General features: G+C 31.7%; 3 protein-coding genes across 16 annotated transcripts in view; 2 read left to right on the top strand and 1 right to left on the bottom strand.

Moving 5' to 3' along the window:
* The first annotated feature begins 294 nt into the window (after positions 1-294).
* Positions 295-40,858, top strand: LOC139524047 (E3 ubiquitin-protein ligase CBL-B-B-like). Of its 13 annotated transcripts, none has more exons than XM_071318582.1 (14): positions 295-857; positions 12,250-12,396; positions 16,256-16,387; positions 19,039-19,176; positions 20,232-20,451; positions 23,160-23,297; positions 24,272-24,412; positions 27,857-27,993; positions 28,390-28,404; positions 29,982-30,076; positions 30,626-30,640; positions 32,706-32,867; positions 35,423-35,531; positions 38,884-40,314. In XM_071318582.1, exons 1-14 carry the CDS (start codon positions 334-336, stop codon positions 39,107-39,109), a joined length of 2,199 nt encoding a protein of 732 aa, XP_071174683.1. In that variant the 5' UTR covers positions 295-333; the 3' UTR covers positions 39,110-40,314. The 13 variants fall into 13 exon arrangements, with proteins under 13 accessions (XP_071174683.1, XP_071174687.1, XP_071174689.1 ...); XM_071318586.1 differs by having other exon boundaries at positions 296-857; positions 35,444-35,531; XM_071318588.1 differs by lacking the exon at positions 28,390-28,404 and having other exon boundaries at positions 296-857; positions 35,444-35,531; positions 38,884-40,858.
* Positions 40,859-47,664: 6,806 nt separating this feature from the next.
* Positions 47,665-55,226, bottom strand: LOC139524049 (protein AAR2 homolog). 2 transcript variants are annotated; one of them, XM_071318597.1, is made up of 5 exons: positions 55,134-55,226; positions 54,172-54,341; positions 53,223-53,323; positions 50,827-50,926; positions 47,665-48,437 (listed from the first exon to the last, which is right to left on the bottom strand). In XM_071318597.1, exons 1-5 carry the CDS (start codon positions 55,209-55,211, stop codon positions 47,684-47,686), a joined length of 1,203 nt encoding a protein of 400 aa, XP_071174698.1. In that variant the 5' UTR covers positions 55,212-55,226; the 3' UTR covers positions 47,665-47,683. The 2 variants fall into 2 exon arrangements, with proteins under 2 accessions (XP_071174698.1, XP_071174699.1); XM_071318598.1 differs by having other exon boundaries at positions 55,090-55,203.
* A 3,362-nt stretch (positions 55,227-58,588) lies between these two features.
* The window catches only part of LOC139524056 (maternal B9.10 protein-like), a 14,828-nt gene continuing 1,327 nt past the window's right edge, over positions 58,589-72,089 (top strand). The window contains exons 1-4 of the mRNA XM_071318608.1: positions 58,589-58,703; positions 59,002-59,449; positions 62,680-62,806; positions 67,448-72,089. The exon at positions 67,448-72,089 is cut by the window's right edge and continues 1,327 nt beyond it. Of these exons, the coding sequence (XP_071174709.1) occupies positions 59,139-59,449; positions 62,680-62,806; positions 67,448-67,987 (978 nt within the window). The 5' untranslated portion in view covers positions 58,589-58,703; positions 59,002-59,138 and the 3' untranslated portion in view covers positions 67,988-72,089. The remainder of the gene's footprint in view (positions 58,704-59,001; positions 59,450-62,679; positions 62,807-67,447) is intronic.

The following is a 72,089-nucleotide window of genomic DNA, read 5'->3' on the forward strand; positions in this document are numbered from 1 at the left end:
AAAGCCAGCATTTTGTATTTGCGCAGAATTGCAATGCAGTTCCGCCGATCATTTGTCTTAATTTTTGACACAACTGATTAATGTTTTTTTTTTTTTATATAGTTTATACGTGTATGATCCAAATACTCGTATGGTCAGGAAATTTTACATTGATTGTAGAGTAACAATTAATGAGTAAAATGAGAAAGACTTTTTAATTATAAAAGGGCAACTCGATTATTTCATATATTTCGCGGCATTAACTTATTTCACCATAATCAATGTAGAACGGAAAAGGGAAATCCCCGAGGTTGTTCACTCAGGAATAAGGTAATAACCAGGAAGGAAAACAAAATGGCGAACAGGGATAGACCGAAGAAAGAGTTCGGTGGTGTTCTGGGCATGTTACAAGTTGTTTTCCCACAGCAAAAGCTCGTAGTCGATAAAAAGACAATAGAAAAATCATGGAAATTAATGGACAAGGTTGTGAAATCGTGCCAACACCCGAGAATGAACCTAAGAAACAGTCCTCCATTCATTTTGGATATCTTACCTGACACTTATCAACACTTGCGATTAGTGGCAAACCGATATGACGATAAAATAAACACATTAAACGAGAATGAATATTTTAGAATATTTATTGAAAATTTAATGAACAAATGCAAAAATACAATCAAGCTTTTTAAGGAAGGAAAGGAGAAAATGTTTGATGAAAATTCACATTATAGAAGAAATTTGACAAAACTGTCACTTGTGTTTTCGCACATGCTTGCAGAATTAAAGGCCATCTATCCCAATGGCACATATGCTGGTGACACATTTAGAATAACTAAAGCTGATGCTGCTGATTGGTGGAAGGATTCTTTCGGAAATAAGTAAGTATTTGCAATAATATTTATGTACTATGTAATGTACATGTATACAATTTACATTTAGTACATGAAGACATGTATAATTGTTTTTGATAATAGGCATATGCATGTTATATGCAATGACCATTGTATGGAGAGCACAGTCTAATTTGGTGATGTCACATTCAAGGAAAAGAGGACAAGATCATGGTTTTCAAACAATTGGAACATATATAGTATTACAGTAATATGCTGTATTACAGTATATATACTGTAGAAATACTAACACAAAGGTTCCTGATTCGATTCCCGTTTGGGGTGAATATTTCAGGAACTCAATTTTCGGCTCTCCCTTGACACCATCTGCGAGTATGGTCTTGAGAAAACGATGATAGTCTGTCGATAGGGGACGATAAATGGCTGACCCGTTTTTAGAGAGAACCATTTATCTTGCATATTAAAGACACCCTTGTAGATTTCGAAAGAGTAGGCAGCACTCGCACCCGCAAAGTGGAAAGGGATAAATATAAGTTGCAATACTTGTTTCCCAATCCACTATAAATAAATATGTTTAAACTAAACTAAACAGATTTACATTGTATACGGAAACAGTCAACAATCTCCTGATGGTGTCCTTAAAATTTCTAACAAATGACTTCAATTTCACTTCTTGAAACCCTTGTTTTAAAACTTTCCTTGTTAGCAGCAACCATTTACCAAAGGAATGCAAGCTCTGGAATATTGTTACTGTATCAGCTGGGAGATATACATGTACATGTATACATGTACATGTACAACATTGATAACACATTTACATTTTGTATGCAGGTGCTTGTGGATAAAGAATATTGCTACATTTGATGATTTGTACATCATGAACATAGAAATGGAAAGTTCACAATTGAAAGCTGATATCATCTCTTTTGTTGAAAAATTTAGTTCTCAACATGTACATGTACAGACTCTCGTTATATATTTTTTTTTTAATTTCTTGATGCAAGTCAATTTGCAAGTTATCATGGTTATGTACATCATGTACATGTATGAGGCAGATTTATCTGTACAGGGCTCACGCTACCAGGCGACTTGGGCGAAGAAGTCGCCTTCCCGATCGTCACTTCGCTTTCCCCGACCCCCAAAAGCGAAAACAAGTCGCCCTGTTCTTGACGATAGTCGCTTTCAGTCGCTTCCGTCATCGGACATTTTCAATTTTTACCAAGTTGATGAAACATCAATTTTTTTTATCGAAAATTAAAGAAATTTAGACATAAACGATTCATTATCTTTAGAAAAGAGGTTGAAGCATTGTCTTCGCAGTGTGTAGCAGGTTATTTGATAAAAATACAACTTTTTATCACTTCGTGCACAGTGATCGGGAAGGTCGTGCGCCCTGCGCCTATACGCACATATTGACCAGAAATGGCGCATAGAGTGACAAATGTAAGCGTCCACGTGGCGCACGATATTTTTCACATCGTTTCGAAACGTTTAGATATTGTCAAATGGATTTCCGATCATGTTCCGTGCCGCCATGTGTGTGTACACAACTGTATAATGTACATGTTCCTCCAATCATAGGAGCACCTATATACATTTTTGGGACGTCTCGGTTGTTTTCCTATGGTAATAGAACCATGAAGTTTAACGTCTCGGGTGTTTTCCTATGGTAATAATAGAACCATGCGGTTTAAGTGGTAACCCAAAAAACGTAATTAACCATCATTCATGATATAATTTTTTATAAACAACTTTAAATTTGTGAAATTTGGCTATTACAGACAAGATTTAACTCTAATAACAATCTTTTAATTTAGTTTAGCTTGCTATTAGGCCAATTAAAATTAATTGATAGATTTTCATCCGCGCCCGCCCCAATGAAATCAGCCCGCCCCGAATTTTTTTATTTCATAAAATTTACGATTTCCGGATTTTGTACATTTCCGTTACCGGTACCCGTTAAAATTTCGTTTCATTCAAAGCTACCTGTTTTAAATTTCGGTTTTGTACCTCGAGTAAATCTAACCAAAATGATTAAGTCGACATATTCTGCTGCTCTATGATGACAACATCATCTTCCGAGAGTAAAGATTGATTACGAGAATGACATGAAATATTCATGTTACAAGAAACACTCTGTTTCCAAGACCGCAAATCACGGTATGTCACAAATTTCTGTGATTAGAAAACTGCGGATTTTTTTATTTATGCAATGGCTTTGTGTCAGGAAATTTAAACCGTGAATGATATCCAAAGCGCCAGATTCGTGGAAACCATTGATACAGAAAACATGACTGGATTAAAGATATTGAAACACAAGCACAAACTTGTTAGATTTATGACCGTATTTTGAATTTAAAAAGTTGACTAACATACGCATTTTATTTTTATGTTGACAAACAGCAAATGTCCCAATACACATAAAAGAGTCATTAAACAACAACTTTTTTTTTTTATTAAGTTCAAGTTTTACATAGTAATTATATTTTCATCTTGCATAAGTACCAACCCAATTATTTCAACACTGTTCGAGTTTTCATTTTATTCTGTACTCATAATAAATGTGTTGCATACCAATGCATTTGCTTCATTTTAATGGAATACAAACCATCGTTTTGAAACCCTAATACATTTAGTGAAGGTAGTCCAACTGTAGAGAGCATTTCTCACACGTTTTTTGTTGTTTAGTTTTTAAAGCCGCAATTAGATAGTATTTATTTAAGGATTTGAAAAATTATGTAAGATTCCTCATACTTGTGTATACATGATATAAGCTTATATCATTACACTTGCATATATGAAGAACTCGTCACAAAAAGGTTTCATATGAAATAAAATTTAAAAAATAAAATCCTCCCACCCACCCCATTTTTTTCAAACATTTGGATGAAAATCTACTAATTAATTTTAGTTGGCCTTATTTCGATTGAAAACCCTGAAGCCTTTTTATGAATATAGTTTTTGTCTCTATAAAAGGCGCTTAACTGTCCTTGTCATTTTTTGGTCTTTGGCTCGTTTTGATATTTTGTTATAAACATGACTTCAGCGAATTATTGTTTTGTTCTATCAATTAATGGTACTCTCTACTGTTAATCTTGTCATCGTGATGAAGTAATAATAATAATACAAGAAGTGCAGAGGAAGTGCCTGAAATGTCCTCTAATACGGAACGTCTGGAATAAGTATGGTATCAATTTAATGTTAAAAAAAACAACCATGAACATGAACAAGCCAAGGCAACAGTACCAGTTTAAACATTGTAAATACAGGAAGGATTGTGCCTGATGTTCATATGATGTAAATACATTGTAAATACGGGAAGGATTGTGCCTGATGTTCATATGATGAAATCATAATCTTTCAGTCAGTTTAATTGAAGTCTGGAGCTGGCATGTCAGTTAACTGCTAGTAGTCTGTTGTTATTTATGTATTATTGTCATTTTGTTTATTTTCTTTGGTTACATCTTCTGACATCAGACTCGGATTTTTCTTGAACTGAATTTTAATGTGCGTATTGTTATGCCTTTACTTTATTACATTGGTTAGAGGTATAGGGGGAGGGTTGAGATCTCACAAACATGTTTAACCCCGCCGCATTTTTGCGCCTGTCCCAAGTCAGGAGCCTCTGGCCTTTGTTAGTCTTGTATTATTTTAATTTTAGTTTCTTGTGTACAATTTGGAAATTAGTATGGCGTTCATTATCACTGGACTAGTATATATTTGTTTAGGGGCCAGCTGAAGGACACCTCCGGGTGCTGGAATTTCTTGCTACATTGAAGACCTGTTGGTGACCCTCTGCTGTTGTTTTTTATTTGGTCGGGTTGTTGTCTCTTTGACACATTCCCCATTTCCATTCTCAATTTTATCTTTAATATTGTCCGTTTTGGAAGAAGTTATTGTATATTCATTGAAATTACAGAATCACAGGAACAATATCCATGATATTATTTTAAATCATATACATGTAGGTAATAACCAACACCTCTTTGCCAAAAAATAATGATACTTTTTATTTTTTTACAGAAGTCAATTCAAATGGCCCACTCATTTGACAACATGGCCCATTATTTTTTTAAATGGCCCATTGAATTTATTTTTGAGGGGCCCTGGGCCCATAGTGAAAAAAACCTTCCAGATCACTGCAGAAGAAAATTGCTTCAAACTTGCACACAGGACTTTAGTAAGCTATTACTAAGCTGAGTGATTAGGAATTTTTCCTACAATAAACACATGTGTATCATGTTTATAAAATTTGTTATGGGACCATACATGTATATAGACCATTTATAATTAATATGGCATGTATGGTACAAAGTTTGAATTCTGGCCTACTGAAATGATGTAATGAAGGCCTATGCCCATTATGATTATACATGTATATGTCAATACAAAAATGAATACATATATATTTGTTTAGGGGTCAGCTGAATGATGCCTCAGGGTGTGGGAGTTTCTCGCTGCATTGAAGACCCATTGGTGGCCTTCGTCTATTAAAATATTCTTCAGTGGTAGTCAATGACTCATTGAACATGTTGAAATTTTGCTTTTCTTGAGCTTTGGTACAGTTTTAGTATATTTATGAATTTAAATGAAATGACAGACTCATTTTCCAACTCGTTGATGTTACACCATATATATATACAGTAACAAAGGAACTGTGTTTTGAATAAGATCCGGTTGGGTGTAAGAAAATGAATGTTTATTTTAAAGTAAATAAATATAAAATTCATGGCACTCAATCATGCATAAAATTGTATACAGTGGCTTCTCTGGACACTAAACTACAAACCGAAATTATGTCATGAAAACTAAAATAATTTATAATACATAAGAATGTTTGATGAATATAAAAGAAAGTTGTTAAGAATATAACGACCATTATATACCTACTAAAACATTATGTTTTAATTAAAACATTAAAAGTTACGGAAGCTGTGCAAATTACCAGACATTGATCTGCTGTATGAAAGATTGATAATATATAAAACAAATTTGCAACAGGAAACGAACAATTATTTTTTGTAGATACTTGACCTAATTTTTGCAAGTCTGATATCCTGTTTCTGTCAATATATATATATATGTTACTACATGTACATGTATGAAAATATATATGTGTCTTTTACACCATTTAAATGCGAGATTAAAATTTTGCAAGTTAAACTGAATGATCCAATTCCTAAATCAAGGTCTTAATGGATAGTTATTTCTTTTGATTTGTTAAATTTTTGTGGATGAATGAAAGTTTTTTTTTTTTAGGGGGGGGGGGGTCCATATATTTATATATACATTGTATGTCTCAGGATGTAGATTTGTATGTGTATTTGTAAGCCAAAAAGTGTCCCCATGAAATTGTGTCTTCTTGAACTATATTTCACAGATCATCTATTAAATTTCATCACGGGACAGAATATCACATTTGTAAACTATAAAATACATGAAATAGTGTCTCCCTTAGTGAAAAATTGTCCCCAGTACTTTGACATAATTTCATGTATGTTTTATAAAAATATGTCACAAGGGACAATTTTTCATACAGTAGTGTGGCTAATTTTTTTCTGTCTTTAAAGAAGGGAAATAATTTAGCAATCATTGAAATTTTTTAATCAATGAATTAGTTAAATCATAATTGAAATTTAAATGAAGATGAATATAAACAGCTATATGACTTTTTGTGTGATGGTCAATACCCTCCACAGTTTAATAATAATGAAAGATCATTTAGATCATTTTGCAAAACACCTATCCTACCTCCATGACAAATATGTTGTTGTCCCTGCAGATAAAGCCCCAAACAACATCGTTTTTGTGTGTAAAACTCATTACATTAACTGCTTGATAAACGAATTAGGTATTCACAATTCACTTGGAAACTCAACATATACCCTCACGACACTTACCAAAGAGGAAATCCTGTTCTGTGTTCCTTTGGAATTTCAACCAAAGATGAAGAACTGGATCTGCCATCACTGTATTGGATACCTAAACTACATAAGTGTCCTTACAAACAACGGTATATTGCTGGGTCTTACAAGTGCTCCATGAAACCTCTTTCTAAATTATTAACATCTATTTTATCAGCAATCAAAGACGGGCTTCAAAGTTATTGTGAAACTGCCTATTCTAGAGGGGGCGTGAATCAGATGTGGATACTTAAAAATTCCAAAGATCTTTTAGAGTACATACAATCTAACTCTCTTTCATCTGGTAACAGTATTAAAACATTTGACTTTTCTACTCTTTATACTAGTATATTCCACATTCCAAACTAAAAGACAAATTGAAAGAGTTGGTATTGCTTTGCTTCGTAAAAAAGAATGGCCAACGTAGATACAAGTATCATGTTGTTATAGGGAGGGATAAATCCTACTTTGTAAAGGATCACTCTGATTCGGACAAAAAATTCTCTGAAACTGATATTATCAAGATGCTTGATTTCTTGTTACGTTTGGAGGACGTGTTTTCAACAGACTGTCGGCATTCCAATGGGAACAAACTGTGCCCCTCTACTTGCCGACTTGTTTCTTTATTATTATGAGGCTGACTTCATGCAGGAACTTCTTAGGAAGAAAGATAAGAAGTTAGCAATATCCTTTAACTCCACGTTTCGCTATATAGATGATGTTCTTTCACTAAATAATTCAAAATTTGGTGACTTTGTGGAACGCATCTATCCAATCGAGCTAGAGATAAAGGATACTACAGATACAGTTAAGTCGGCCTCATATCTTGACTTACATCTAGAAATTGACACTGAGGGTCGGTTGAAAACAAAACTTTACGACAAAAGAGATGATTTCAGCTTTCCAATTGTGAACTTTCCATTTCTAAGTAGCAACATTCCAGCAGCATCTGCATACAGGGTATATTTCTTTCAATTGATACGATATTCCTGTGCTTGCATTTCCTATCATGATTTTCTTGATAGAGGGTTGCTGCTCACAAGGAAGCTATTAAACCAAGAGTTCCAAATGGTGAAGTTGAAATCATCCCTTCGTAAATTTTATGGAGGCCATCACGAGTTGGTTGACCGTTATGGAATAACCATTTCACAAATGATATTGGACATGTTCCTTATGGAACTACAATCCCCTTCCCTTTCATGAATGTGACCTACCAAATTAGACTATTTACCGGATTTGTTATCACATAAGCAACACGACGTGTTCCACATGTGGAGCAGGATCTGCTTACCCTTCCGAAGCACCTGAGATCACCCCTAGTTTTTTGGTGGGGTTCGTGTTGATTATTCTTTGGTTTTCTATGTTGTGTCGTGTGTGCTGGTGTTTGTTTGTCTTTTTCGTTTTTAGTCATGGCGTTGTCAGTTGTTTTGGATTTATAGTTTGACTGTCCCTTTGGTATCTTTCGTCCCTCTTTTAGAAGGGAGGCCAAGCAATTTGAAATTAAAAACAATGCAATGTTTTATATACATGTCAGGGGTGGATCCAGCCATTTAAAAAAAAAGGAGGGGTCCTAACCCAGGACAAAGGGTGGGTGGTTCCAAATGCATGTCCCCATTTAAATGCATTGATTGTCCAAAAAAAGGGGGGTTCCAACTCCCGGACTTCCACTTTGGATCCGCACCTACATGTTGAAAAAAAACACAGGAGAAAACGTTGAAATTAAGGACAAACTGAAACAGGGTATTAGACAAGACTGTTATGCAATTTGGACATGATTTCACATAGATGAAAAAATATCCAACAAAGGTAAAAATAGAATATATGTATCTTTTCAAGGGACACTTTTACACAGAAGTGGACAATATTTTATAATAAAATTCTGTCCTGGACAAAATTTCACAGGTCATATGTGAAATTTTGTCCATGGGACATCATTTCATGGGGGACACTATTAATCCTACATATTCAGGGAGGCTGTGGTTAAGTTACAGCAGATAATATGATAAAGAATGAAAAGAAGTATGGCCCTGAAAATCCAGTTTATACTGCTGTTATCTTAGTATTATTGGGGCTCCAGTAAAAACAATAGACATCTAAATGTTTTGCACTTTACAGTCCTAATCATCATTGTATTTTCTCATAAGTTTACATGTCAAATAAATGTTATATTAAAGGAGGTCCTTAACTTGAATTCCGGACATCAATAATTTAATACACAAAAATGTATTTATACAGCACTTAAAATATAACTCCAATTCAGGATATCCTGGAATATTTCGGGAGCTCACTCTGTTTGTAGTCCAATGAAATGTTTATAAAATTTCAACCCTAAAATATGATGATTCTGAAACTTGTACGTACATGTACTAATGAGCTAAAAATGTACTCTTTATAACATTTGTATAAGTCTAATTATGTTCTGAATTTGCAGTCATCATGATCATAAAAAAGGAAGAGAATATTCAAAGTGGGAGTCTAAAATAAGAAGTCCAATTTAAACACCCAAAACAATATTGAAAAAGAAAAACAATGATTAGACAAACAAAAACATTACTCAGAAAAAGATATTTAGCATTAGAATAGAGATGACCTCAGGTGCTCAAGAGAATATGCAGTTGTAAATCATTATAGATTATCCAGTTTTCTGCACATTGAGATTTAAGAAACAATTCATGGAAGCCATAGATTTGTTGGAAATTTTCACATGGCCTGGGCCGTGATTATCGAATTTTATCCTGAGCATTAGCGAGGTATAAAATTAACGAATAGCACGGCCAAGGCCATGTGTAAATTTACAGCAAATCTATGGCTTCCATGAATTATTTCGACTCTAATAGGACAAAAAAGTTCATTTAAATACTGAAGCGAGGGTGGGTATATATGCCATGTGTGTAGCTGTTCTTTTTAACTCCTTGTAAGATAAGATAAAGCTCAATTATTCTCAGAAATATTTAGCTTGCATTGATTATTTCGTTAATAACTGATTGAAAAAATATGTTAAATTAATAAACCCAATATTTGCGATTTTTAATTTACATGTTTTCATGTAAGCTATCGTCAAAACCAAAATTGACATTTCGTAACGAAGGAGCTCCCATGTTGACTCACTGAAATCAGTCAGTAATATGGGAATAATGCAATAGAATAGAAATACAACAAAACCTTCCTCTGAATTCCATTTTAATACAATATTATACAAACTTCAATGGTTACAAAAAAAATTATGGTTTTATACTACAACTTAAATTGGTATATGATTGATAGCTTTTAAAATCGTAACATAAATATCAAGCTTATTTGCATCCCTTAATGAACCCCTGCTTGTGGAGAAAGTGTTACATGATGAAATTGACATTGCACAAAATTTAGCTGTGTTATTATATTTAGGAAACAAACACAACTAGTTTCAGTATATTAATTCTTTTTATAATGCATCCGAATAAGAATAAAAGTTCTTTTGTCTTGTTTTATTACAATTTCTAATACCATTAAATCGGCAATGCGTTTGCAAATAGGTTCAAATACATGTGGATTTACGTGGGAGGTATATTGTTACATCCATTATTATGTATATTTCTGAGTCTGCGCTAAGTATAGATATATCGAGAATTTTCACATGGTGTTGTTTACAAAGCCAAAGAAGCATGTCATATTAGAATGTAAAATATCACCCACGACCAAAAAGTTTCACTGTGTTATGAGGCTGATATTTTACATTATCGCTATTTTGTGCATTTTTCTTTTGATCTTTTTTTGTGATAATTTTCATATCATGCTTCTCGCTTGAGATGGAAAAATTATCGCTAGAAACTAAGGAGGCCACGTGGCGTTGCTAACGAAATTGACATGAAATTGACAACGTCGTCATAGGTAAAATAGCGATAAACAGATTATCATTGGTCGTCTCAACTCGATTGCTTTTCTCACTTTCGCTGTACCAGCTCAAGCGAGAAAATCAATCTTGTTGAGATGATCAACGATAATCTATAAATATCTCATGATCTGAATGAAGAAAACATGATAACCTGTGTATCATGCTTATTTCTGGTGTTTCCCCCTCCCTTAGACAATTTTAGATTTTGATAACATCCAGGGGGCTGTCTCTTATGAACATGAACCTATAAGTTTTCCTTAATCCCTGAAAATAAATGAATCCACATGTACATATAAAAAAGAAGATGTGGTATTATTGCCAATACGACAACTATCCACAAAAGACCAAAATGACACAGACATTAACAACTATAGGTCACCGTACGGCCTTCAACAATGAGCAAAGCCCATACCGCATAGTCAGCTATAAAAGGCCCCGATAAGACAATGTAAAACAATTCAAACGAGAAAACTAACAGCCTTATTTATGTAAAAAAAGAACGAAAAACAAATATGTAACACATAAACAAACGACAACCACTGAATTACAGGCTCCTGACTTTGGACAGGCACATACATAAAGAATGTGGCGGGATCCCAACCCTCCCCTAACCTGGGACAGTGGTATAACAGTACAACATAAGAACGAACTATAAAAATCAATTGAAAATGGCTTAACTCATCAGATGGACAAATATACAAGTGGACAGTATACCAAATTCAATGTACATGTAGACAATTTGAGATCCTAACTTTTGAATCATTGTTTATCATGTCAAATCTTTAGGAAGTTCAAAAATGATCTTATGTCAAAATCAAATACATGTTTGGCATATAGCAAAATTAGACTATTTGATTGTTATTTACAAAGCTACTGGCAAAAAACATAACTTTGCCAAAGGAAATTTATGTTTATTACTATGAACATGCATGACGTGTATTGTAATGTTTTATTCAAATGCAGATTATAAAATCATTTATATTCATCTCATTTTACTGTTTCCTTAAACTGAGTTTTAGGGTAGAGTTTGAAAAAGCAAATATAAACATAAATACTTCCTTTAGATTGAAATGAAATAGTTGTTGTTTAAATAATTTTCAAGATGAGAATAATGATCAACTTGTATTTTTTGGTGGTAAATTAACAAAAAGAAGGTGTTTCTGATAAAAAGAATTCTAGGTTTTCTCTGCTTTTAGCAGTTTTAGATGAATCTGTTCGATAATATGACTTTCTATAATGATACAGAAGAACATTTTCAAACTGATTAAAATATGGATCCTGTATCAAGTGTTAATGCTTACAAGGATTTAAAAACACTCCATTATATGTTCTGTTTTAATGTCCTTTCGGGATCCTTTGATTTTGTCAAATTAATACATACATTGTAGCTTCAAAAATTTGAAAGTTGAAATTTCATTGGCTGATGTAGAAATTAACAAAACATGTACAGAAGTAAGAAAGATTGGACACAGAATCAGCATTTAATTTAATTTATATTATCCTGTTGTACACTTTTACTGCCTGAGAATAAAACAAATTTTGAGTTTGAATCTTGAATCTGAATCAGGATGAAACTTTTCATATTTAATTTTTTTTTAAGTGAAAATTTGATTTAGAATTTGTTCTCTTATTTCTTTTTCAGGACGATTGTTTCCTGGAAGATATTTAGACAGACACTTCATGAGTGCCACCCTATCAGTTCTCCATTAGAGGCTATGGCTCTTAAATCCACAATAGATTTGACCTGTAATGACTTTATATCTATATTTGAATTTGATGTGTTCTCAAGGTAAGTTTTTTTTAAAAGATACTTGTATGTAATCAAGATTTTGAAGCTTCATTGGTACAGTTTATGTGATTACTACCACTGGGTTAATACCTCTGCTTGTAGAATTTTAGTCCCCATTACATGTAGTTTCACCAGCCCAAGAGTAGGTGGTTTGTAGCAGACATGAAAATATCATTATCGTTTTATTCAAATTTTGACTTTTTTGGTGTTATAAAATTTTGATATCATTTTAAATAGAGGAAAGTACATTCCTCAGGCCAGGATTTTTTAATTTGTTGGTTTACGGATCCGCCGACCCGATTTTGACGATTTCCAGAATAAAAATAAAATTGACTTTTCATACTTTTTTATTCCCGCCGACCCTAACAAAGGCATTATCCCTAAAAAATAATTAAAATATTCTTTTTTTATGAAATGATTGCATTTATTACTAACAAAATTGATAACACTTTCTGTCATGTCTGTAGTGAAAAAATAAAACTTCAAATTTACATTTCTAAAAATAGACAAATCAATTATCACTGACCTTGAAATGTCAATTGCGCAAATAATTTTGCAAAACGAAACTTGTGTTTGAAACCGATTACACAATAAGTTTGTTTCCCTTATTTATCATCAGTCCGTAAGATGCATCATCTGATAGAAATAGACTTGTCCAATGGACAGGTTGAAGAAGACATCAAGTTAAAGTACTGAATATTAAATGATCATTTGGTATTTTCTTGTTTCATAGATAATAAAAAAATATCGTCCATTTGGATAAAAGAACAGGAATGCAGGACAACAGATTAACCCGATATTCTTGTTTTTCTCGTGGACGAGTCTACATGTATTACATGTTTGACACGTGTGTTGAAACTTATTTTCATACGACATTTTACATTTTTTTTCTTTATCAGTTTTTGTGCTTGAACATCATAATTCACCAAGTTTTCTGGAATTGATTAAGAACTACGCGAATCTGTTTTTCTTGTTTGTGAAATGACGATTTAATTTCGTCTTTGTCTGTGCACCCCTTTTTTTACAGGAAATTATTAGAATGTCATGCGATGTTTATGACAGCTGAGCAATAAAATTTCATGGAACTAAAATCTAAGAAATGATGACAAAATAGCATAACAAACATATTGTTAGAAAGATATTTATTTGCATATTTTTCTGTCTTGAAAGATATTTGTTTTCTTTTTTTTTTCCATCCGACCGACCCGACTTTTTCATGGGGAAAATCCGTAAACCAACAAATTAAAAAACCCTGGCCTCATGAAAAGCTCTGATTTCTTGTTGAAAGGGTTGGTTATATTTGTAGACATTTTGGTTTTTATGCGATCGAGAAAAAAAAATTTGTGGTTGTATATTGGTTACTAATACTCACGTCGTTGCCGGCGGCGCTGCGTCATTGTCGTCAGGGTCTTAAGAAGACGGATGGTTTCCGGATAATAACTTTAGTATAAGTAAATAGAAATCAATAAAATTTAAACACAATGTTTATATCCACAAAAGGAAGGTTGGGATTGATTTTGGGGGTTATGGTCTCAATGGTTTAGGAATTAGGGGCCCAAAGGGGCCCAAAACATACATTTATCTATCTAGTTTCAGGACAATAAGTTGTGTATAATAAGTATTTCAATTACTCTGAAATTGTTCCACAATGTTCATACTATTAAGTAGAAGGTGGGGATTTATTTTAAGGGTTATGGGGCAAACAGTCTAGGAATTAAGGGCCAAAAAGGGGCCAAAACAAGCATTTTTGAAGTTTCAGGACAATAACTTATGTTCAACTGTATGGATCTCTCTGACATGTTTTGTACCACAAGGTTCCATACAATGAAGGGAAGGCTTGGTGTCAGTTTGGGGTCAATATCCCTGAACATTGAGGAATAAGCGACAATAAAAGGTCCAAAAAGAAGCGTTTTCCTAGTTTACAGACAATAACTTGTGTTTAAGTGTATGGATCTCTCTGAAAGTATACTACAAGGTTTATTACTACAAAGGAAAGGCTGGAATTGAGTTTTGGGGTTCTGGCTTCAAGGGGGTTTCAACAAGTGAGGGGCCAAAAAAGGGGCCCAAATACGCATTTTTGTAGTTTTCAGTCAATAACTTGTGTTTAAGTGTATAAATCTCTCAGAAATTATACCACAAGTTTCCATACTACAAAGAGATGGTTATGGGGGTAATGGATCAAATCATTAAGCAATTAAGGGCAAAAATGAGGGGGGGGGGGGGGGGCAAGGGTTTTTCTGGTTAAAGGACAATTCTGGCAATTTAAAAGCAGTATAAGGGAGGTAATCCAATTCCAATTTTTTTCTCATTTCAGATTTCAGAAATTAAAAAGAAATTTTTCTTCAAATATTTTTTTTAGGGGATTTATATCCAACAGCCATAGTGTATTGCTCAAAAGCAAAATTTTAAAATTCATTAGACCACATTAGTTCTGTGTCAGAAACCTTTGCTGTGTCAACTATTATATCACAATCCAAATTCAGAGCTGTATCAAGCTTGAATGTTGTGTCCATTCTTGCCCCAACTGTTCAGGGTTTGGCCTCTGTGGTCGTATAAAGCTGCAGTCGTATAAAGCTGTGCCCTGCGGAGCATCTTCTTATTAGCTGTTTTAAGTTTGTTTACGGCTAATGAGGGACAATTTCAAATATTTTGGCCTCAAGCATCACTGAAGATACATTATTTGTTCGAAATTCTCAGGAAAATTGGTACTGTTAATTGAATTTTATACTCGACACTTTCATGGATTGAAGTGATGGGAAGGAAGTAGTTAAAAAAAATCAAGTGAAAAAAATATGAATTTGTATTTTTTTTGATACATGTACTTATCAGATGGAAATGATAAGAGGCTAACAGGAAGATTTAATCTGCGACATTTAATTAATAGTAATATTAGCTTTCCAAGTCTGTAGACACCTTTTTTTTTATCTACTCAAAAAGTTTTATTCAAATGAAATTTTGTGATTGCTATCTGAATGTGTAGACACGTAGTTTGTTTATTTTGTATTATGGAATAATTTTCATTCAATACTGAATTTACAATCCTTTGATTCATACTGTCAAATTTCGATAGAAAAGGATTTAAAATAAATCCTATTCATGATTATCTCAATATTTAGTACTAGTATAAAATTTGGGAAATTTGTATGGAAATATTTTCACAGTATGAGCATTGTGCAGTTCCTTGTTGTCCAACAGGTAATAGATTTTTTGGGAGACATGACAGTGAGACATGCAATTTGTCATTACTTTTGCAAATAATGCTTCACTGCTAATAAGATATACAACAGCCTCAGTAGTCTCTTTGATGAGTGTCTGCCTCTATTGTTGGAGGTCTTATGTGTTCAATCAAAGACCTGATAAATTTAAAGACTTGAAAATTTGGGGAGCAGGTACATATTTTGTGTAATCAAGTTCAAGTCCTATACTGTAGTTTTTCTTTCCTAGGTCCATCTGTTCTTATGAAATTTTTGAGGTATTGTTTTACAATTTTACAGACTTGGGAACTTCGCAATTTTTCTTTAAATTTTACAAAAGCTGGTTCCAATTTTTTCTGTATCTAAATACCAGATATAGATGGGTTTTGGGAATGTAGCACTAAGCCTTCTGTTTACAACTTAATACAATATTAAAATTACAAATACATGTAATTATTTTTCTATAATATTTATAATGTAGTAAAGTAAAGAAAACTGAATATTCTTAAAAATGATTTATTATAAGGCAAAAGTAACCTTGCTATCAATCTAGAGTCCTGTCCCAATGAACCTATCAAGCAGGAAACTAGATGACTCAGTAACATATTGTTAGCTAAAAAGAATAGTAATTAGATAATATTTTAAAAGTTGAATTTTTTATACAGATTATTCCAGCCATGGATCAATTTACTACGGAACTGGAATGTTTTGGCGGTGACACATCCTGGTTATGTGGCTTTTCTAACGTATGATGAAGTCAAGGCTAGACTTCAGAAATATGTTGGAAAACCTGGAAGGTAATTACATCACTAAGAGTAAGACATGGTTTGTTTAGACTTTACAATCACTTAAATACTGAGATATCCATTGTCCTGAACATGCATGGAATATTTGTCAATGGACATAAAGCAACTTACAATCAATCAATCAGAGCTATTATTAACATGCCAGTACTCGTAAATCTCCAGACTTGGGTAGGAACCATCAGAGTTTTAGAGTGTACATCAGTAAATGAATTAAACTCTTTTTAATACATGTATTTTAAAAGCAATTTCAGTTTTTGTTTCCCAAACAATTTATTTTCAAGACTGTTAATAGTACACCTATCTTGATAGTATCAAATCTTTCCTCTTCTTTTTTCTAACCAGACTAATACATACATGTATGACAGGATTAAAAATCTTGACATTCAAAAGTTTAAAAGAATTGGAAACCATTTTCAAATTGGAAAAAGTTGAAACTGGCTTACATTTTGGAAAATTCTTAACTATTTAGAAGTTTAACAAGAAGATTCATACAAATACTTGTCCTCTGAAAAAAGGGTATGTAACAAGTTTGATGTCTCCATTAGAAATGATATGGGATATACTGTTCTTGATGCAAAAAAAAATACATTTCACAACAATATTCTGTGTTTTTAGAATAAGATAAGGCAAACATTCAGTGCATAATGTTTAATAACTTGAATAGTAGTCTTTTTGTTCCTATGTTGAAAAAAAGTATTATCTAAAAGCAGTTGATTTTTTTTTAAATTGTGAATATAAAATTTTTAACATGGAAATGTAATACCAACGCATTACATAAGTATAGTTTATAATAGCCAGATTATGTAATATACTGGGAATAAGGAAGGATGTTTATTGTATAGAGAATTTGTTTATTTACACCATTGAGGAGGCTTTAAATATTCATTTACCATGGTACATATTTATTACATAGTGAAGGATGGTACTCAATGCGGTTTAATTAAATATTTATTGTTTCCATGGAGTGGGTGTAATACAGATGTAAATTCTGTAATTCCCAATGTTTTATACTAAAGTGACCCGAAATCTTTGTCATGTGATTAAGACAATGTATATTTCAATAAATTTAGAAAATACGTACATTGCAATGTTTGCATAGGTTTTTGATTAAACATTAATGCTGTCTCCAATTGGTTGGGCATTTTTGATAGTAAAACTGGGATACATATTATTAAAAGAAGTCATATTTCAAAATGAATGTATATTAGAATATTTGAAACAGTTGCTTAATGTATTCACATTATGAGTGGGTGAAATATTTGCAACTGTTTTGTAAGCAAGCAATAATATACTTTTGTCAGCCAAGCTTTGGCAAATTGAAATCCAACATACATGACATAAAGCAATCAAGGTTTTTGTTGCTGGTCTCCTTGATATTCCTTTCCTATTTTCATGACATCTAGCTACATATACTATGTATCCTAAATAATCATATGTGAATTGCTTATAAAATTGCAATATGTTTCAGTAGAATTTAAAAAAAAAACCCATTGTATTCATTAAAAGATCCTTTTGGTAGGTAAAGTCTCAGTACAAACTAAATACAAGTCAGATCACCTTATCATAATCAGCTGTATTTGTATATGTTACAAATGCAATTTCCATGGTTTGGTTAAGGTTGTCAAAATGATGTTTATATACCGGTATATGTGTGTGAAATTGCAAAGTCTGACTCAACTTTGTTCTTTATATATCAGGAAGCAACACCTGTTTGTAGTGTCTCTTAAAATTCCCCTATTTATTATAAGTTGAAATTATATATTCTTGTGATGGATTTTCTCAATTGTTACTACAAACATAGTTAGTTTCATTCTTTTGCTTCCTCAAATTTAAGAAAAAAATAGGTTAATTTGACAAGAACTGTAAGAGCTAAACACTTCGGTGTAGTGAGTGTAATCAGATATGAATTTAAAATCTTCAGTTCATTTTATATCTTGCCAAAAATCATCCCGGTTTCCTGTGACTTATATTTGAACCTGAAACCTTGGTTGGTTGTCAACAGTGTATTTGACAATATCAACTTTTACAGCTATATATTACTTACTAACCTTCATGCCTCTCTGCTTTTTTTCCTAAATCTGTCGATTATTTACTTTTTTGGGGGGGAGGGGGGGGGAGGAGGGTAGTTTACAGTTTTGTCAGTTTCTATTAATTCACAGCCTTTCATAGTTGGATAAAATAAAAGATGTGGTATGATTACTAATAAGACAACTACCAGTACCCACTAGAGACCTAATAATGATGTTTGAAAAAAAAAAAAAATTTGTAGGCGAAGACGAAAAGAAAACATTAACATAAACTCATCACAGAAACCAGGATTACAAATGTGTACATCTGACATATTTTTGGTCTTCAAAAGACATCAGTGAAGCTCAAATCAAAATAGTTAAAAAGACAAAATAAAGTATGAAGTTGAAGACTTTGAGAACCTAAAATTCTGAAAGGTTTTGCCGAATACTGGTAAGAAAATCTTTTTCCTCTGGTTGAAATATACACCAATGATCCATTATAATCAGTACAAGTATATTTTTTACATACCGGTACAAATAACAACATCTAATTATAACTTCGCCTGTTTGTATTTTAACAGTTATGTTCTGACAACATCTAATTATAACTTTGCCTGTTTTGTATTTTAACAGTTATGTGTTCAGATTAAGCTGTACCAGATTAGGACAGTGGGCTATAGGATATGTAACAGCAGAAGGTCAGATCCTACAGACGATACCACAGAATAAATCTCTTTGTCAGGCATTACTTGATGGCCAGAGAGAGGGATTGTAAGTTAAATAATAGGGACCAGTCATAAATTTGTTGTCAAACTATGAAGTAGCATTTTAAATACATTTAAAACTATTTATAAGGAGATGTGAAATGATTGCCAATGAGATAACTACTGTAAATTCAGAAATTATTGCGTGCATTTATTATTGCGATTTTGTAATTTCAGACTAAATTGTGATTTTCATTTATTTGTGATATTTAGAAGTTCTGTTTAATTCATATAATTTCAAAATTACGAGTTATTGCAATTATAACCCTGTCTCATTTTTCACAATAATAAAAACATTGCAGTAATTTCTGAATTTACAGTATCTACCAATGTTCAAATAAACTTAATGAAAGCAATAATATGCAGCCGTACGGCCTTCAAAAATAAGAAAAACCCATACTGTACTCTTATAGTCGGTCATAAAAGCCCCAACATCAAAAAATATGAAACAATTCAATTGAGAATCAGTCTAATTTATAACAAAACAATTGTACGCATGTTAAAATCATGGAAGAAATTCAGATCATGTGTTGGAATACATAAACATAGTAATGTATAATTTATATCTTTGTACCAAACTTCCTAGGTTATAGTCAAATAAAGAAAACAGCTAGTGTAACGGTTTTGAAAATTTATCACAATGAAGTTTAAAACATAGATGAATTTTGTCGACTTTTTAGACATTTTTTGTTGTTAAATAATAACATTCTTATTTTTACCAATCAACACATCACAGTGACACAGAAAATATCAATCATCAACAACTAAGATGAACATAAAAAATCACAGGGTAATAAAATGGAACATACTAAAATGTGTCTGTCATTTATTTGAAAAAGGTACTCTAAATCATAGAGAAGTGACCGTCTGCCATATTGAAAATAATTAAATTTATATGTATGCCAGACTGCTACAATACACGTCAATCTATACTAAATTTGGAAGAAGAAAAATGTAGGAAATATATCCCTTTTATACCAAATACTGTTAATTTCCATTCTTTATATTAGACACAGTCCCAATTATATCATTTATGTAATTTCATAATTTGCTTTGTTTTAGTTTTAAATATCCAGATGGCAGAAGTATAAACCCCGACTTAAGTTATTTAGTTCAGGACTCACAGGAGGATCATATAAAAGTTACCCAGGAGCAGTACGAACTTTACTGTGAAATGGGATCAACATTTCAGTTATGTAAAATATGTGCAGAAAATGACAAAGACATTAAGATTGAACCATGTGGTCATTTGTTATGTACGCCATGCTTAACACAATGGCAGGTAGGTCACTAACATTGAACCATGTGGTCATCTGTTATGATACTGTTTAATACAATGTTAGGTAAGTCACAGAAGTTATTAAAAACAGAGGTAGCTGTATCAGATAGTTTTGTCTTCCCTGCCAAAAAAGTTACAGAATGCGGAACAAAGGGATGCTACTCTGTCGGTGCAGTGTTAAAGCTTTATATTTCAAAAAGTAGAAAACCTTGATGATTCATAATTTGAAAAGATGCCTTATGTTAAAAAGTGATGACTGTCTAATGTCCATTGTCCTTGACTTCATTTTCACGGTTCAGGGACTGCTTACAAATTAAAGTTAAAGATACCAAAATGAATACTGAAAAATGTGCTTGACTAGTTTGTTTTTAGTTTACAATAGCTAATTCATGGATAAGTGATCACTTTGAAGGTTTTTGTGATATAATGTAGGTCTGTTTCTAAGATACTAGTATGTCAACTATATTTGGTACATGGAATGACTATAAGGTTTTCATCTCAGTCTTATGAAATATACACACACAAAACATGTATAAATTAAATTATTTAATTTCCATTATGTATTTAAAAGCCTTTTGATATCCACTTATGTAATGCATTTGTAAACCTTGATAAGATAAACGAGGAAGTAAAATGTGACCTTTAATTTTTATTGACACTCAGGAAACCCAGCATTTAAATTGTAGGGTAAAACAAGTCCACTTTGTATTATGTAAACAATTGTTTTGTATTATGTACAAAATTGTATATGATGACAATCATTTATGGTGTATTGTGTGTTTTTCGTGACATATCTGTTTCTCGTATACTTTAAATAGAAGGTCAGCTATATTTAGCGTATGGCCTACATTTACATTGGTTTCTGTGTATTTGTCTTAGGGTTCTCTTTGTCTTTAAGGATTAAGAATTTCAGGGGAGGGAAGCTCCATTGAAAAGTTCTATAAAATAAACTGTTACGTTTAGGAATAAGAGGGAGGTTAGCTCTGTCGAAAGGTTCTTTGAATCAAACTGTAATGTTGAAGGATATAACTTGATGAAAGTCAGATGGTTTACAGACAGTGGTTTTAGTCTACTGTTGCAAAATTCTGAACATAAATTGGGTAGATAGTTCTGAAACTCTTTACCAATTTGATTGCGGTTAACAATGTTGTCATTAAGTTACATATAAATTGGCATGATATGTATGAGGGTCTGGATGGAGGGGGGGGGGGGGGGTCTGTTATTCCGTAAACATTTAATTTTCACCCCTTTTTTCTCTAATCTTTAAAAAAATTAACCCCTTTTTCTCTAATCTTAAAAAAATTAACCCCTTTTTTCTCTAATCTTCATTATTTTTGCACGTTATTCTCTAATCTTCATTTTTTAAGGGCTTTATTCTTTAATCATTTAACCCCATCCAAACCCTCATGTATGATTTCAAATCGGTTTTATACATTCCCTTGTTTTTTTTAAAGTTTGAGTTTAAAACAATTGAATAGATTTCAATGTGGAGAAGCACTATATAAAAGTCCTGGGATTTTAAGCAGGATAGGAAAGGAAAAATACACATAGATGAGACAGCAACCAAATTACGAAAAAACTGAAAGACATTAAAGTCATATGAAACTCCAAATTAAAAAAATAAAAGAACATGTTTTATTTAATTTAATGGCTAAGTCTTATTCTAAAAGAGGTGAATGGGAAGATTTTTTTCGAAAAAAAAATCCTTTATATTATCAAAATTAAAATCAAAATGTAAGGATATTGAATTTTGACTTCCCAGACTCTAATTCGCCTATATTTTCTCATATGCAGTAACCTACACTACCAGACCTCTTATTATAATTGTCAATAATATGTTATAGATTTGTATTAAATATAGAAAACGTGCATGCAATACTTAGTTGAGTATATACACATTCCTTGGTTCTATAACTTCGATTACATTAAAATTTCAAGAAACTCATTTTGTAGGGTTTAACAAATCAACATGCTACACAGTCTTCAACAATAGGCAATTTTCAAATTTGATCGATTCATAAAATTTCTTGTAATTTCATTTGTGAATTTCTTTTGTTTGATTTGTTTCCTTGTGAATAGACAGACTGACTGTTTTCTGTATTTGAGATATAATCATTTCCTGCAGTTTGCTTGGAATTGGAATACAACTTAAAAGTGGTGCCTATCTCCCTTTGTTTTCTCACTGTTATTTTTAACTAAAATATATTGTGGATACGTTATTATTCATGGGAATTTTTTTTTGCATTCTTTTCTTTTGACAATCAACAACAAAATTAGCAATTTTCAAAATTATAATGTTTACACCGTAAACATGGTAAAGAAAATTATGTTTCATTACAGCAACTAATATGATTTATTGTTATTTCAAGAATCTGCAATACAAAAATAATTTGTTGTTATTTCGAGAATCTGCAATACAAATATCATTCATTTGTTATTTTGAGACTCTTCAAATAGAATATTATTTGTTGTCATTTCAAGACTGCAATGCCATACATTGATTATTATGATTTGTTGTTATTTTAAGACTATGCAATACAATACATTAATAACTATGCTTTGTTAACATTACATTAATTACTATGCTTTGTTAACATTACATTAATTACTATGCTTTGTTAACATTACATCAATTACTATGCTTTGTTAACATTACATTAATTACTATGCTTTGTTAACATTACATTAATTACTATGCTTTGTTATTTCAGGACTCTGATGGTCAGGGATGTCCCTTCTGCAGGTGTGAAATCAAAGGTACAGAGCAGGTGATCGTTGATCCATTTAATCCACATCCACAGAAGCGGTCACACATGATGATAGTCACCCATGACGACGATGATGATGATGTAAGATTTCATATATTGTATATGCACTAAATTGAGTGTAAAAATAGCATTGATAAATTAACAAGGAATAAAAATTACAGGTAGCATTTTGCAGTGATGAGGCACATATTATTGCTGACACCGTGACTACACCGGCCATCTGTTTAGTAACAAAACTTTTTTTACCAGCTTGGGCTGCTTTTATTAAATTAGTTGGAGATCACTGATGAATATAATTGTATGTCTTAATAGTGTGAGTTTAAAAAAATTATAAGCATGGCACAGAAACTTAAGTTTGCACACATGACATTTTGTGTTGTATTTTGTAGCTTTTATCATAATTTTGTTTGTAAAATTGTGTTTGCTTGTTTTGTTGTAGAAATTTTATTCTCCCATTTTGTATTCTGTCTATATATAAAGGGGAGTTTATCTAATCAGTCCATACCCATCCCATAAAAAATGTAGACCTCAGTTTGGCTTTTATAAAGTGCATTCTTGAAGCGTATGAGGCTTTCTAAGTGGTTCTTTGATAAGAAAATGAATATATCTCTCTGATTTTTATCCATGTGCTTTGATGTACCTTCAGCAGATGACATATATATATCTTCTATATTTCTTATTTGACTATTTTATATTCAGCTTTTTTAGTGTTATACATATCATACAGTCAGTTCCACTTCCACAATTTTTATCAACAACTTAATCTTCCAAACAAATTATTTCAAGTTTGTGAAATGCAGGTCATCATGATCAATGCTCTTCAACTAAGAACATTATTTGACCTTTTCAACATTTTTTGACTCCAACGTCACTGATGAGTCTTTTGAAGGTTAAAAGGGCATCCAATTTTATATCCTGGTTTCTATGATGAGTTTATTTACTAGTGAATATAAATGAATACAGACCTTTCCATGTAAATGTATGTGTATTCTTTAGAAATATTATGTCAAAAGTCCTTGTGTTGGAAAGACAATAAATTAGGTGTTTGTTTTCAGGACCATGTAGGAACGAATAGTGCACAGGCCCCTGCAACAAGTAGTCCAGTATTGTCTGGTGCTGGTTCAGGGACTAATAGTCCACAGGCCTCTGGGTTAAGCCCTACAAATGCTAGTGGAGGGTTTAACCCTACACTTGGGGTTTGTATTGCACTGATGCTCATAATGCATGTACAGAATAATCCAGAATAATTTCAAATAATCCAGATTTATAATCAAGTATTACACTTAAGGTTGAGTGGGTTTTGCCATTTCCATCTGCTTACTACAGACAGTGGACCTCTTATACACATTTAAATTTTACATCCGATTTTTTAAGAAAAAAAGAGATAAAAGCTTCAATTGTTTTTCAAAAGATATTTCATGTGTAGTTGTTTAAATACAAAAATGGGATGTTTAAATGTGGGACTACATTGACCTACTGTGGATACATTATAATTTGTGTGATACATGTACCATCAATTTTAATGGATTTTATGGGTATAGATAAACCATGAATTTCAATGGTCAACAAAGTCCACATGTTCTAGAGGCTTGTTTGTTATATATACCATGATATCAAATATCCAGGGGTAAAAAATTCTAATTCCACAAAAATTGGTTTAAACGAAAATACTGTAAATTCAGAAATAATAGGTTTTTATTATTACGAAAAATGTAAACGCAATAATTTAAACTCGCATTGTGAAATATTTTGTATGAATTTAACAGGATTTTCTCAAAATCTTAAAATTAAAATCGCATTTAAGTCTAAAATGACAAAATCGCAATAATAAATGTACGCAATAATTTCTGAATTTACAGTAGATATATCCCCAAAAATTGGTATAAACGAAAATAGATAAATCCACGAAAATTGGTATAAATGAAAATAGATAAATCCATGAAAATTGGTATAAACGAAAATAGATAAATCCACGAAAATTGGTATAAACGAAAATAGATAAATCCATGAAAATTGGTATAAACGAAAATAGATAAATCCCCAAAAATTGGTATAAACGAAAATAGATAAATCCACGAAAATTGGTATAAACGAAAATAGATAAATCCACGAAAATTGGTATAAACGAAAATAAATAAATCCACGAAAATTAAACGAAAATAGACAAATCCACAGTATTGGAAATGGCAAAATCCACATGATACAGTAGTGTATAATTAATAATCTTAAATTGCTTACCTATACATGTACTAATAAAAATAATTTTCAACTACTTAAAATAACTTCAATGAACTGAGGATAAGTTTAAACTGTTAAAAAAAGTCCAAGATTATTTCCTATAGAAATACATGATTAGCTAAAATATTTAAGAAAGCAGAGCTCATGAATGGTGGTAGTTGATATCTATCTTTCAAGACTATTTTGTGCATTTTTTTCCACATAATCAGCTGCATGACAAATGTCTATTCTTCTGAACTTTTGACCTTTCTGACCTTTTTTCTATGAAACATTTCCTTCACTCAGTCAAATTTTCTTTTGAATGTTTTTGTATTTTATTAATATTTTCAATCTATCCAAGTCTTGTTCTGTCTAGTAACTCATTCAAAATTTCAATTTCTTCAGAAACTGCTTTTATTGATAACTTTTTAAAAACTGTATCATTCAGGACTTACAGAGAGAGCTTTGCTAGATTATAGATATATGTCTGGTAAATTTCTTTTGTAATGAATTGGAACTAATATTTATAGAGGCATTTGTACCATGTTTAGGAAGCATTTTTCGTAGAATTTCAACAAATGATATAATTTTCCTTTATATCATTTTCAATAACAAGGCAAAAAATAATTATTCATATAGAAAACCCATAAAACATATAATAATAGAAATAAGCATTCTTTTCATATTGAAAAATTTCAAATGGCCCAAAGTTATTTAATATAATCATAGCATTTGTATAGTTCAATGATTTCCTTAAAATGTGTAAGGTAACAAGCACGACTACTTAGCTATGTTCTGCGGGAAGTATTTTTTACTTTATACAAGACTTTAGTATGTATGTACATGACTTGTATAAGGTCATGAGTATAAAGGAACTATTAGTTCAGTTTTGCATAATTTCTTTTATAGATTTGCTAGACATTTTTTTGCTATATTAAAGCACATGTACAGTTTAACACAGACTAAACACAGATTTAACACAGATTAAACTTTCAAATGCAGAAAAACTTTTATTTTAATCAATGAGATTTATACAAGTAAGGAAATGATGAAATGTTTTGAGATTAGATTTGTTTCTTTTCCTAATTCTTTTGTTGTTGAGGGAGGGTTCTGTGAAACATAAACCATACCGGGTTCTCCACCCAAATTAGGAAGACCCAGGGCCATCTAAAATTGCATTCCATTGCATTGGTATATCTTTAGATATTTGGTGGAAATATACATCAATAAACAAAATCTGTCTACAAAAATATGTTTATTCATCAAGCAAGGCTTAATTTAGGTCATTGACAATAAACAGCTACTAGTATTATTTTAGATTTGCAAACAGTAATGTCAGAACATATAATAAAGCTGACGAAAGGTTGTGTTGAAGAATACAGCATAACATTTAAGTTTAACTTGCAATACAAATTCAGTCCAGCAGTTTTAATTTAAAAAGACCATGATAAATAAACAAAAAGGCATTACAAAACGGTAGCAGTGCATTATTAAAAACATCTTATTTTTACATAAAGAAAAGTAATTTAATCTTTGAAAAACAAAATAAGATTATTTCACATATCATTTCTTTAGTATTACAGAAATATATATGTATATTGTAAATAATGTATTATAGTGATAATGTAAATAATACTATTAATACTATTAAGTCCAAATTTGATTTTCTACCACATAATTACTGAGCATTTTGAAATGCAGGATTAACATTTTTATTTCAGAATATCAACAAAATCTTTTTTAAACTGTTAACCAACTCTGACAGATTTTCACATGCTTCAGGTGACAGGAAATAACAATTTGTAAAACACTAGACACTTTGATAATTGTGTCATATTAAATGCAGGATGATCATATCTTCATCAGATATATTATACTTGTGCATGCATTTTTTTTTGTTGTTTTTTTTTGTTGAGAAAGCTCATATTTGATGTTTGAAGATAACCTCATAATTTTAAAAATAATTTTTATCAACCAAAGTCAATTTGATGTAGATAATTTTACAAGCATAATTAAATGTCTTTCCTCTATCATTTCTGTTCAGATATGAAAATATAAAAATAGAGGTTCTGCAGACATTTTACTGTTTAAAGTATTTGAAAATTACAATTTTACAATATTACAACTTACTGAAATTTATAATGTTAAATTCAAACTGTAATTTTAGACCAACATGGTGTTACATAAGACATGGTAGTTTAGTTTGTAATGGGCCAATAACAGGTGTTTTGTCGTTTTAAAGAAGAAATTTTTACCTTTTTACCCATGGAATAGAACACATAAACAAACTTTCCACTGGAAAAAAACATTGCGTTTGAACTTTACCTGAGCCAAATTTATCTGAATGCAGGAAATGATATCTTGGCCTTAAATTATATTCTACACATAACACATTTTATTTATCATTTCTTCTTACATTTCAGATGAGATCATCACCTTTTGATTCTCCTGGAGTAGGGAAGAGAGACTTACCCCCACCCCCACCACCAGTGCCACCCAGACGTTCATCACCAGTTCCATCACCTGCAACTTCACCAACATCATCACCCAGACCACCATGGTAATGTTTGGTGATATAATTGTGCATGGGTTCAAAATAGTGGCTAGGGGTCACAAATGAAATAGTAATGATTAATGAGAATAGGCAGCAGACAATATTAATGAGATTTAAGAATGGAGGAGAATGATAATTAATGAGAATTGAGAATGGAAAGGGATGATAATTAATGAGAATTGAGAATGGAAGCAGTCAATAATTAATGAGAATTGAGAATGGAAATAGACCATGGTTAATGAGAATTGAGAATGGAAATAGACAATGATTAATGCAAATCAATTGATTTTGAAAATGATTTTGCATAATTCAATGTGTCAAAATAAAAAAAAAATAAGCTGGGTTATTTCACTGTTCATACCTTGAAACAAAAGTAAAACTACTGAATATATTATATTCCAGGCCTGAGCCACTCAGGTAATGTACTGTCTCTTTTTCTGAACTGTTAGCAGTCTGGACTTGCTTTCTCATCTCGAGTATTTTTGAAGGCTGAATTCTTCATTCTAGGAATTTTTTCTTTTGCATATTATTTTTGTCCTGCAATTCACTCTTTAGTAAGGTACAAAAAAGGTGTACAAATGATTTATTATGCCCCACCTACGATAGAATTGTATTCTTTTTACTATGTTGGAGAGAGGTACAAAAGATACCAAAAGGATATAATCAAACACATCAGTCGAAAAATGAACTGACAACGCCATGGCAAAAAAGAAAACAAGAATGTGTCCCAAGTACACGGATGCCCCACTCACACTATCATTTTCTATGTTCAGTGGACCGTGAAATTACGGTCAAAACTTTAATTTGGAATTAAAATTAGAAAGATCATATCATAGGGAACATGTGTACTAAGTTTCAATTCAATTTCTTCAAAAACTACCTTGACCAAAAACTTTAACCTGAAGCGAACGGATGCACAGACGGAAGGACGAACGAACGGAGGCACAGACCAGAAAACATAATGCCCCTCTACTATCGTAGGTGGGGCATAAAAAGATCAAAACACAAACATAAACAGCAGTACACAAAACACAACATAAAAAACTAGACTGAGCAGAACGAACCCCATCAACAATGGAATGATCTTATATGATCAGAAAGGGTAAGCAGATTCTGCTCCACATGTGGCACCTGTGGTGTAACTCATGCACACATACCTAGGTGAGCTACCCCATCAACAATGGAATGATCTTATATGATCAGAAAGGGTAAGCAGATTCTGCTCCACATGTGGCACCTGTGGTGTAAATCATGCACACATATCTAGGTGAGGTGTCCGTTCACTTTTGTGATTAGTTCATAATGTTCAGACATATCTCTGTATTATTCTTAAAGTTCTTAAAATGTTAATGTCATATTTCTTGCTTTTAGAAGCTGTTTGCTAGATATTCATTACAAGATGATTTGATAATTTGATTTTGTTGGTTTAAGTATTTCCATGGCAAAGATATTTGAAAACTGCTGTAGATTTAGAAAATTCTGTGAGGTTTATCATGTTTATAATATTGAGAAAATATGGGTTTATTACATTGGTTGCAATGAATTACATTGATTTCGCTGGGAAATAAAAACCGATAATTTCACATGTGAAATAAACGTGGTTATTTCACTCCTCAGATATCAACAATAGGCTTTGTCAAGACATTAGCAATGTTGGATCAAATAAGTTCTGAATGTGTAAAAAAAGATACAGTTCCTTGCATTTTCTACATCAATTTCACAATAAAAGCTTTTTGCCAATGTAATAAAAAAATAACTAATCAAAGAATTCAAATATCGAAAAAATATTCAATTTGTGACTGATAATTAACTCCTGGGCTACGCATGATCAGTCACTTGGTGAATATTTTTTTTCAATTTGAATTCTTCTACAAGTTATTCTATAATTATATTTTAATATAGATTTTATAAATATGATTAAAATGTAACAAAAAAAGATGTCTATTTTCATTGAAATGAAAATTTCATTAGATGAATATTTCTTTTTTTTTTAGTCGGAGACAGCTGCCTCCTACACCACCTTCTGAAGATAAAAATATTATACCTCAACCTACCAATAAAACAGTATGTACAGATCCTGACGGGTCAGGTAAGTTATTTAGACATTTAATACCGTAATTGATTCTGGAGAGATGAAAAGGGTTGCATATTAAACACAACTGCATACTATACATGGCTGAATAGGGGGATTCAGAGGTGCCAAAATGGGACCTTTTGACCTTCAATCATGAGAAATTGTCTTCCAAGGGTTCTAACTATGTCAGACCCAAAGTTTAATAAAAAAATCAAATTTCACAAGAAATGTGCTCTGAAATTATTTTTTTTTGTGCAAATATTAAATTGCACCTTTATTCTATGGTCATCTTCCTTCAAATAAAGTGTATGGTCAAACTGCACAGATGTTTGATATATCTCACCTTGAGGTACATTAGGGATGTCGACTTAAATATTTAAACAGATCTAGTTAAATTCATATTAGAATGACAAGTTGCAGGAAAGTTAGACAACAATTTTTGAGTTTGAATGAAAAATAAGAAATTTGAGAAAATGCCAATGTAAATTCTTGATGAGTTCTTCACATCATTCGCAGTTTCATTTTGTTTCACAAAACTAATTTGAAAACCACTGAATTTTGCAGGGCCAAGGCCAACAGGTAATGTACTGGCTCTTTTTCTGAACTATTACCGATTTGGACTTGGTTTCACAGCTAACTGTTTTTCATTTGAAAAACATCTTTTTTGAAGGCTAAAAACTTCTTTCTAGCTAACGTTTCGGTTTGATATTAATATTATCGTGCAATTACATCAAATAACTGTACAAATAAAGGGGAACAAAATGATATTTAAGGATGTTATGCCCCCACTCTAAATGTGCGGGTTATATTGAATTCACCTTGCCGATCAGTTCTTCTGTCTGTTAGTCCAATAAATATTTTTATCACACTATTCTCAGAAACTACAGAACAAAATTACTACATATTTGGTCAACAGTGATGGGTTTGTCCGTCCTCATGTCTGTCCCTCTTCAGGTTAAAGTTTTTGGTCAATGTAGTTTTTGATGAAGTTGAAGTTCAATCAACTTGAAACTTAGTACGCATATTCTCTATGATATGATCTTTCAAATGTTCATGCCAAATTAGAGTTTTGACCCAAAGTTCAGGTTTCACTAAACATAGAAAACATAGTGCAAATGGAGCATCCTTGTACTCTGGACACATTCTTGTTCAAATCTGTAACACATCTATTTCCTGTTTGCCAGTACTTTGAATATTCAAAAATATGTTGAATGAACTTAAAATACTTTGTCAAATATTTCTCCAATACTGAAGAAAAGAATGACTGTATTTATTCAGCACCTAAACAATGATGACAGAGTGGGGTTTTGCTTTATAGCTTTCAACTTAAGCAATCTTGGTTTTTAAGTGGACAAATTTTGTCCTGCAGTATTGTACTTGTATGCAAATGAATTAGGCCACGTTTGAGCATTATCAAGTTCTTTTCAAAATAATGGCATCAACATTACTGTGAAGTACAAAACATAATCGTGAGATTGCAGGATTGAATCGATATACTTTAAATAAAATAATGTCAGAAAATATATAATTTATTTGTAGATTTTTTTGTACTGGCTGCAAAATAGGAGTCTTGCTTTTTTTCATGACTATTAGCTTCAAAACAGGATTCTTGCTTTTCTTCCTGTTTCTTAGCTACATAACAGGATTATTGCTTTTCTTTCTGACTAAGCTGCAAAACTGGAGTCTTGTCTTTCTTCATGACATTTAGTTACAAAACAAGGGTCTTGCATTTTGTCTACTCATTAACTACGAAACAGGAATCTTGCTTTTCTTCATGACTCTTAAGTACTCAACAGGAGTTCCTGTTTAAATTTTTTTGGGGACATTATCGTCATATTTTCACTGTGGTTTGTCTGTTTAAGAAATGTTTAAAAAAACATAAGTCATCCTCAGTTATATAGAAAAAATAACAGGTAAAATATTGAATTGTTACTCTCATTTGTTTTGATAAGTTTAAACAAGATATGTGATATCTGATTCGCAAGTCTGAATATTTTTATTTTTTGGATAAAAGATTTTCAAATCTGAAGCTTATGATGTTCAACTGCAGTTTGATTCTTTAAAAGGCTTTTTCTTAAATTCTAATCAGACTTGTTGTAAATGAAGATCAGTTACACATAATATGTTTTTTTTAGCTTTGGGAAGCACATGGTGACAAGTGGTAATACATGTTTATCAAATTATTTTAGTACTATCGATTCATTATTATTGGTTGGGTACCAATTTTCATGGATTTGTGGAGAGAAAAACCACAAATTTTAATGTTCAATGAAGTTTAAATTTTCAGGCTTATATGAAAACTTTGTTCAAACCACCAAAATACAATTAGTTTATAATATATGAAAATTTGTACCCAAGAAAATAAATGAATCTTAGTCATCTGGGGTCAACTCTGTATAAAATCAAAATGCTTGCTCATCCATAATAATAATGTTTGAAGGTGATTGTTGAATGATAGTACTTTTAACATAAAAGAATACATGTATCTCCATGATAAAAAGAAGTTATACCTGCAAGTAATCAAGCATGGAATTGGTTTTGTAATTGCAAGGTCATAGAAAGAATCACTTGTTTAACTAATCAATACAATGTTGATATATTTTATTAGAAGAAAAAATGAAAGAACTTTATATTCTGTTTTCAGGAATATCTTACGCTGAATTACGTTACGATGTCCCAGCATCCTCATCATCATCATCCTCACATCCAAACACAGCAAATAATTGTTTATATCTGTCTCAGCCTGATACAGACAGCACAATGATGGACGAATCACAGCCAGATGAATATTCAGTGCCAAAGGGAGGTAAGCTGTTTCAAAGTTATCAAATGGCCTAAAACAGAAACTTGAAAACAAATTCATTTATGAGTTTGATACAAAATTCATCAACCTTTTGAATTGATTTTTGAATAAAGTTCAAATTATTGTATATATCAAAGGCACTTCTTTTTAAAGTTTGATGTTTTAACTCCCTAACTCATACCTGTCAACTGACCCGGATTCTGGAGATTTTCACAATTCTGAGGGATCACCCGGATCACCCGCCGGGTCATTGAAATAACCCGGAAATTCCGAAAATGACCCGATTTCACCCGTATTTCTTAGCCTTGAGATTGATTTTCATGACATAAGTAATATTCCTTTGAAATACCGGCAAATTCGTAATTCTTCCATGAACATGCAGTTCATCTAGCTATGTAAACTGTCAAATTAAGTGACCCATTAAGTGCATGGCTTCACTTGACAGCTTTGGTGTCAAACACACTGTTGATTAACACCAATTACCTTAGCTTTAGGTTGTAAATAAATTGCCCTGTTGTTTTACAAAGATATTTCAACTAAGAGTTACTTCCCCTTATTTGTCACCATTCAAAATTATTCCTTATATTTACGTTTTATGGGTGAAAAAGATTAAATCATAATAATATAAAATTCAAATACATATTGAAAAATAACTTTTCATTATTTTTATACCTTTATACAATTTTTAAAAAAAAGTTGAAAATTATTTTTTACATTTATACTTCCTTTAACTGTATTACTATATTTTATCATAGTCTAATTTCCTTGTCAATTGAGAGATGAATGTCCATTCATGTAATACCTCTACATGGTATGTTTAAAGGCTAGTACACTCATTTTAAAAGTACATGTGAAAAATAAATTTTAGATGATGACAAAAGTAAAGGACATTAGACTGTGATACACAAGTTAATAAAAATCTTTAATAGTGTAATGAAATAATAATAAATAAGATTTAAAATGACTTAACCAAGTGAACATGCATTGATGTTTTGGTATCTTTGATATACATTATAAGAAAATGTACCATAAATACTGAAATTCAGCTCAAAAAAGTTTGTACGCGTTATGACCTGAGATTTGATTCTTCAATGCAGGTCATGACCTGCATTTTCATCGTCACAGGTTGACAGGTATGCTAACTAGAAGAAAATGCATTAAAAGTTCTAACACTGCTGCATCTACTGGTTGTTTACATGTTTTGATATGCTTTTCATTTAATGCATTTGTTAGCTTTTTTTTCTAAAAAGTTCCTATAAATAATGCAGTGAGTGATCAATTGTTATCAATCATATGTGAACTCTGATAAACTTTTAATACTTAAATCCACCATCCACCATGAAAAGTATTCTTGTTCAAATAATTACAAAATGAATGTTTTTTAAGTAATATCTGATAAAAAATTGTTACACACAGAAAAAAAGGAAACACCTTTTTTTAATCCCCCCCTTATTCAAAGGCATTTTTTGATAACTGCAAAATGATATAAAATCAAAATTTCTAAAATTGTAAAAATTGGTACCTTTAAATTGATATGAATAATGAGTAATTTTGTTACATACTGGTGTTAATTTGGAGTAATTGTATTGGTATTGTAAAGGATCTTTCCAATCTGTGTTATTCTTGTGTGTTATTTTGTCTAAATGACATAGTTGCAAGTAGTTGCAAGTTCTTTTAAGAAGCAACAACAAATATCAGATATGTATTGAACTATAATACTACACAAACAGCTTAATTCCGTTTTTTATCTTTCATGCTTATGCTTATGCCATTCACGGTATACACTTTCTTCACTTTACAATATATTGAGTAAAATCTTGAGTAATGTATATATGAAGGAAGAGTGTGTTTGGTTGCTTCTCTGGTTAAGGGCAGGTTTTAAATTAGAATATCGCAATATAGGCTTTGATATAAGTTCGGAAGTTGTTAATTTTGTAACGTAATCCAATTTAGAATTGGCCAGACACAAATATGTCATTGTCAAAAACAGTCTAAGAAAATGCGGGAATTTTAAATATAAAAATAAAGGAGAAGTGGAATAATTGCAAATTATAAAGTATGCCAGATGCTAAGGGAAGCACAGAACTATTTCTCATTACATATCTGTTATTATATCCATTGGCTAAAGAGGTTACTAGTTTAAATTTTCTTTACCAGTGAAGATTTAAAATTGCGTAGGGAACAATTTTTTCGGAGTAAATGTGAATCTTGTTTTTGATCTGCCATAATGTGGAAGTAGAGATAGTCAAGTTTGGCTTTGCAGACTATTTATTTACAAATGTATTTTCCAAAATTTCAAAGATTTCATTCTTAGCTGCATATTTTAATGGTCACTGTAAATATTATTCAAAAATTGTCTGCTTTTCCCTTATTAGTTTTTATTGTCTGCTTAATATGCTTTTACCAAAGTTACTCCCCTTGTATGATGCTTGCATCTGAATGCACAAATTATTCTTTTAGATTTTTTGACATACAATTAATTTGAATAACATGCTTACATGCAATGCTTTTTTGCTTATATCTGCTTTGCTTATGCATTACTTCTTTGTTATTTACAGGGACTATTTTCTCCCTCACAGGTAAAACACCAGTACACAGGGTACCAACTGATTACGACCTTCCACCATTACCTGCACCCAGGAAAAATCTACCAGGAGATCCATATAAGTAAGTCAAGTTTTTTTGTCTTGTTTGCTTTCTTTGACGTGGTCCTGCAACTTTGAAAAATTTTAGTAATCCATCAGATTTTCTTTTTCCTGAATTTTAGGCTGACAGACAAGAATTCTTATAGTTTACATCTTTTATTTTAGAACAATTTTGAAATTTAAGAGAAAGACCAAAAACAGGTCGATTCCAAGTTGTAATAATGTAAACCGGTAGGATGACATGCCTTTCTAGCAGACTGTTACCATGTGAATTAGCACATTAAAAATCTGACTAACCGTGTCAGTCTTGTACAAAACAAGGCTTTATATAAATAACACATAGCTGAGAGGGTGATAGAGCAGATTGTTACCATGAGGAAAACATTGTCAACTGCGGCAAATCCAAGGTTGACGATGCTTTTTCGAGGGGTACCAATCTGCTCTATCACCCTCTCAGCTATGTGTTATATAATTCATTAAACTGAATGCCCTATCATTATTGTCTTTTATAGATGAATTTTATTTAATGTATTTTCTATGATGTCACTTACATAACAACGTTGCTGGTATTAGAAAAATCAACAGAAGCGAAGTAAAATGTTATATTTTTATTTTGACTGTCAAATAGTAGCATCTGAGCCAAAACGTAGAACCTAAGTCTTTAATAGCTTGATGTAAATTCAATTCATTGTCCATTAAATTAACAATTTTTGATTGGTCTGGACGAGAGGGTGACATTCAAAAAAATTGTCACCCGCACAGCCATGTCATAGAGTAAGTTAACACCCTCGTATTAGCCAATCAAAATATGGCACTTAAACGTGAATTATAATAAAATTTAATATCACATTATCATATTTTCTAAGTGAAATGCATTTAATTTGCCATAAACAGCCATACATTTATCTTCAACAAGCTACTATTGCAAGATGAAAATATCAGCACATAGACCATATACAATGCAAAAAAACAATAACCAACCATCCATGCAGAGAATAAACGTATTTATACTTTTGGTATTTAGCTGTATCTTGCCTCCGAATGACCTTAGATCGACTCCGAATCACTTTTTGACGTCAAGCAACAATCACTTTTAAATTGTGACTTCAAATATTTCAGGGGCGTAGCTAGAAAGAAACGATGTGGAAGCAATTACGGCCGAGCGGAGCGAGGCAAAAAAATTTTGGGACCCTATTATGCAGCAAATTTTTTTTTTCGGTTTTCGGTCATAGGACGGTTAAAAGAGGAGCTATATGTAGATAAAAATTTATGAATATAAAGCTATTAATAAATCTTCTGAATATAGTAATACATAAACAACACATATTTGTGATACCGAATTTACTCAAAATTGTCCAAAATCTGCTCTTCGGGTCTGCACAGAAACAAACTTCTCTATTACTTTTTCAACATTCACACTGAAATCCCGATGAATATGCAGTAATGCTATATAACTTTCGTTGTTCATTGTTGATCGTACATTTGTTTTCAATTACATACGTAGTACTGTGACTGATAGATCTCAGGGCCATCACGTCAGTTTCGTATGTTTCAGACAATATTGAGATTTGTTCGTTTGTGATATTTCCTTCAACACGATGAAACAGATACAGCATAAAGAAGCGATTTTCTGATAACTTGACGCGACCCCACTCTCCAGTTGCCTTATCATATGGTCTATGAACGCAATAAATAATGAGACTTTCCAATACTGTTTTGGCGTGGTTGCAGGGTGATTGGCTCCGGTAGTCTGTCAACCACATCGCCTCGGCATATTTTCAACGATATCGGGATCTGATAATTTTAATGCCGATTGGTACATCTCATTCCAAACTGATGAACTGTACACTGTAAAATGTGCTCCAAAACTACATATCTTAGACTGAGTATTACAAATTCAAAAGTAAAAATCTTGTAAAAGATACAAGTAACCTTCCGATTTTGTCATAATCTCCAAAAAAAACCAATTATTTTGAAACCAAATGTCGTTATTTAATGATATTTCATCAATTAAAAAAAGTGACAACATAGTTGTTTCCTTTAACATTCAATTTATAAATTTTTATTTTGCCATTTCTTTTTTTGCAAGCCGAATCAATGTGCACGCAACTTCGGAGCTACGATCTTTTTCTGAATGAACAGCTTCATCAACACTTGTAACTAGGTTGTCAAACTAATATCCGGGATAGACGGAAAAGACACCAAAAGTCTCCGATTCCGATTGACCAACTCATCTCTCTCTCTTCTGCTTTTTTTTATGCCCCACCTACGATAGTAGAGGGGCATTATGTTTTCTGGTCTGTGCTTCCGTTCGTCCGTCCGTTCGTTCGTTCGTCCGTCTGTCCTGCTTCAGGTTAAAGTTTTTGGTCGAGGTAGTTTTTGATGAAGTTGAAGTCCAATCGACTTCAAACTTGGTACACATGTTCCCTATGATATGATCTGTCTAATTTTAATGCCAAATTAGAGATTTTACCCCAATTTCACGGTCCACTGAACATAGAAAATGATAGTGCGAGTGGGGCATTCATGTACTGAGGACACATTCTTGTTTTGTGTGAAAACGACGTGGATGCACGTGCTGTCGTGCCTCTGGGTAGCTACGCCCCTGTATTTTAAATTATGATGTCAAAGTTTACGGGAACCTGTGTGATTTTACGTAATGGCGGACAAATTTGCACACAAGTGTAAATATGTCTATGGTTCATTTTTTATGCCGCATTTATGGGCATTATTTTAGTCTGTTTGTCCCGCTTCAGGTTAAAGTTTGTTTTTGTTGAGGTATTTTTTGATGAAGTTGAAGTCAAATCAACTTGAAACTTGCTACACATGTTTCCTATGATATGAGCTTTCTAATTTTAATGCCAAATTAGAGATTTTACCCCATTTTCACGGTCCACTGATAGTGTCGATGGGGCATACGTGTACTATGGACACATTCTTGTTATTTGGAGATATAAAAATAAGATGAAGTAAGATTGCCAAATAGACAACGCTCCATCATGGAACATATGAAGGAGAAGGTTAACAACCATAGGACACTGACAACAATGCCTTCAACAATGAGCAAAACTCATACCACACAGCAAGCTATAAAAGGCCCCAAATGACAAATGTAAAACAATTCAAATGAGAAAACTAACTGTCTAATTTATGTAGAAACATAATAAACAAGAAAAAAAATATATGATCAACAGTAACAAACAACAACCACTGAATTACAGGCTAAAAGGACACTATAAAAACAAACTAAAAATCAGCCTTATTTAAACTAAGGATAGTCATCTCATTGGCAACTTCATCACAACTCCTTATGTTTGTTTACTTTCTTATTAATGTCAAACAGTTTCTTATAATGTATTTTTTTGTTTTTCCAGAAAGGGAGATAATTCAGATATACCTTTACCTGTACGAAATCGTGATAGCAGAGAACGATTAAAAGAAAATTGTGATAGTAATAAAGAAAATAGTGTTGATGAAAACTCAGTGGACCATTTAGTACAGAAAGGTTATGACCGGTTACGAGTGGTTGATGCACTTAGAGTAGCCAGAAATAATTTACGAATGGCAGAAGACATTTTGGAGACATTTGTTAGAAATTAACACCCCATATTTAATTTCTACTGTTTATACAATTATGATTTGTCACAGAGGCTTTTTGTTTTGTTTTTTTACATATATTTGTTTTCCAATCAAATAGTTTCAACAACAGAGTTCAGATACCCATATTTTTCATTATTTGAAAATATTTTGATAGGTTTATTATATGTGATACACATCTGTATAGATGAACAAAAGATACAGTTCATAGCTGGTTATAAATGTTTATGATGGGGTGTTCTCTGAGATGTATACACTAGTGTTCTTCAAAATGTTTCCCTCCACCAATACAAACTGTCTGCCACAAAATAGCCGCCACAAAATAGCCCAAATGTGGCGCTTAAATCAATCAACATGTTTTCTCAAATATTTTGCAAAATTTCTAATTGAGATACTCATGCCTTAATAGTGCTAACTATATACATCACTAAAGGGGATTGTATTTTTAATGTGATGAAGAATTTTTTCTTTTTTTTCACAGGATGAATAAAAAGTTTCTTTAGCAATTTTTTGTTGAATTCTAGGCACATTTTCCCAGTCATTATTAACTTTTTAAAGTGGGCATATTTTACCACAGATTTTAGTCTCATAGGGAGGCAATCTTCCTAATATCAGTGCAATAAATTAAACTTTTCTTTCATCAGCCCCTCATATATAGATTTGTTATTTATTTGATAATTTTTTTGTCTTGCTTGCTGTGTATATAGAAAATCAAAAAAAATATTCAGAAAGTTTAAAGGAATTGAAATCTTCACTGATTGAATTATTCAATATATTCTCCTTAACTTGCTAGTAGGTAATTGTTAAAAAGTTGAAAATCAGTATGTACATGTGAACTTTATAGTTTTTTTTTCTTCTCCCAAATGTAGAAGTGGGGCTTCGTTCTAAAATGTCTGTCAGTCTTTTTGTGCAACAAATATTTTTAGTCATATATTTTTCCAATGCAGAATGACTTCATATTTGGTATGTAAGCCCATCAGACATCTACTTTCTGTATCTGCTCCTATATTATTCCTTTAAATCTTATTCAGGGCCAATAACTGTGGTACTAACAGTTTTAAATCTTGGTTTGATAATTTATTTTTGCATATTTCCCTGTAAATATAAAAAAAACAAATACATTTTTCAAGAGCATACATCCAATATCAAAAAAAGTTATTTTTACAACATCAAGAAGAGGTAGGCATTTTAAATTTAAAAAGAGACAATGTGGGATAAAGAAAAAGTCAAAATTGTAACATACCAACAGCAGACGACATGATTATCTGGACTTCCCGCTACCTTGTTATCTTAAAATCTGCTGGCAGAAATCAGATTTATTTGTCTATGTCAATGACATGTGAACTGTGTGTCCCTATTTGGGAAGGATTTTTGTTGTAGTTACCAGTACATGATTATTATAATTGCATAATTCTATTGGTTTATGTCCTGTTTTGTGATATTTTGTTAAAATTCCAATATTTAAAAAAAAATTGTATCGATTCACTTTCATTTTCAGTATTTCACATTTCCCCCTATTTTGTTATAACCTAAGTATTATATCTATGTATCAGTTTCTTTTTGAAAGACAAATGCTCATAAATTAATTTTCATGAATAACTATGAATATAATTGTTCATTGCATATTTTTTTAACTGTTTTTTTTTTGTATGTTAATTTAATAAATGCAATTGATCAGATACATGTATAACAGATTTATTTTGTTGACAGAATGTGTATCTTCTATCGATGCTGGCAAACTTTTAAACAAAATACTGTAGCTCTTAGGGTCTCAGTAAGAAAATCCAAATTGTCTCCCCTAACTTGGTGGTGAAAAGTAACACAGTTGTGTTTCTGACTCCTAGAAAACCATGACAGACAACAAAATATTTTTGTTTTTGGATATTTGTCAAGAATACTTAAGGATGTTCGCTACTCCATTTAAAAATAACAAGCTTTTTAAAAGACCGTTATAAATTGAAAGTATATAAATAAAGAAACTAAAAAAGCAGAAAAAAATGGAGGGTCCGTGTGCTTGTTTTTGAGATATAAGCTGTTGAAAATTTGGCGGGAAATATTTCTCTCTAGATTTTTCTTTCACTTAACATTGCCATCTTTTCTGTTTAAAAAACTATGAAAAAATAACAAGGATTTCATAAGATTTTTAAATATGGCTTTTTAAAAAAATATGAAATAAAAATATGGAAAGAAAAGTAGAGGTTGGTGGGCAAATTTTTTTAATTTTAATATATGGATAAAACCAGAGGATTCCGAAAATCTGGCAAAAATTCAAAAAGTAGAGGAGCAAACTTCCTTAAATTAGTTTTTATAATGATCTAAATGGAAACTGAAATAGGCTGTTTAGTCTTCAGTCTTTTATATCTAAGTATATAGTATGGTTTTTTTCTAGTTTTTGAAGGCTACTTATATCCACATCTTTTTAACTCTGATGGAAAGTAGCCTCATTGGCAATACATGTAGTACCTTTTCACCTTATTTTTATACTGTGAACAGGAATCGATTCATTCATAATTAATTATTTATATTGAATTATTATTTTATGTTGCATATACAAAATGCCAGACAGTATTGATAAAATACTATATGACACTATTCTTATTTCAATGAAACATGATTGATTATGTTGAGGGAATTATAAGGCTACTGGCTCAAATAAATGGTCAGTCAGGAATGTAGTATTCTTGCCATGGTATTCAAATGTAGAACTTTATTAAGCTATATATTTTTAAAAGTTTTCCATTTTACAAAGAGTATATTTAAATATGTTCAGTATAAAGGTTTAATATTTATAACCTTCATCAGCCACAACCATAATTTTTTTTTTATCTTTTCTACTACTTGGCGTAAAAAAAAATGCTCTCAGGAAATAATTAATGGTTGAACCCTTATGACCATGTGATCTGAAAGGGATTATCATCTTAAGTTTAATGAAAGAGTATGGACATTGAATCTCAAATATTAACATCTAAGAATTGTAAACTTTGATAGCTTCACAGCTTAAATTAAAGAGGGTGGTAAAGGGTTTGCTATTCACTGTGTTTTGTGAAATCAGTAAAAATATCAACGTGCAAGAAATTTTTAATTGTTTGTTCATCGTGAAATGGCAATTTTATTTCTTCCTTGCAGATACCCCTTTTACGACCTTCATTAAATACAAAATGCAAAGTCTATTGACCTTGATGATAAATACTGAACAGCTACCTGTTTTGAAATATACATACAGCACGAAAGTTAAATTCATCAGGAGCATTTGATTGGTCGATTATTGTTTGCTCAACCTCAAGTTTCATAATGAGTATTAAATATGATGATAATGTATGGTACATGTAATTGTATATTGATAATTATGTTATGATTTTCCATTTGTACTTTCTTATGAAATCCAAAGTGTGACCTTTTGATGAATATATTTGTTTCAGAATATACCAGATAAACATTTAAGGTTGACATTAGTAGGACAATATTCGTCCGATGTTCCAATAACAGGCTATTATTTGAACTTGGAATTATTTTTAATTATGGAATTTGCATAATTTCTTGTGTTTAAATTTTTTGATAAATTCTATGTTTATTTTTGGTATTATAATCTTTTGAGTGGTTAATAACACTTTCCATACAATGCATTTTGGTTAGATAGTGTTGTGCGCGGCACAGTACATTCTATTGAAAATATACTATTTTCTTTGTAATAGAAAGTGTTGTGCGCAGCACAGAACATTTCAGTACAGAATAGACATGGAATTTATTAAAAATTCAATAACAAGAAATCAAGCAAATTCCATAATTAAAAATAATTCCAAGTTCAAATAATAGCCTGTTCAATACACTTTCTGGACTCGCTTATTATCTACTTATTTATAAGTGTGACAGCTAGTGCCATAAGTATTTTTACCTTGTTATTGTTGATAGAGGCTGAAGAGAAATGCTAATGTATCTGGACCGTAATTGTGCACATGATTAGTTAAAATACTCAGATAATCTTTGCCAAAACAAGAGTTGGAAAAAATATGGAAAAACTATATTTTATTGAAGGACTTAACTGTCTTTCCTATTCAAAACCTTAGATTTAAAACAAATTCAAGAAATTTTTACCTGAATTTTGGTTAAATTAAAAATATTGGTCCACCATCTTAATTATGGGCTAAAGCACAGAATACAAATTATTTTGATCAAAAAGTTGTTGACAATAATCTAATTTCAACTATTTGTCTTGCATGTTATGAATGAACCTATTAAAAATTCTTGAAAGACTGCAATCATGTTCATGAGGTTGCATAGTATATGAAGTTATGAATACTTGTTTAATTTTTTTTTTCTGTAGAAATAGTCCTCTGCCTGTCTGCCACAGTTTATGAGCAGATATGCTTGCATATAGTCATAAACATCTTTATTGCATTTTGAATGCTTCTCATATGCTGTAAATATGTAAATGCTGTAAATTGTGAAATATAATTTATAACAAATTACTAGTGCTGATTTTTCTTGTTTTATTATATAAAAGTTGTACTTTGAATATGTCAGAGTTTTTTTTAAGCATTTAATATGCTGCATAAATGTTAATGTGGAGATTTTCCGAGATCTGTGATTGGGTATAAAATTCTTATTAGTGTGTGTGTTTGTAATGGTGTATGTCAAAGATTTTGAGATTTGTCAAGGATATTTGCTACTTTATATTTTGCAACCTGCAGGGCTTTTTGTAGGCAATGCATTAAACAATTTTGCCTGGCAACTCCTCATTTTACACAATGTATTTGAAAATTTCAGACTTAAAACCATTTTTGACAAAATAGTTTCAATTATTTTTTTTTATTACATGATATTTCAAAAAGAATATACATTTCTTTAAAAATTCAGATAGCAGTAATACTTTCTCACTGAAATTATCTATTTTTTCCTCCGATATTGAAGACTTTGTTAACCTCAATATTGCAATGCCTGTCTGCTATTAAAACATCTATGACACTGGTGGTTAGTAGTTCAGATTTAATAGTACAAATGTATAGTGCTAACTCGTCTTTAATAACCATTTTGAAAATGACTTTATTATCTCCTTGACGGCAAGGTTTGTAATAGAATGTAGCATTTGATATAACAAGTAGTTTGAATGTTGATATAGTATATTGATTAGACATACAACTAGTCCAAATAATTATGTTGTCTGGCAAGACTATTAATTTTTTTCTGGGACGCCTTCCTACGTCATCATAACACTGAAGCCATTTTTTACGTCTGGACTTTGAGTGTAAATTTTAGTAGTTCTGGGAATCATATTAAAAAACAAAATAAATATTTGCCCACCTCAAATAGAATAGTTTCTTATTTATCATTTTTTTTTTTTATATTGCTGGAAATATTTTGCATCAATAAGCACAAAAAAGGTAGGAGTTTGTAACTACTTAAAATTTTCTAGCCGACAATGATAATTTCTTGTCAAACTTAGGTCATAAAGTTCCCCTCAAAATTTGCTCTCAAAGTCCAGACGTAAAAAAATGGCTTCAGCATTATGACGTTGTAGGAAGGTGTCCCAGAAATTTTTTAAATAGCCTTGCCAAACGTCATAATTATTTGGCCTAACATACGACATGACTGACAGGACACATCAATGATAGTAAATATTGTTAAAGACTTTACTGTATTTGGTGCTTTTTAAGTTTTTATGTTTAATATTGTAGATATCATTGTTAGTCCTTTTATTGTTTAAGATTCAATATATTGTGAAGTCTTTAGAGAGCATATTGAAGGGAAATAACTCACTAAAATTAACATAAATTAAAAAAAATATTTTCTTTAGACTTTATTAAAAAAGATGCTAACATTAAACATAAGCATATTGATCTGTATGGTGACATGTAGTTGCTTACCTTCACATCCTATGTACTATGGTGGATAATTGTCTTATTTGCAAGAATTCCACATCTTTTTATACAAAAGACTGTTACAGCATTCAACTGATAAGTTTGTTGTCCTATTATATTTTGTTATCATCTCTCTATTTTGTTTCAATTGGTCCATCTTAATGACATGCATTAATCGTAAGATATAATTTATTGTAAACTCCCAGTCCCACATAATCTTTTAAAACATGTACCCATTAATCAACAAATATCTACAGGACGCCAAGGGCCTTTGCTATTTTGCTTCAGGATATAAAATAATAACTTATTTCTTAAAAAAAACCTTCCCAACAGCAATAAAAGCCCTTACCATTCAAACGTATATTAAATTGTCAGTATTCTACATCTTTTTCTCAAATAACATTGTTTTCAAATGTTGCTTTTTTATCATTGATTATTTATCGTAATTTATTTTATGATGTAATATCATATTATATATATTGTCATTTATTTCTGAAGGTCAGACTTTGTCTTAAAGTCAACCTTTTTTTGTTCATAATTTCAGCCATTCTTTAACCTTTATGCTACATGTGATACATTTTGTTAATATATTAAATCATGAAAAGTATGACCTTATTTCAAGGTCATACCATTATATCTTAAAAATAAAATATATTAATACTACATGTGTTTAGTTTTAGTTTGCTGAATCAAGGGTTGAAGGAGAACCATTGGAGGAGCAATGTCTGATTTTTGGAGTATGAGCATGAACCAACAGTGTTGTATTGGTTAAGTTTTACTGTTTTTGTCAGAGTTTAGGAATCCATAATCATAATGAGTCATTATGAGTGTACACGCTGAAATGTCTACCCTGCTTTACTGAGCATTGATTTTTGCTGAGACTTAAAAAGATATGTTTTACTAAAAGTATCTCATAAACTTAACAATGATAATGGAGGTCAAGGTAAGATCAATCCTGTCAGACAGACATGTGTACCATAACCATACAACTATTCCATACACCAAATGGTACTTGGTAAACAGACCATAACATTCACCAATTGCAATGAACCAAGAAAATGAGGTCAAGGACAAATAATACCAGCTACACATACAGCAAACCTTGGCTCATTGTTGAAGGCCGTACAGTGACCTATAGTAATCTGTTGTTAATTTCTGTGTCATTTGGTCTCTTGTGGAGAGTTGTCTCATTGGCAATCATACCACATATTTTTTATACCTATCATTCCATACACAAAACATAGTTGACCTATTGCTTGGAAAAACTTACCACAACATAAAAACTTAACATTATCCAACATTTTTTGTCCAATAAACCATAAAAATGAGGTCACTGTCAGATGAAAACTGCCAGACTGACATGACCCCATTACTGGGATTCCATCCACTACATATAGTTGACCACTACTCACAGTATCTGAGAAACAGACCTAACAATTTAACTTTTAACCTTTATCCCAAATTCAATAAATAATGTTTAGGTCAGTTGAATCCTGTCTAATGGACATGTAGATGTTTCAAGGAACACAGATACCATACATATATAGTTTTCCTGTTACTGATCATATTTAGTGAGAAATTAACATGACAAATAAAATGCTTTGCTGAGCACAGCCTGAAAGGACCACAGAGGATGAAACCTGAACAGTTGGGGCAAATTTTGACACAATATTCAAGCTTGATACTGTCTGAATTTGGATAATCAATACACTTACACACCAGTTAATGTCCAGAAACTACAAAAATGCTTGTTTTTGGCCCCTTTTTGGTCCTTATTTCCTAAACTGTTGGCACCATAACCCCCAAATGAATCCCAACCTTCTACTTGTGGTATTTAACATTGTGGTACAATTTCAGAGCAACCAAAATACTTATACACAAGTTATTATCCTGAAACTAGAAAAATGCTTGTTTTGGGCCCCTTTTAGGCCCCCCAATTCCTAAACGGTTGGGACCATCATCCTCTACCTTCCTTTAGTGGTATTGAACCTTCTTGAAAAAAATCATAGAGATCCTTTTACTTAAAACAAAGTCATTGTCTGGAAACCAAATTTCTTATGACGACGACGCAGAGGATGACATCACCATTATATGATCCCAAAAATTGTTTGCGGTCGTATTAAAAGCTAAAATCGAGGGATATTCATTAAATATAAAAGGAAAAGAACAGAACAACTGAAAAAGTGAACTGCAATAAACTGTTTTAGTTTGTAACCCAGATTTGTTTTCAATTAATGGATGAATGACTATTGAACAGTTGTATACTACTGATGTCTCAAACTCTAAGTCTTTACTTAGTAATACATCATAAATTTAACTGTAATGATTTTAAAACATTTAGTATTAATTCACCATACATTTAAAACAAACAAAACAAAATTAACTGAGAATTGCACTTGTCTTTGTTTAAAATATTGGTATTTATGAAGTGGAATTTTTCTTTATGTAGAGAATTAGTGGAAACATTTCTTTAATTTCATAATTTGGTTTCAGTTGACAACCCCATGTCCTCTGTATCTTGAGAACCGTTTTGATTTCAAAGTTTATAACCTGTTGAAATCTGTCCATAGACACCGTATGGTGACAAGATTATGGATTATTAATAAAAGCTAATGGGTCATTTATTCCTGTTTATCTACATGTATATCATTACTATAGTGTATCCTAAGTATACTAGTATCCCATAAACATTCAAACACTATATTTTTACTGATAAGATTTATTAGTTTGTCTCAACAACAACTGGTGCATATTCATCTGGCTCAGAATCAAAGTCCCATCTAAATTTACTGGTCAAATGTTCTTTAAATTTTCTGCATTTTCTCTTCAGGCTCTGATCAGCAGAACTACAGTCCACATTAGAAAAGAATTCTTGTAAAGTTGTCGTCAAAAAATTACTCTGTGATACAATATCTACAAAGAAATCTTCAGGGATTTCATGAACTTGAAAATAAAGTACACCAATGAAATCTAAAAATAGTTGAGTGTGATTTGTCAATGCAGATTCACTGCTACACAGTAAATGTACCAATTTTTTCCATTGGTCAAATCCATCAAAGACTTGTCCAATCAAAAAGCAGATAAATGAAAACTGAACTTCTCCAAGTAAATCTTTTTCAATGGAATTTAAATTTTCTTTTAAAAGAGTTTCTAATATGTAAGTTGAATCCATGCTACATTTTGTAATTTCTGCTGGAGTACTCCCCTCGGGGTACCTCTTCTTGGGTAATTCTGTAAACCTGATAAATGTTCCTGGCTGTACTTTCATTTGTGGTAGTTGTGATTCTGCTTCTCTTGCAGATGTTGGTTCTATAAATGACTTATCTGGCTGATTATCGTTTGCTTTTTTACGGCTTGCAGTGTCACTACTTTCTGATATAAATTCTGAAACACTTAAGATTTTTCCATTTTCTGGTTGAAGTTTTTCCACTAAAGACTCGCTCATGCAGCTGGACAGAGAAACCCATTTTTTGTAACTAAAAAATAGAAATAATAGATTATTCAGTTATTGATTCACAAGGTCATTATATATGTTTCCTGCCTTCCAACTAACCCTACCTTCATCAGGAGCGCTAAAAGATTTTATTGCAGTTTCTTGACCAACCCTTGCACTTTTTCTCCTTTTCTGATCAAATATGTAAATTTTTATATCTAAAATAGCAACCTTCTTTCCTAATCAATTTGTTGTTTACCAAAAGAAAAAGCATTCTTTTGTTCATAAAACCAGGCTGAAAAGAATGTTTGTATAAAAAGACATGGAAAAAGGTTACAGGAAATCATACTTCACATTTTTATATGACCGCAAAAATTTTAATTTTTTGGTCGTATATTGCTATCACTTTGGCGTCGTCGTCCTGCATCGTCGTCCGAATACTTTTAGTTTTCGCACTCTAAACTTTAGTAAAAGTGAATAGAAATCAATGAAATTATAACACAAGGTTTATGACCACAAAAGGAAGGTTGGGATTGGTTTTGGGAGTTTTGGTCCCAACATTTTAGGAATTAGGGGCCAAAAAGGGCCCAAATAAGCATTTTCTTGGTTTTCGCACTATAACTTTAGTTTAAGCGAATAGAAATCTATGCAATTTTGACACAAGGTTTATAACCACAAAAGGACGGTTGGGATTGTCTTTGGGAGTTTTGGTTTCAACAGTTTAGGAATTAAGGGCCAAAAAAGGGCCCAAATAAGCATTATTCTTGGTTTTCGCACAATAACTTTAGTATAAGTAAATAGAAATCAATGAAATTTAAACACAAGGTTTATGACCACAAAAGGAAGGTTGGGATTGATTTTTGGAGTTGAGGTCACAACAGTTTATGAATGAGGGGCCAAAAAGGGGCCCAAATAAGCATTATTTTTGGTTTTTGCACTATAACTTTAGTATAAGTAAATAGAAATCTATGAAATTTAAACGCAAGGTTTATGACCATAAAAGGAAGGTTGGGTTTGATTTTGGGAGTTTTGGTCCCAACAGTTTAGGAATAAGGGGCCCAAAGGGTCCAAAATTGAACTTTGTGTGATTTCATCAAAAATTGAATAATTGGGGTTCTTTGATATGCCGAATCTAACTATGTATGTAGATTCTTAATTTTTGGTCCCGTTTTCAAATTGGTCTACATTAAGGTCCAAAGGGTCCAAAATTAAACTTTGTTTGATTTTAACAAAAATTGAATCCTTGGGGTTCTTTGATATGCTGAATTTAAAAATGTACTTAGATTTTTAATTATTGGCCTAGTTTTCAAGTTGGTCCAAATGGGGGTCCAAAATTAAACTTCTTGGGCTTATTTGATATGCTTTATCTAAACATGTACTTTGATTTTTGATTATGGGTCCAGTTTTCAAGTTGGTCCAAATCAGGATTCCATATCAAGTATTGTGCAATAGCAAGAAATTTTCAATTGCACAGTACAGTATTGCACAATAGCAAGAAATATCTAATTGCACAATATTGTGCAATAGCAATTAATTTTCAATTGGAGTTATCTTTCTTTGTAAAGAATAGTAGTTGATAATATATGTTGGAAATTTGCCAGACATGACTATGATTTCATTTTCTATTTTTATTTGCCAATAACTTTATGTAAATAACTTCATTGGAAATTTGCCAATATAAAATGTTGCTGATGAAGCTTTTTTTCCTTGTCTTATCTAAAATGGTTTTAGATAATGTATGTTGGACATTTGCCAGACATGACTATCATGTCATTTTCTATTTTTATAATTTTCTGATGTATTTAAATGAGTGTTTATGGTTGCAAAGTCCATTTAAAATTTGAATTGAGATGATGATGATGATGGAGTGGCTTGACATTTGTTTTGTGTAAAAAACCCATATAATGTCAAAAATTTGATCACAATCCAAATTCAGAGCTGTATCACGCTTAAATGTTTTGTCCATACCTGCCCCAACTGTTCAGGGATCGACCTCTGCGGTCGTATAAAGCTGCGCCCTGCGGAGCACCTGGTTATATTGTGTAAAAATTCCTTTAGTACTTGTTATACAATGACATTTGGAATCTAATTTTAATGAACACTCAACAGAAACATCAGAACATGACAATAAATAAAAAGTCTTTGTATTAAAGCCTTGATCTTGCGGTCAGGTGTGAGCTCTTTGATTCATTTTTACAAGCAACTGCCAACATGAGGAACAATTAATAGCTTTTCCTTTGAACATTGAATGGTGTTCTTATGTGTGGTTTGGAAAAGGCTGCATAATACCTTATTATAGAAAATATGAATCTTGTTACCATTTAATTTTGTGATTCACCTCTACCCACGAAATCCACAAGAATTGTTATCCCACTAATAATAATAAATCCATATATAGTATCATAAAAGTTAGATTTTAAAGTTTCCTTTACTTTTCATAAGGATAAGCTCCTAAGTATCTGTCCATTTCCTCTTTATTGTCATGAAATTTCTGAAGCATGTCTCCTCTTACATCAATATCTGGATCAATATCTGTAACACAAGGCATTTTGATTTACTGGTACAGATACAACAAATTGATTTCTCATTTTTAGATTTTAATGCAACCAATGACAAAATTGCCTTAATAATGTCCAATAAAATTAAAATAAACTAGATGTGTCAAAGCGACACGAATGGCCCCCGTCTCAAAAATTTGAAAAATCTGCAATTTCAATAACACATGAGGACACAAACATGATGGTAGTCTCACTTATCAAGAATCAGCTCAAAATTTGGAGGCATATAATAAAAAATCTGTATATAAACTGTGATTTCCAACAATTCTACAGATGTAAATTTTAGCCAAAATTAGTGGAGCGGAACGAAACTTAAACTTGGTCTGTAACTCATCAGGGTTAACTTACATACCAAAAATCAGCCCAATATCTGACGCATTTAGAAAAATGTCTGTATAACTGTAATTTTCAACAATTTATCAAAGTCCAAAGCCCGTAAAATCGGCAAAAATTAACGGAGCGGAACAAAACTTATACTTGATCTGTAACTCATCATGATTAACTCACATATAAAAAATCAGCCCAATGTCAGAAGGTGTTTAGAAAAAAAGTCTGTATAACTGTGATTTTCAACAATTTTTCAAAGTCCAAAGTCCGTAATTTCGGCAAAAATTAGTGGAGCGGAACGAAACTTAACCTTGACCTGTAACTCATCATGGTTAACTCACATACCAAAAATTCCTGTTGAATTCATTTCATTAAATGAAGTAAGAGAACACACCTACGAAATCGCGGACATTTACACATGTAACAGCTTGTGAACTGTTGTAGCATACCCGTAGCCAGGGGGGTTTCAGATGAACCCCCCCATGAAATCAAATAAGCACTTAAAGTCAACGTTTTGTTCAAATGGTGACTGTTAAAGTCAAGTTCATGAGCCTTGGAAATTCCTGGCTACAAGCCTGTGTAGGATGAATTTTTGTAAATGATTTTATGTCTGGTAAAATTTCATAAAAGGTATCAAAAGCACTCTCCCTTTTTACCAAAGTCCGTTATTTGTTTCCTTTCTGTTGAATGCCATTATTTAAGCGTTTCTGGCATCAGACCACAATTATTCTTCCCCTTTGATACAATGCAATTTTTTGGTATATATAAGTAAAATTTAATTTATTTTTTTTACACCGCTTCAAACATGAAATAAATGTAACTGCTTATAGACCATTATTATTCTAATAAAATATGCTTCTAGGACAATCCATCTGTGCTTTTTCTTTTGAGAACCCTATTAACATGCCAATGGTAGGATTTGTATCTTGTATAAATGACAAAGGCTAATTTCTACAGTACCCTACTTTCATTTTGGCCAAATCACTACTTCACTTTCAACAATAAATTTTTTCCACATGTTTTACTTATTTTTATATGCAACTGATATGACCCCTTAATTAGTAAACATTTCAAAGAAAACAGTATACAGAATACAGAGAGTCTCTATATATTATAGTAGCATAATCATAGTATACATGAAGATAAACGCGAAAATAATGTCCTCTCTCCAATTACTTATGCAAATTTAAAAACAGAAGTCTTATCTATTTCTAAAAGTCAGTCTGATGATGGAAACAATATCAGGACGCCTTTTTTTCCGTATTTCTCCCAAAATAACTGAATCTGAATATTATTAAATCATAAGAATGGATGACAAATGCGACTATGCATGGTACCTATAGGACACAGAGGCATGATGATTAATTTATTGTGGAAGGAAGAGAAGTGACACACAAAATGAGGTCTTCTCGTTTAATAGTATAGATATTAAACCTATATCCTTGCACCTGTGTTTTTAATCATAAAAAATGTTGAGGACTTTAACATTAAATCAGAGTGACCTCACAGACACTTTTACTTTTACACCTAAAACTTTATTAGGTACTGTACAACTGAGCAAATTTCCTATCAGCTATTGTGAGTGATTTGCTCAAGAAAAAAAAAAGTTAATTTCGCTATTTTAAGTGATTTCCAAGACCATTACTATCTGAGGGAATTTTTCTCAATGAGAAATTTAGCAATTTTACCATTAATGAACAAAACAAACATCAGGCACATTTTAAAATATCTAGATTGATGGTACTTCCTTCAGACATCATTTAATTTTAATACAGGGAAACCTATCTGAACCAACGCCTAATAAAACCAGGAACCTGCCTAAATTGAACAAGTGTACCAGGACAAACCAGCCAAGTCACTGAATATTCTTTAGAAATTAAACCTTATTAAACTGTATTAATTCTGCCACTTTGACTTTGACAATTTGATAAAAATAAGGTTACCTTCTAACAATCTGTTCCATTTGCGAACAACAATTTCTTTCTTTCTGAAGTTATAGAAAAATCCAGTTCTAGGTGCTGTTTGACCTTCCTTATTACAGGCGCTGAAATGTAAATGAATCTTAATAAATATCTTAAAAACGTAATGTATAACATGTATAATGATAAATTGAATGTTTGGCCCTATTGCCATATTTCAAGGGCTGTCTTTTGTGAAGTTATATCATTCAGAATAATAAAAGTGACAAGGCTATTTAAGGCTATTGATCTTCCACCCATGAAATATTTGCACCACCCTTGGATTTTAAAAATGAACGAATAACAGGGGAAAAAATCATATAATTACAGATTACTAGTAAAATCATATTCCTGATAATCTAAAACAATAAGCATTATTTTCAAAGAAAAGAAAAATATGCCTTAAAATTTTTGATACAGAAAAAGTTACCCCATTTAGACCCTCTAGCATAGCAATGATGAAGTCAACGCTTGATTTCTTTTAGTGAAGAAATTAACCTGAATTCATCTTGTGTTGAAAATTACTTAGTATCTACAGAGACTGCTGAATTAAAAAATACAAAAGACCATAACATGTAATTTTGTCATTCTCAACATACAGGAACCATGTGTCTGTGGAGTGTGGACTTTGATAATTGTTTTGTCTAAACTCTGAGAACAAATTATACTGTGGTTTCATTAATATTTGTTGGATACCAATTTTCGAGGATTTCCTGAGTGACCAGGGGAACCATAAATATTCAATGGATTACATATTTTCTAAAGGAATGAATGCAGACTTTGCCAAAACCACGAAAATAAATATCTGAGACTATGCACGTTTTCTTCAAACCACGAAAATCGGCACCCAAGAAAATTAATGAATCCACAGTATTTAATCTAGTACTTTTTTCAATATAAGTGACAATAATTTAAATCAATGTAAGTAACATACCTATAATAAACAAAATGAAGACCTGCAGGAATCATTTTAACTCCTCTGAACTCTGGTCCGACATTCCATGAATTATAATCAATACCAAATTCTGTTCCAACTGGTACATCAAGGAATACAAAAATAGCACCTTCTTTGAACAAGGTTTGAGCTGTGTCTTGATCCATGATCTGTAATTTAACAAAAGAGTAGATAAATTAGCCCTTCATCCAAATTACAATGTATAACCCTAATCATCTTTTGTGTGTAAATTTGAATCTGACCAATAGGTCATAATAGCTTAGCCTTAATATGAAGATCTTTTCTGGATATAATTCCAAATAAAGAGTATCCATAGTTTTCATTTTAAAATTGTGATATAATTATATCCTTAACATGCTAAAAGAAATGTCCAACACCAGAAAATTATACATAGGGAATTGTTAAAGGAAGTTGATAGTCTAATATATTTACAAAATATTTCTTCTTTTTTCAAATAATGGGCTTCGTATTGGGGATACTTTCATGACAAATAAGGGTAAAAAATCTTGCCACCTGATGTTATCATTAAATTTTGGTGCATGACGATAAAAAGTACATTTTTTACAATGATTAAAAAGAAATTGACTGATTTTGACAAATCACATTAAATTCTTTCCAACAATTACGGTAACGGTTAAATATTTGAGACCTCTGACGAATTATGATGGGGATATTTTGACAAATCACGATAGGATTTCAACCAATTATATGCCTAACAGTTAAGGGTCATTCCTGCCCTCATTAAGAGCAACATTTATCATGATGTGTATAATTTTGTGGTTTTCATATAATAATTCATGTTTGGGAGAGTGTTTTTTTTATACGTCCTTTTTTTCTCTTTTGTCATAGTGTTTATTTGTCCTTCGACTTATGAGAACTTTGCTTACTACTTCTTACATTAAAAATACAACATCAAAGCTTAGAGGGACATGCAAACCGACATCCAAAAGTGAGGGAACGTCTAAAATTCGTTTTCCCAATGTTGAGGTTGTGGCCAGATTATCCCTACAGAGAATCATTGTAGTATCACTAAGTACCTAAAGGGAACTTAAAAATAAAAAGCAACGTACATGAAAGAAGCCAACTCGCCCCACATGTCAAATCGCCCTAGACCAACTTGAAGTTAAGGGAGTGATCATATTGTACAAAAAGTAGAAAGTTTATTGTTTCTAAAGGAACCTTGGATAGAGACATTGCTATCGGTTAAAAAAAAATACATTGCTATCAATACCCAATATATTATATTCATAATGCATGAACATGAAATTCATGAGGAACTAAAAGGTTGTAAAATAAATTTTAAAAGAGTTCAGCCATGATTTCCGATTACGGGCCCCAAATGACCGCAATTACAACACTGTATATTGTAAATTACATTGATTTTAATTACACATATCATATAAATGAGGATAAGAATAAAATTCGTATAAGATTATATATGATAGAAAAGATTTGTATAATAAGAATATATTAATCCTTGGTAATATTGACAAAGTTTTCTTACAGAGGTCCACTTTTCTAAAATTAGCAAGTTGTATATACGATTTAAAAAATTTCAAGATACTTGAATGAAAAATAGGCTTCTACTAAGGAAAGACGAAGAATTTATATAGCGTGACTATGCAAACCCTTTATCAGACCTCAAAAATATTTTTATGTACAGGTTTCCCCCATAAAACTCTGATCAAATGTGAAAGAGATTACAAAAGAGATTATCATACAATTTTTAAAATATTTTAACTACACGAACGATTCTCAATTGCTTAATAAAAATCGGTAAAACCAGGATGTAATTCGAAGGTTAAAATTTGGTGAAACGCTTGGTTTTAATTTCGTAAAACTGTTTGATATTTTCGATGTTTAAATAGACGATTTCAGAACGTTCACAAATAATAGTTTAAAATTGCTTTATTTCAAAACCTTAACAATCCATTATACCTCCTGAAATATTTCAGAACCTCCATCACCGCATTTCAGGGTAAATATTACAAAACCTCTATTATTCTATAATTCGAAATATGCAGATGTCCTAAAATAATTATGGAGTTCCATAAATGTATTGGGGCAACTTGAAATTGTGCTATACATATAGTTCCAGAATTAAAAGCAATGTCACAATTTACTGATTTCTGTGCACAAATAAGGACTCAGAGGGTAAACGCAAGAAAACGAAACCCTATTTTAACATTACTTTACATCGAGATTGTAGGGCAAGTTATTACAGTAATTTTTCTGTGACATAATATATTAGTTATCCTTTTCCCAGGATTTTTCTTTTGCTAACTATTTATTATTTAATACTCGGCAGCTATGCATGTCAACATTTATAGTGCGTTCTTGTTGTTCTGTTACACCACTGCCCCAGGTACGGGGAGGGTTGGGATTTCGATAAAATGTTTAACCCCGCCACATTATGTGTCAAAGTTAAGTTCAAATTCATTATTGTAAACTCTCAGACACATAAAGTGTTGCAAGAGGAATTCAATATAGTCAAATGGAAATGGAAATGTGTGTATGTGCCTATCCCAAATCAGGAGCCTGTAATTCAATGGTTGTCGTTTGTTGCTGCATGTGTAACGTATTTGTTTTTCCTTCATTTTTGTACATTAATTGGGCCATTAGTTTTATCGTTTGAATTGTTTTACATTTGTGATTTCGGGGTATGGGCTTTGCCCATTGTTGAAAAACGTACGGTGACCTATAGCTGCTAATTTCTGTGTCATATGGTCTCCTGTATAGAGAGTTGTCTCATTGGCAATCATACGTTTTTGTTTATATATGATGCTTATTCGATATCTAGAAAAGGTTTTCACGGACTCATCTCAAACCAGGGACAGGTCTTGAACTTGCAGAGAGGTGAGTTTTTTTCTCTCTCCATGTAAACTTTATGAATAAGAACAGACGGTACTAATTTAAAAGCGCTATTCCTTTTCGTTTGTTTTCTTCGTGTGCGTTTAATGGTTTTGTGACATTAATTGACACACCATATCATTTTTTAAGCAAGACAATATAACCAAAATAGTATTTGTGGTCACTAAAAGTTCGCTAAGCTGATACTACTGTATATCTGTACCTTTTTCAGTAAATCTTTTGATTGAATTCCCCAAAGTCAGTTCAGCATACCATTTCAAGGCTTGAAACTGAACAAGGATAATGAACTTATTGTGTGGATTCAGGCGAGGAGGGAAGGTGGCGGGCGTGCACCTCCCCCGTAAAATTTGCAAAGTATGGGTTGTCCTCAGCTTAACTTAAAGAATATTTCGATAATTTTACCCCAGTAAACAAAAATGTCACTTTTTGCTAATTAACTTAAAATACTGCGTCCGCCTTTGTAATAAAACGACCACAAAATTATACAAAAGTCAGGACAAATTGCGATATGAGTATAACATAAGTCAGAGATCTATATATTGATTAGATTGGTGTCCCTCGTAATTGAAATCTGACAGATCTGCCATTGACCGTAAAATTGAGGCAAACATTCTAATTTGGCATTAAAATTACAAAGATCATATCATAGGGAACATGTGTACTAAGTTTCAAGTGGATTCGACTTCAAATTCATCAAAAACTACCTCGACCAAAAACTTTAACCTGAAGCGGGACAGATGAACGAACGAACGAACGGACGGACGTCGGAACGGACGCAGCACAGACCAGAAAGCATAATGCCCATAAATAGAGCTTAGAAATAAAACAAAATGTTATAATGAAGGCATGAGTGGGAATGTAGGCGCTGGTCGGTTGAGACTGCTCCGTATTTTACACAAGTAGTATTAGGAATATTGTGATATAGCATGATCCGACTTAACCAGCTCAACTTATCTAAAATGCAGTTGCTTAGAAAAGATGTAGCATATTTTTTTTAAAAATATTGTGGAAGTCAGAGTGGCTTCTTCCTTTAATTATGAAGGTAGGCTATACTGGCCGTGAGCACAGACCAGCGCTGGAATAATGCATGCATGGATTCTTTTTTTGAAGCAACCGCTACGTTAAATCATATCGCGCAAGTGAATTGTCAATGGGCCCGGCAATAATTTCATCTTCCAGTTAGATATCTGTATATAATTTATGTTGTCTTATCCTTTAGATCGATTGACGTCAGTTAGATCAGTAGAGTAATGAACTGCTTATTGGTCATTGAAGATGTATAGATCATGCTATCACGGTCACTCACAGAGACATATATCTTTTTCTTTATTTGAATATGAATGGGTTTTGATATAAATTTATATATATTTATGGGTTGACATTTCCACAAGACTGTATTAATCTCAGCAGCAGCCGCACGTCTATACCGACTATACCCAAAATCCTATGTTATGATCCCCTTATTTGTAAACATTGACACGTGTTATATTTCCCGCGAAATGACGTTATGTATTTCGTAGCAACTCGTCGACGGAAACAGTTGTTGATTGGATGACCGCATTCTGGCATTGCGCTTTAATGGTGGATCTGGTCAAGTATTTACAGTAAACAAGATATTATTTTCAAGAGTACTTTATTGGGTATGTTGATATGTTTATACAGCCATCCATAGTATTAAGTTGAAACCAATATTCAGACTAGTGTTTTTAGTTATCAAAATATTTCAAAGATTGTTCTGGAATGTTGTGAACTTCGCGTTGGTGTTGTTCGTGAATCATCGAAAATAAGGAAATAATAATTTATGATAAATTCCTATTTCTTCCTCAGTTAATACAGATTAAGATCTTTTCAATTTGTTGTACATATCATTAACTGTAAACAATCCATCAGACTATGTTGTTTTGATAAATTTTATAATAAGGTTTTAATGACTTCCAGGCGAACAAAGAAGACAATAACAAACCGAAACCGAGGCTTAGAAAGTGTTGACAGGATCTGACAGATTCTGTTGTGGAAAAAGCGGAGTTACAACTTGATGAAGATTTTTTTAAGTGTTAAAGTGAAGAACATTAAAAATGAGGGACGAAATTGCAGCAGCAGTGGTGTTTTTATCACGTTTAGTACGGCAGTGCGGTAGCATCCCAAATGAGAAAATGGAATCCTTCTCAAGTAGTCTTTCAGCAGTGCTGGTAGAGAAATTTAAGAACCACTGGTATCAAGATTTTCCAGCTAAAGGACAAGCTTATAGATGTATAAGAATCAACCCTGAAGAACCAAATGACCCAGTAATGGAGAGTGCTGTACACAAATCTGGTCTCGAATACAAAGATCTCAAGTTGTTTTGTGAACTGACACTATGGGTTGATCCTTCAGATGTCTCTTGCAGGTAAAAACAAATTTTTTTTGTATTTTATTGATAGAAGGAAAATGTGTTTATGTTCTTTAAATTTAATGTCATAATGTTGATTACTAAAAGTATGGAGAGCCATTTAAGCCAAATAACAGTATTTAGGATAGACTAATATTATGGTCCGGGACTCACCGGTTAATTTTTATGCAACTTTCACAGAAGATGATGTGGAAACCTTATAAAAAGATTTTTTTTAATCGGAGGCTATGAAAACATTCATTAGTAGTTTTATTTCACTTGTGGTGAGACATGTGATACTCTTTGACAGCGAAGTCATCAGGAATCTCCATGACCTGTTTAATGATGGTGTCACCAACCAAAGATCCTGCCATCTTCAAGTGATACCTGTTATTTTCAAAATTTGTTTTTGTTTCTCTAGCCACCACCAATTTTGTGAGCAATTATAATCAATTAACCCCTAGGCTTGTATTATAATTCAAAGGGTTCTGAGCTGCTGATTACAGTTTTCAAACCAGTGTTCTCCCCAGAAATTTTGGATAGCATCACATTTGGCGTAAAAAAATAAATTGTATTTTTTTTCAATGTAATTTATCGTGTCGTGGCAACGCTTTATTTCCTTTATGTTATATACATTATTGTTTATTACAAAATGTTTTATAATGTTTGTATGCTATAGGCCCTTATTTGGTAAATAAAATATTCTATTCCACCCTATTCATTGTTTTTATATTGTTGAATTCATAACTGAGAATACAATTAAACTATAACCATGATAACAGTATTTTCAGTTTATGTTTTCTATATTCATTTATAGTTCCAGAGTTATTTTTTCCTCTTAGTCTAAATAAAAATAAATGTGTGGTTCCAGTTACCCTACCTATACCCAGCTAAATGAATGAATGGTTTATTATAGTGCAACCTGTATAGATACAATTGCACTAAATATGTAGGAAAAAACATGGGTTCTTAATAAAAATTTGAATAGAAAAAATTCTTTATCATGTCTTTGAAACATATTGGTTCATGGTCCCAGTTGTTTCTTTTTACAAAATGATATATTTTTAACAAAATTATCTACAAGTAGTCTATTCTTATTATTAATGCTTAGTTTTCTCTTTATGTGTCATTGTTTTCTGTCTACTGTGCCATTTGTGCATATGTAGTTATTATTGTAAAATGCGGATTTTTGTCATATCTGGTCCGGTTCCGATCAGTAGTTTACACTAAAATATTAAATGGCCGCCGAAAGGAATGAAAAATACGAAAATAAAACAATGTTTGACAAGAGATTGGGAATGAATGTGGCGTTTTTAATGCATTAAATGGATGAAACATATACACATGCCAATTTTGATCACTTTCTAACGAAAGTACAAAACTTATTTAGCCCAAAATTAAAGTTTTCACTCTCGATTTACAAAAAGTAATAGGAAGAGAAAGAAAGTAATACTATATTAAAAGTCGTAAAAAGATAAGACTCAACCTCATTTTAAAAGAGAAAATTGTTTGTTTCTTTGAAATTTCATTTAGCAAACATAATTTCGATTTTTTTTTGATTTTCTGATTACGTTTTCTCCTTGTCGAAATTTGCCGATTGCCAACCACGTGGTATTAATCATGTCAAAGTGACAGCTTGGGGTATTTGTATCCAAACAGTTATCACCCAAAGGGCAATTAACACCTATTTAACCACTCTAAATTGCCTCTATTGTCCGACTTGAAGGGATTACAATTAAAAGTGGTAATTAGATGAAAGTTCAAAATTTAGGAACGAGAAAAATAACATCCTGAAAATAATTATAGCGTCGCGGTAATTATTATAGCGTCACGGGAAGAAATATAGCGTCGCGGTACCGCGACACTAAAACGGCCTGGGGAGAACACTGAGGAAACCCTGAGTAATTTCTGGTTAAAGATCACTAACACACCTGACAGGAGAACTCTTGATCAAAATAGACGACTAATTGCATTATTTGATTACCATGATTACGTTAACGTTTTAGCAAATGCTATTGAAAATTAAGATTGAAAAATAAATTTTTAATTCAGTAACAAAGAATTCGAAACACATGTCTTGTATTGACTTACTTACTGCATCCACCTATTTAAACAAGAACAAAATAAGACATAAATTTTCAACTTATTTGATGCAGAATAAAACAAAAATATTAAATAACTTTACCAAGTTTAAAATTGAATAATTTAATTTTGGATGTAACACGTCTTCTGATTGGCTGACGTTATTTTGTTATGAGCCCATAGACATAATTTAGTCATGTGACCGTGACGTCATCAACGTATTTTCATGGTTTTCTACGGTTTAAAATGGAATTTAGAATTAAATTATAAGAAATGACTGTAATATTTTGTCTGTCTATTCGAAATAACAAAAAATGTGGTGCACACTGTTAAATAACCTGCTACACGCGTTATTCAGTGTGCACCAAATTTTTTATGTTATTTCTTCATAGACAGAAAAAATATTACAGTCATTCCTTAAATTACTAAATATTACCTGCATTGAAGTTGATAATATTTGAAGAAATTTCATATCGTAATTCATTATTCATTTTATAGTTTACAATCAAATTGATACATTCATTTTTGTTCATCCTATTTTCATTCACAATCAAAAGATGAATGCATATGTTTCATAGTATCATGGTATATTACATTTACTACATTTGTACATGTACTATGAAATTACTTATCTAAATTCATTAAAAAAAGTAAATTTGTAAATATTTGCCCTTTAAATCTTTTCTTCAGTGTAAAACTCCTGTTAGTTGATGGTGCAAATCATGGATACTTGAATTGTTCATTATAACTTCTGAATTTGAAAGTGAAAAAACCCCAAACAGATTTTAAAGATCTATACAATTATCAAAATAGCAAGACAACTAAGTGGGAACCCTAACTCGGACATCACTGCTTGTGGTCATTCTTGACTTACATTTGTACATGTAGACTCTAAGTAGGGAGCAATGAAGGCTTGACATTGAAATGGTTACAAATGACAATCAATGAAAATATTTGCTATTCTTTAATGAAATAGATATAAAAAGCATTATTATTACAGCAGCCTGTTCCATCATTCCTTACATGGAAATATGAAGCAGTGAAAGATTTTCGATCAATAGCTGAATTTATACCTTATTATAACTAGTTAATTACATTATCAGAAATGTACATGTACTGTCCTATAAACAAAACAAAAAAAGGTATTTATTATTTTTACTTCAAAGGTTTGGCGAGGCAAACAGACCAGTGTGTACTCTTGCAACTTCTAAAGATGGAAATCTTGAAAACAGAGCACATACTGTTGATATAGATGAATATCTACAGAAAGAGAAGGATAGATATAACAATCAGGTAAATGTATATGTACATGTACATGTAGTTAAAACTGAAAATAGGAATAGGAAATAGTGTATGAAATGTTTATACTGTAGTGTATAAAAATATACTAGTCCGTCATAAGGGGACGATAAATGGCTGAACCGTGTTAAAGAGAGAGCCATATCTCTTGCATGTTAAAGACACCCTTGTAGATTTCGAAAAAGAGAAGGCTATTGCCGCTACAAGGCAGCACTCACACCCTCAAAGTAGAAAGGGATACATGTAAATGCATTATAAGTTGCAAAACTTGTTTCCCAATCCACTGTAATGAAATATGTTTAAACTAAAACTAACTAAAAATATACTCTGCAGAATAAAGACCAAAACCTGTGTCATTGGTCCAAACTTCTACAATATTTTTTTTTTTTATATATATATAAAAGTCCCAAGTTTAGAAGTCTTGGCTACTGAGTTCTTTGTCAAGGTTAATTTTTGGATCCAGAACTTAGCAATTACAAATTATTGAGGAATGGTCTTTTGTCAGTTGTATCATCATGCTTAAGGGCATCCGATACAGTTTCAAGGGAGTTAACTCTTGGCGCGACGTAAAGCGTTTGAATTCCCGCAAAACGTCACTTTTTGCGGGACGTAATGCGTGTAATTTTCCCTAATAAGAAACGTAATGTGGATTTTCCGATGCTCCAATTTCTGTTTCTCCCTCATGTTAACTTCTACACCATTATATTAGTGCATTTGATTCTAAAAGGATAACAGTCTAATAAAATCATAAGAAATAAAACACATTACTGTTTCTGTGAGATCTTCAACAAATTTAAATATTGTATCGTTAGCAATCTCAAGATGACTGACCCTTTTGATGGTACTAATATAATGCATGTCAGTTATCATTTTAATATGAGGAAGGCACTACCTTAAATTTCAGCTTTATACGCAGACTATGTCCAATAAATTGATTGACTGTTGTCTGCTTAACGTCCAGTGGCAAATATTTCATGCATGTTAAGGACGTATGTCCTACATATGATATAGTTTTTGTCTAAAATAAAATAATAAATTCAGATGGAAAATATTTATGGAACGATCATTGCACTTCAAAAGGTTGGAGGAGGTATGGTATTTTACTAGTCCAAACGTCTTGAAAGGCTATTATAATTTTTTTCTTTCACGCGTCACAGGAAGGCGGGATGTCAAAGCAAATATTTAAAATACCCTTCCTTACTGTCATAATTACTTGGACTACTACCTGTTGTTGTATTTGTCTTGCAAAACATATTCTGATTCCCAAATTGATGGAAAAAAATATTCTGTTCAAGCATAGGACATTTTTATTATCATTCATCATCCACAATTTAGTCCCCGCTCCGATTTTCTGTCATTTATTTTACAGCACAGAAAACCAACAATGATATTTTATTTAAAACTAATACCAAAAATTTAGGTACAGGAAGAAGTAAACTTCCTAATTGAACAATTTATTTATGTTAGATAAATAATGGCATTCCGCTAATATCAACAATGATACAACTTTAATAAAGTTCCTATTACCTCCCATCTTCGCTAGCCAAGGGTTACGATCCACTCACGCTCTCTCCAGAGAGCGGGAGTGGATCGTAACCTTTAGCTAGCGAAGATGATTACCTCCACGTAACACGTATTTTATCTAACAAAAAGTAAAACGACAAAAAATACTGAACTCCGCGGAAAATTCAAAAGGCAATAGCCAACAATATTTTTATACGCCCGTACAAGTTTTGACGGGACGTATTATGGTATACAAATGTGCGGCGTCCGTCTGTACGTCGTAAAATGGTACAGCATATTAAAGTCATTAAACTGAATATGGTTGTTTTTTTCATGATGGTCAAACGATCTGTATATCTTTTTGGTGAACTTTTTGAGTTACAAGACTTTGTAACTAAAACAGGGGGTGTATTTTTACAGTTCGCGTTGTATCTCAAAAATGATTTTTGATTATTGGTTAAAACCTTACACACTTCTTAGTTATATGAATCTCAGATCTGTATACTTTTTGAGGATGATTCTTTTATTTTAGAGTTATTGAGTTTATGAAAAAAGAGGGGGTTTTCACATGTCGAGCCGTATCTAAGAAAATATTAATAATTATTGCATAAAATTTCATATACTTGTTAGTTAAATTATTCTTAAAGATCTGTATACTTTTTCGTGATGATTCTTTAATTCATTTTTTAGTTCTTGAATTTTTATTGAGCTTCAATTTGATATCATAGTCATTATAAACTTCCTTTTGAGCAAGAATAACAAATGAGTCAGGATATACATAGCATGACTTCCTGTACAAGCCCCGTGTTATTTCAAAAACATGTATTATGTTTTTTTTCATAAGACGACGGGCGTATCATGCGCTCGTAGCACAGTTGTTTATTTTGTTGTTTTTTTAAATTTTTTTTTACTAATATATTAAGAGAAATGATGGAATGACAGCAAATACAATGCAATTTCCAATATAATTGATATTTCCAAATGGCATAACTCTTTTAAAGAATAGTTGATAATCACTGGTTTTCGAACGTGTCCATACGATATCAGTTTTATAGAAATTTGGCAAGAATTGTACACTTGAAAAATCTAATTAACCATAAGGACCGAAAGGACAGACAAAGGAATGAACGTGCAATATTTTATGTACCCCGCAATGCGTCGTGCTTTGGTGAAAATATATATATAGTTATTTACCAATGAAATTACGCATAGGTACAGTAATATGTCCAGTCCTCTCGCTATTAATTCAATGGTTTTTGCGAAATCCAAAAATTTCAAAATATGGTCTAGTTTCTCTCTCTGGACAAAAGCATCCTTTAGCATATTCCTTGATATATAAGATTTTGTTTTTGTTTTCACATAACATAAAAAAGAAGATATGGTATAATTTCCAATAAGACAACTCTCAACAAGAGACAAACATGCCACAAAAATTAACAACTATATATAGGTCACTGTACGGTCTTCAACAATGAGCAATGCCCATACCTCACAGTCAACTATAAAAACTGTGAACTTAAAAATATTTAGGAGTCTCCCAATTTTATTCAATTGTAATCATTGACCAGAATAAAAGTTTAATTTTATGAATAAATGCGAAATTCTAAAAAGTGATTAAAACGTGAATATAAGGATTTACAGGAGTATTGTAATGAAATAGCAGCCAACCAAACAAAACAAAACAAAAACAAAAAAACAACATCTAGAGGTCAACATATGCTATAAATGAATACATAAATTAATGCGCGAGTGTGTACAGTACATGTAACCTGTATGTCAAGTTTTAAATTGCTGAGTCTTTGATTTTAAAAGCCGTAAAAATTATCAACAGTCCGTAATCACTTTTCTTGGGATGTTTCTCACTTAGAAAGAATGTATTTATGATTCACATGATTTTATTTCCGAAAATTAACAATATTACCAATTTTTAGTTAGCTATATTTATACATCTGAAAAATGTCGCCGGTAATTTGCAACGATTACGTCGAAAAAGTCTGCCATCGACGTCGTGCACTTTAGCGCTAACGTTGAGGTTACAAAGGGGGGACGCAATTTTTAGGATGAATCGCGTTTATCATAGAATCTAGCACGGTGACATATATTTTTTATTTCAGATTTGGAAAAAGCATGACAAAATGCAGTTCATGCAGAAAAATGATGAAAATGACATTTTCAGAAACACTTTATTTCTATATTTTTTGGATTAAAAAAATCCCACTTTGAGCATCTGGTTCGCAATGTCAAGCAAAGCTTGAAAATTTGTATAGTCATTCGTGTAGGAATTATTTTTTCCTTATTGTCACTTATCACAGCTTCAAATTGAACCCGATCTCAATAATTTACGACAAAGAATATTTGCGCCAAAAATTTTATAGCATTGTTTAACTTTTTTGCAAAATTGCAGAAATCCCCAATTTTCAGCCTCAATTTTCTCGAAAACGAGCACGGTGACCTATGTTTTATTTTGTGTTTTATTTTATAACTCGCCAAGGCCTACAACTTATTTAAAAATTAAGAAAATGACATTTTATCGAGAAACTGTATCGGATGACATTGATTATCATTGAGGCATTGGCTAAAGTTAGTGTTCTCAAAAAAAATTTCAAATAGCACCATCATGACTGTGCAAATTAACATACATGTATCACTGGTTTTCCCCCAAAAAATGAGCACCATGGCCACTACAAATGTATACATTCTATTTTGAAATCATTCAAGATATCGCCATGGTACTGGTAGAATATACAACTTCAGCTGGGTACCAGTCTGTGCCAAACTGTTTTAGGTTTTGTCTGATCCAAAAAGAAATTTGAACTTTTACTATATATTCAACCAAAAATTCTTAAAAGTTCTATCTGGCTGAATTATTTTTGTCTTCACATTTTGTCAATCAGACACAATTTGGGATACAATGGGGTAACTCAGTGCTTTAAGTCCCTTATGAACACTGAGTTTATTTTTGCTGTTAGAACAGATTAGTCACTCTCTACATGTTGCAATTATTTATGTAATTTAAAGAGAGGACCATCACTTAGTCAGTTCTGTGCTTGCCAAGTTGGATTTGAATATTTGCAAATGAGTCTTTTTGTCTTTGAAATGAATTATTTGACAGCCATGTTTTCTCCATTGTAGGTGAATATTGTTACCACCAGATCATCTCTTGCATCCCGTCCATACAACAGCAACCATAATCTAGTCTATAATGGTTTCAATAGTTTCCAACAGCATAATTACTACAACAACCACCGCCACCGCAATAGTCGTCGTAAATTGCCATCGGAACAGCAAGTCAATGGGGTGAGGCATTCTCCAGAGCACGTCAACGAGGTCAGACAGCAGTTTATGAATCAAGTGAACAGCATTGCAGGGAAAGCCAATGAGAAGTCTGATGAACAACCCTCATCGAGCTTGTCGGAAGACAGCGGGTCATCGTCAGACGGAAGCAGCAAATCACCTGATCAAAGCCCAGAGAAATCTCAGGAGAAAAAATCAAATAAATCTCATCAAAATAAAGGGAAGCATACCTCAAATCTCAATCAGGGAAAGTCCAAACAAGGCAGCTCAAATCAAGGGTTCAAAAATTTCCAGAGCAAAAGCACAGAGCAGTTTTCTTGGGGTAAAGGATCAGGGCCATCTCATAGTAAATTCAATCAAGCACCAAAGGTTCACTAGTAATAAATAAAAATGTGTTCATTTCATTACTGATTGGCCAGACGATATTTTTATTTATATCAGAGTATTTATATTTTTTTCTTCATTGTTTTATTTTTTGCTTAATGGAAATGAACATGTTTCTTTGGTTGTATCTGTGCTATAGGGAAAATCACAATATATATTGTGGGGAAATCATAATGACACATATATATGTGAGAGCTTATTTTAATCGCACCAGGAAATACTCTAATCAATGACATGAATAATGCTTAAATGGGAGAAAAACTATTGTTTATGCCATATGTAATTTTAGTGCTACTTACAATTGGAAAAAGATTAAAACCTGTTTGAAAACGATAAAAGATGCAGCATGAATAAATTACTGTATTTAATTACCAGCATATTTTTGCATATATTACATGTACATGTACTTCATATGACAAGTTTTAGGGCAAAAATTTACTTTTTAAATATATATGTGATAGGTATGAAATGTAAACAAGAAAGTGCTCGGACAGTTAATAGTACATTTGTGACAAATACACTGTACTAGTTTACTGGTAGCAGGGACTAATGGTGAAGTACATTAAACATTATATTTTATTTCTTAATTTATGAAATCACTGTTTGTTTTTTCTTTGATTTAATGGATAAATTGGTTTTAATTTTGTTTTTTTGTCGATTTTACTTGTGGTTTTATATTATGATGAGTGAATTCATCGACATTTGTATAGTTCCACAGCATATAAAGTGCAAATTGTGATAGATCCATCAGTTCTGGATGTTTTATTAAGTTCGTAGACATTTATGAATGAATTATTTTGTATATAAAGAAATTTTACTTGCACAGAAAAATTGAGTGTAGACCAAAATGACGGAAATTATGTTTTATCTAAAATTAAATTTATTGTTTTATTATATAATTTACAAATTTCCATGACTTATGCCTGATTAAATTTAACAAAGATTCAGAATTGAACTTTCAAAACTAAATTCAAAGCGGTTCTTGATGATCTTTTTTTAAACACAACAGAATTTTAACGTTTAAATAAATGGACATATAAGAAGGTGGTTCTATTTTTCATTTCTTGACATAAAAACAATTGTAAATGTTTTTAAAAAGTTAACTATCTATATTTCTGTGAAATATCTCAGTTTATAAATAGATTTATAACTCTTAAAATAACCGGAAATGTACAATCAGATTCAAAGTAATCTTTTTGAAAGTATGAATTTTCTAAACATGGAATTGATGGATATAATTGTAGTTCTGCTGTATCGAAGAGAAGTGACACAAAATGAAGTAGTTAAGTGTTGTTTGAATGTTCAGTGTTCCCTGATGGAATGACTTCTGCATGTTGTATTTGCAGAATGATTAGATACAGTAGAATTTTTGACAAAGTACATGTATAAGTTTTGAGAGTTTTTTAATTTAAACATGTAATTTTTTTAATGAATTCAATTTAAATTGCTGGAGATTTATGTACAACATGGAAAATGTAATTTACTGGTACCAAAGTGCATTGTTGGAGTTCCTTCCTCCAAAATGTATGTGTTGTTGGAAGCTACTTTTCATTTGATCCCATCTTGCCGTATTTTGGCATATCAATTGAATTTACTAATTGGTCAGACTTTCAGAAACAACTGCCATTTGTTGGCACTATATAGATGTCAAGTTTATTTTGAAATAGCTTTCAACCACCTTGTACAATCTGTTGTGGAAAAGATTATCTTACTCAGAACTTTTTAAAACATTGTTACATGTACTTTTGAAAAGATCAATGGATCACAAAATTGACTACATTAATGTGCTATTGGACAACATTTTCATTTCATATTCTGCAGTCATGCTTTTATTGGATTTCTTGAAATGTAAATGCAATCAGTATTTAATGTTAACTTTCCAAACTTTGCTGCTGTATTCCTTTTTTTTTTTAATTGATCAGTAAATTTTAGACAAACAGGAATAAATTAGAGTGACTTTCAATTTTCTAATTAACAAAAAATCATAACCTATCAGAATTGTTTAATCCTTATTTAGAGCCTTTCAATGCTGTGTGAATTGAAGTATTTGGCAACTTCAATAATCCAAAAAATTGATTGAAAAGGAATTGTAATGTTTTACCTATAAATAAAATATGATTACAATGGTCTGGGGAGAAATTTAAAAAAAAAATAAAATTTAATCTTATTAAAAAATCTGGTTAAATTCATTCAAAACTTCAAAGCATTATGTTGTACTGAACAAGCATGATATATTTGCCACTGGACATTAATCAACTGTCAATCAATCAAAGCATTCTGTAGTCTCTTCTGTCATCTATTGATAATTGTTTTACTTGTGTTTTTTGTTTTTCTTTTATTATTAATATATATTATTAATTGTGATAAATGTGCAGTATGGAATAGCTGCCAAATTAATTTGTGTATTGAATTCCAAAGTATATTTTATGAATTATCCCAGATGACCTCTGAAAGTTCAGTCAGCAACATATCACATGATTTGTCCATTAATTGTAAATATTCACACGTCCAGGAAGATGGTTTGCATGGTAAACCTTTTACTTGGTGCAATATAAATATTTTAGCTTTAACTAGATTTATTTTTCAGGTTGCTTTTAAGCATTAATTCAGAGAAAACATGAATGAATTGATAAATAGTGTATTGTTATTTTTATGACTTTCAGTGGTCAAAACAGGGCTCACATGGTAGAAGTGGTTCCACTTGAAGTTTATAAAAAATCTTGTATTTAACAAATGTAACGAATTTAAAATTTAAGCCACCATGATTGTATACATTTTGATTTTCAACACTCCCTCGAACACTAAAATTGTACATACATGTAATACACAATTGGTATGGTTTGGCAGGGCTGGGCGATGTCCCTTTAATCAATCGAGTACTGGTACATGTATTTGAAAATTCTTTGTGGTATTTTAGCAAGCTTAAAAGTGCATTTTTGTTCTTTCTCTAAATTGGTCAGAATTTGAATTCAGATGATAGCCTACCAAAGTTTTATTACATTTGAATTTATTATAAGTATTTTGTAAATTTCTTGATGGAGCTACTTCATTTTTAATGCTAGATCAAAGGACTATGTAGACACATTCTTACTTAATGTGGATTATTGGAGAGAATGTAACAGTTGTGTGACACATTTTATATATCCAGGTCGAGTCAAGGTAATTGAAGTGTTCAAACATTAAAAAAAAAAATCAATTATTTATAAAAAAAACAAGGGTTTGAGCAACAAGGGTTTTCAATAATGGTATCTGCAAAATTATAAAAGATTTTTATGTGTTACAAAATCTTTTTTTTTTATTGTGCTGGTTTTGATTAATGTTTAAAAGACTATTATCTAGTCCTGCAGTAGTATTTATCTTGTTCAAAAATTTCAGTAATATAAAATTATTACGGTCACATGTTGCTTTTAAGTTGAAAGGCGCAAATTTTCTTTTTAAGATGTTAGCTTTCTGGATTTTTATCAAATTCCTGTGTTATGCAATGATGCAGACTTAAAATAAACAATTGAACACCACATGGCAGTAAATTACCTTGACTTGACCTACTCATTTAATGAGTGAAATTGCAAATGGCTACTTAAGAAGTTTTAAATGCAAATTTTATAGAAGTAAATAATTCCTAAGTCAGCCAGTCAATTTTACTGTTTTTATGTTTTTTGTTAGAGAAACTGGTTTTTAGTTATTACATTTATAATGCTGTTGATAAGATTGTAATAAATTGGTTATTTGTTGGGATAAGCATACATGTAAACATTTAATTCTCATTTCATTATTCAAACTATTTCTACTGTTGCACGAACAAAACCATTAGAATTCATTTGTTAATTTGCTTGTTAAGTTTTATTTCAATACCTCTATAAAAAAATAGTGCTTATGGAATATTTTTCATGTTTAATTTGAAACTTATTTGCACAGAATATAAATTTGAAAAAAAAAATTCAGAATTTTTTTTTTTTGGGGGGGGGGGGGGGGGGGGGAATTTAATTGTAATGAGGTGATTGAAGACTGGAAACCACCATTTTAAAAAAACAAAGAAATTTCGAGGTAGTTTCTTGGTCAGGAATCTTCTTTAAAATTAAGCATAAAAATTGAGAAA

This window comes from Mytilus edulis, chromosome 5 (assembly GCF_963676685.1).
Source record: "Mytilus edulis chromosome 5, xbMytEdul2.2, whole genome shotgun sequence".
NCBI classification, from domain to species: domain Eukaryota; kingdom Metazoa; phylum Mollusca; class Bivalvia; order Mytilida; family Mytilidae; genus Mytilus; species Mytilus edulis.

Excerpts from the sequence above, each read along its gene's own strand:
- LOC139524047 (XM_071318582.1), top strand. The coding sequence starts at position 334 with ATGGCGAACAGGGATAGACCGAAGAAAGAGTTCGGTGGTGTTCTGGGC. Across the intron at positions 858-12,249 it reads AAGGATTCTTTCGGAAATAA|GACGATTGTTTCCTGGAAGA; the intron begins GTAAGTATTTGC and ends TTTCTTTTTCAG. Across the intron at positions 12,397-16,255 it reads GAATTTGATGTGTTCTCAAG|ATTATTCCAGCCATGGATCA; the intron begins GTAAGTTTTTTT and ends TTTTTTATACAG.
- LOC139524049 (XM_071318597.1), bottom strand. The coding sequence starts at position 55,211 with ATGATTCTCTGTAGGGATAATCTGGCCACAACCTCAACATTGGGAAAA. Across the intron at positions 54,342-55,133 it reads ACGTTCCCTCACTTTTGGAT|ATCATGGATCAAGACACAGC; the intron begins GTCGGTTTGCAT and ends GTTAAATTACAG. Across the intron at positions 53,324-54,171 it reads CTTCATTTTGTTTATTATAG|CGCCTGTAATAAGGAAGGTC; the intron begins GTATGTTACTTA and ends TTTACATTTCAG.